At 46.5% G+C, this 71,634-nt stretch overlaps 2 protein-coding genes across 3 annotated transcripts; one reads left to right on the top strand and one right to left on the bottom strand.

Moving 5' to 3' along the window:
- Positions 1 to 28,788: 28,788 nt before the first annotated feature.
- Positions 28,789 to 35,092, top strand: TAC4 (tachykinin precursor 4). The gene is made up of 3 exons (XM_063109268.1): positions 28,789 to 28,893; positions 31,054 to 31,150; positions 35,061 to 35,092. Exons 1-3 carry the CDS (start codon positions 28,789 to 28,791, stop codon positions 35,090 to 35,092), a joined length of 234 nt encoding a protein of 77 aa, XP_062965338.1.
- A 7,984-nt stretch (positions 35,093 to 43,076) lies between these two features.
- Positions 43,077 to 71,028, bottom strand: KAT7 (lysine acetyltransferase 7). 2 transcript variants are annotated; one of them, XM_063110240.1, is made up of 15 exons: positions 70,870 to 71,028; positions 68,076 to 68,223; positions 65,241 to 65,417; positions 64,025 to 64,264; positions 61,026 to 61,108; positions 57,759 to 57,848; positions 56,263 to 56,361; positions 52,974 to 53,084; positions 51,269 to 51,460; positions 48,752 to 48,841; positions 48,396 to 48,536; positions 47,210 to 47,303; positions 46,108 to 46,254; positions 45,393 to 45,499; positions 43,077 to 44,769 (listed from the first exon to the last, which is right to left on the bottom strand). In XM_063110240.1, exons 1-15 carry the CDS (start codon positions 70,882 to 70,884, stop codon positions 44,668 to 44,670), a joined length of 1,836 nt encoding a protein of 611 aa, XP_062966310.1. In that variant the 5' UTR covers positions 70,885 to 71,028; the 3' UTR covers positions 43,077 to 44,667. The 2 variants fall into 2 exon arrangements, with proteins under 2 accessions (XP_062966310.1, XP_062966311.1); XM_063110241.1 differs by lacking the exon at positions 57,759 to 57,848.
- Positions 71,029 to 71,634: the final 606 nt, after the last annotated feature.

The raw sequence follows: 71,634 nt of genomic DNA, 5'->3' as shown, positions 1-71,634 counted from the left end.
AGCAATGGAGCCGTCTGGAGGCAGGAGCATGCCTGGGATGACCCCCTAGCGGCCCTCCTGCAGAGCTAGTGGACTGACCTGGAGGTTCCATTAAGGCAACTGGTAACCTCACCCAGAGCTCGATTGCGCCCCTCTCCCAATCATTGCTGAAGGATCCAGGCCTTAGCACACCTCACTGTCAGTCTTTCTCTCCCCCACATTTTTATATGACCTGAGAATTATGCCAGCAAGAGGAAAATAAGCCAGAAGAGGATTAATCGTTTTCCTTCCCCTTGGGTATATGTGAACCTCAGATCTTCTGTAGTGCTAACTCCTACCCTCTTCTGTCCACAGCACGCCACCATACACTGCCCAGTGCCACACCAGCACTGGTGGCTCTCCGAAGCTGGAGGATTCCCTCATCTGCCCCACTCCAGGCCAGGATCCAGAATATTTAATATCATGCCCACCTATGACCTGGGAAGCCTCCTGACATTTGACCTAAATCCTTTCTCCAACAGTATGGCAGAGGTTCTTCATGGAGTGAGAGAGGCTGCCATGGTCTCTGCCTTCAGCTGGAGGTGGAAGGAACCGTCTGCTGGCTTTCAGGGACACAGGACTTCATGAGACACTGGAGGTCATATGGCCACATGGCTCTTCTCAGGCAGGATGAGAAGGCAGGTACCCAGCCAGGGCTGGACCCACCTGTCTCCCAGTTGCGTTCCTCATTAGAATAGCAAAGGAGGAGGCAACAAAGGGCCACCTTATCTGATGGGAGCCCCACTCAGGCCCCCTCCCCCGGAAAAGCCTCATTACCACAGCCCCAGCCCTTGGCTCTGCCGTGGCCTGTTTACTCTGTCATAACAGCAACAGGACTCAGCAACTCAGCAAGACTTCAAAGGGAGGCTCCTGGTGGTGTGTGTGCATGACAGGGAGGTGAGAGTGGGCAGATGGAGAACAGAGGGGTTGGGGTGGGGGCCCAGGGCCTGCTCCTTCCTCCAAGTAGAGTAGGCACCCTCTGTAGGCACAAACAGAGCACTGAGGCAGATCTGTCCTGGCCCTCAGTGAGCCCACAGTTCGTGGGGAGACAGAGCTCTGCCATGAGAGCCCCTTGTATGATGGAGGACACCCTGCACATACACACACCAAGACGTGTATGTGGAAATTGACTCTCCTGCACACGTGGGCTGTGGACATCAGGCTGCAGGTTGAGGAAGGCAGCCCTGCGGTCCCCTCTCAGACTCTGTGACTTGATTGTGACTTGAATCCACAACTCCCACCCAAGCCCCTTACCAACACAGCTGTTCCCACACCCTCAGATCCTCCATCAACCCCTCCACCCACACCGGGCAGAGCTTCTCCTTCTCCGCAGCCCCACAAGAGTGCGTGATGCTCTCCTCTGGGTCCTACCCGGGAGGACGAGCTGGTGGGCTGCCAGCTGCCTTCTCCTCCTTTACCACACACATCCCCACCCTGGGGGCCTCCAAGGAAAAGCCCACACACCCCTTGAACCTTCAAACCCTTTGAACCTTCGAACCCTTTGAACCTTGGAACCTTCGGGGGCTTCTCTTGTCACTTGCCTTCTCCATCCCCAGCCGCATTAATGAAGGTGGTTAACCTCAAAGGACAAGCAAATTAAAGTGCTGAAGCTGGTCAGATAGGAGGTGCCCAGAGGGCAAATGGAAGGCAAGGTGCCCAGGCCTCCCATTCTCAATTCCCAGACTCCCATTTCTCCTGGGTTCGTGAAAGGCAGAGGGTTGAAATGAGGGGTTTCACTGGGGCAAAATATGCAATGTCCATGATTCTGGAGTAGCACTCCTGGTAAAGATTTCTGATGTCCCACCTGACTGAAGCTTTGATGGGAACAGTGTTATTTACAACATGGGGTGCAGATGTCATATGTATATGACATCCCATGGCTGAGCAGCTCTGGCTGACCCATGGTGACAAGGAGGCCGCTGAGGGTGCTGCAGTGATACCCACAGCAAGAGTGTATGGGACGAGACTATGACAGGATCGTTCCACGTGAGAACACACCTGCGCACACAGGTTCAGCTGGGACAATTTCCCGTGGGCCGCTGGAAGATAATAGTTAATAGTTCGCTATTTTGATGTGTGTGAGAAAATATAACTGGTGCACCAAACCATGATTTATTTTTTTTTTATTTTATTTTTTTATTGCTCAGAATTATTTATTTACTTATTCCATTCAACAAACACTTACAGAGAGGTTTTTATGCGCCGGCACCCTTCTCGCCACTTTACAGATACTAACGCATTTAACCTTCACGATAACCCCATGAGGTAAGTACTATTATCACCCCCATTTCACAGATGAGGAAACAGAGGCACAGAGAAGTCAAGGGATTTGCCCAAGTCACACAGCTAGTAAGTGCTGGAGCTAAGTTTTAAAAGTGGGTTGACATCAAATCTGTCAACTCTAAAGGTCCCACAGTGCAAAAATCTTGATGGTGGCATGCCCACCACTGAATTGTGGGAAGCGCTGAATTGAGGGATATAATAGAAATTTTAAGTCCATTTATTTCTCTGGATCATTGTGAAGATTAACTTAAAAATGAACAGTCACATTTCCGTCCATATTTCAACCCTCCGCCCATTTCTCTTACTCTGCTCTGTGCAGCCTCAGCTAATGAGAACAGACCCCGGGTAGGCCACTCTTTCTCCCTGGATCTCTAGCTGGGGTCCCTCCAACATCTTGTCTTACCGCCTCCTCCCACCGCCTACTTTATGCCCATTCCTGCCCCCACCTGTGTCATCACCGCTCAAGAAGCTGGATCCTGGTATTAGGCCATTAGCAAAAACCATAGAACTTGCATCCTCAGCTCTGCTTATAAAGTCAAAGCATTATTATTTTTCTTTCTTTCTTTCTTTTTTTTTTCTGAGGCTGGCCAGTACAGGGATTAAACCCTGAACCTTGGTGTTATCAGCATCATGCTGTAACCCACTGAGCTAACTGGCCAGCCTTCAGGGCATTACTGAATGCCTACTATGTGTCAGGCCATGTACTCAGTGCTAGAACAAGAGCAAAAGGGAAGGAGGAGGGAAAGGAAGGACCAGGTTGCTTTTCTCTTAATTCCATCTGGGAGACACCCCTCTTTGCCTACAGCTAAGGTCCTGTCCCACCCCTTCTCTCCTGCTGTCCCCTGCCCACCATCAGGAATGGCCACACACATCTCAGGCCTTGGGACATCTCTCCAGCCCAGGTCACCCAGGAGACCAGTCCTTTGATCTGGGGGCTCTGTCTGCCCATCCCTAGCTCCAGTGGGGGTGGGGGTGGCACTCCTGAGAGCTGAGCAGAGGTGTGCTGGGAAGCTGTGGAGCTCTAGGGAAGATGCCCCAGCCTCTGGAGGAGCAAGCAGAGATCAGGGGACATGGCGCAGGAGCCTCACCAGATACTTTCACTTCCCCACCTGGGCCGCGGTGCTGTCTCCACTCATCTGTCTGCCAGGCCTCTTCTGCCTGCAGGCCTGCCCTCAACCTGCCCCACCGTGTCCTGGGGGATCCAATCCTCTCCCTCCCATGCACCCCCATCATTCCATTGCCTCCCTATACCCTGCTCCAGTTCTCCCTAGCCTATGTCTCGGCCCTCTTGCTGGGAGTCAGCCTCACCTCCTCCTCCCCCAACACCCGAAGACACTCTCTCACCCCTACAGCTGAGACAAGGAGGCAGTCCCCTTCATGCCTAACCTCGGTCCTCCTGGCTGCACCTGGGCCACATCTGGTCATGAGGAAGGTACAGGGAGAAAGCAGTCGTCCCCTTAACTGCAGTTTTGCTTTCCATGGTTCAATAATCCACAGAAATATGTGAGGACAGTACAATAAGGTATTTGGAGGGCTGGCCAGTTAGCGTAGTTGGTTAGAGTGTGGTGCTGATAACACCAAGGTCAAGGGTTTGGATCCCTGTACCAGACAGCCATGAAAAATAAATAAATAAAAGACATTTTGAGATAGAGACAGACAGCATTCACATAATTTTTATTACAGTATCAACATTTGTTCATTATCAATAACTGTTGTGTTTTATTATTAGTTATTGTTGTTAATCTCTTACTGTGCCTAATTTATAGATTAAACTTTATCATAGGTATGTGTGTATAGGAAAAAACATAATATGTGTAGGGTTTGGTACTATCAGCAGTTTGGGGCATCTATTGTGGGTCTTGGAACTTGTCCCTCACAGATGAGGGGGGACCGCTGTATTTCAGATCACCTTTTCAGACTTTTCCATTTCCCCCACTCTTCCCTCATCTGACTGAAATGCACATACATTCTGCCCACCAGTGCCTGCCAGCCATAGCAAGAGATGGGCAGGGCTTTGGGCAGCTTGCAAGGCACATGGCAGTCTCTGTCCACAGCATGTCACAGGCCCATTTCCTTCCTCAAGACAGTGTCACTGATTCTTCAAAGAGATAATGGTGGGTGGAGGTGGGAGGTGGTAAGAAAGGACGAAGGGAGAGGGTCCAGTTAGGAGCTGCCAGTGCTAATAATGCAAATATACATGGTGCTCAGTGTGTGCCACACACTACTCTCTACCCCAAATACCGTAGGTTCCATAAGTCACTTCATCCTCATAGCAAGCCTATGAGACAGACATTATTACCATTCCCTTTTTACAGATGAGAAAACATGACACAGAGAGGTTTAGTAACTTGCTCATGGTCACAAAGCTAGGTAGGTGTTCAGGCAGGATTTGGACCAGGCAGTCTGGCTGTCAGCTCTGTGTAACTTTCCTGCTTACAAACCCCTCACCTACAAAATCAAGCTGAGGCTTGCTCCTCCACAAGGCATTCAAAGCCCTTCCCAAGCTCCAAGCTGCCTCTGCAGCATCCTCTTCAGCAACACCCTTCTTGGAGCCCGACAGACTGAATCTCATCTCTGCCAGCCCCCTAGCCCTGTGACCTTGGGTGAGTCACTCTACCTTCCTGGGCCTCAGGTCCTTATTCCCTACAATAGGGGATAATGATATCTACTCTCAGGCAGATTCTATGAGATCACATGGATAAAGTGCCTGCTACGTGCATGGCACATAGTAGCTGCTCAATACAGAGCAGGAAGGAGGAAGATGGAGGGAGAGCTCCAAGGTTGTGAGTTGAGGTGTCTGGGTTGTTGGGTGGGCATCAAGGGGAGGGTGTCTCTTGCCAGTGGCCATGGTGGGGAGGGGGCTGTCAGCCAGAGAGGAATGTGCTCTGGAGTGGCCTCGCCATGCTGGCACAGATCAAAGGGCCTCTGCACCCATCTCCCACCCATCCATGGAGGGGCAGCCCTGTCTGAGGCCAGACCCAGACCCTATGCCTCCTATCAGCCCCCTGAAGCTCCCAGAGCCAGCATGCAGCCCACAAGACATTGGCTGAAGCTGCCAGGCTCTGCCCTAGAGGACAGAAGGAAGCTACTTTGTGGAACTTCCCCAGAAAGAATTCTGAGCCTGAAAGCAGGAGTGGCACTAGGGGGCTGACAGCTGTGTTGGGATTGGGAAGGGGCCTGGCCGCAGCCTGAGATGAGCCCATCCATTCTTTACTGACCCTGTTCCTCTGTTGGGAACCAGACACAACCTACCCATGAGGGAGGGAACCAAATTATTTTATGAGTGTGATCAGTAATAAGGCAGCATGGTAAAGAAGGGGCTGGGGCCAGACTGCTGGCCCACCTCAGTCTCCACACCTGCAGAATGGGGGAACATTTAACCCCTCTCCTGCCTGCATCTCACAATAACCAGGGACTCCAAATGGGAACAGGTGTGTGAACACGCAAACTATAAAGTACTCACAAACTCAAGCAGTTCTTATTTGAGACGTGCTTGCATCAAGCAATTTCAGATATAGCTAGAAGAGCAATCACTACGAAACATGGTTTTTTGTCAGATGGAGCTTTCGACACTGGGCAAAGGACCGGCCTGCTCGCAGCCTCCAGAACCTTCATCTTCTACCAAGGAGGGAATGGGTCGGGGGAGGAGGGTTCTACCATCAGGATTTAATTCTAGATCCTTCTATTCTTGGTCAAACCCACCACTTCCCTCTTCTTTGAAGCCAGAATCACCCAGATAGGCAATACATACTCCCTGCTCCCAAGGGCCCCTCAGCTGGTGGGGGACAGCCAGCTTCAGGTCTTGGGACTCTTCCCACCCAGCTCCTCCCCCAAGTTTGGAGACAGACCAAGGCACGAGGAGACACAGCAGGTCCATATGTGGGGGTCGGGGATGATGAAAGGTGGGAGTGGCCTGGAGCTTGGCCTGCTTTCCACCCACCCACTCACCTCTGGCTTTCTTTGAGCCTGGATTTTTCCGCAGGCTACCTGGGAATGAGCAGGTCCCTGACACCCCTGGAGGCTCCTGTCCTCCTGATCTCGCCCACAACAGCCCTCTAGCCCAGCATCTGGAGCTGGACACTGGGATGACCTAGTGGTTCTTCCAACTATAATCCCCCAACCCCCACAATGCACTCCTCCCTGCTGTGGAGGAGGCTGGGATGGTGTCAGGGAGGAGACCAGCCTGGCAGGGCAGACCGTGATTTCCTCCTCAAAAGCCCAGTGATCTCTCCAAGGAAGGGCACAGAGGAAATCCCTTCACACATTCTCTGGGCTGCTGAAAAGGGAGTGTCCCCAAAATATTAGTGGGAGACTGAGGCAGACAGAGAGAACTAAGAAGGGGATGTCATGAGGGCTTGGCTCCAGGATCCTGGAGAGGCCACTGTGGTCAAAATAAATGCCAGAGCCCTCAAATATTCAGAGTTTCAGGGAAAAGATTTAGTCACCCCTACACCCTGGTGCCCTTCAGGAAGCTGTCCCGGCTCCTCACTCAGTTCAATTACATCTGTCTCCTCCTTTCCCTCCTTTCCCTATGTCCTTCCTCCCTTCTTTCCTTTCTTTTTTCTTTCATTTATTCACTTATTCAAATAATTGAGTGATGACTTTCTGCGCAGCCCTCCGTTAAACACTGCCGTGGTTCTGTCTGACTGGGAACCGTGTCCTTACTTCACTGCACCTACCAGCTCTCTGGGAATATAGGGTGTCTTGTCTCTTCCACCAAACTGAGGGTCCTCTGGCTTGTGTCTCACCACCAGGACTGGTGCTCCGCAGAGTGAGTGCTGTGTGCCCCTCAGCCAGCCAGCCCCAGGCCGTGGCAGGAGGAGCCAGCGCTGGCCGAGCTCGGGCCTAGGGCCTACCCCTCCCTGCAGCAGAGGTGTGCTCAGACAAGTCTGTCTGGGGTGAGCAAGCCAACCTCAGCCCAAATCCCCAATTTCTAAAGGCAAAATAAACTCCCTCACTCCTCCAGGCCTTCTCCCCAGCCAAGAGCCTCAGACCGCAGGCCCCACCAAGTTGGCAGAGACAGGAAAACAGGCCAAAGTTCTTGAGGTAGGGAAGAGTGTGAGAACCAGGGAGCCAGGTGTCAGAACCCGAGGGAGAAGCCTCGGCAGGTGGGGAGCTGAGGCCCAGAGAGGTGGGGACTTGCTCCGGGCCACAGGGCAGGGCAGGGCAGGGCAGGAGGTGGCGCCCAGGATGCCGTCTGCAGCTGTCCCCCCGACCCTGCCTGGCCGTCGCACAACCAGGGCTCAGATGCTCACACCTAACGATCCCTCTCACTCATTCACCTTCTGACACTGGGCCTCAGGATGGGCGTGGACAGGAGTGTGGAGGAGGCCGTTTTCCCCCCTCCTCCTCTATACTCGGGTCTCAGAAATGGGGCCATCGTGCTCTCAATTCCTGCAAGCAGATGCCCCACAACCTCCCTTCCTGAACCAACCACCTCCACCTGGGCTCTGGGGACCTCCTTCCTCCCAGCAAAGGGAGAAAAGGAGTGTCCCCCGTGTGCTTGCTGGAACTTGGTCTGCAAGGGAGGGCTGAGCAGGAAGGGGAGAAGGAAGGAAAAGGGGGAGGAGGAAAGCAGGCAGGGAGGAAGGAGGAAGGTGGCCCAATGCTAGACCCTGAAGATCGGGAGGACCCCCAGGCATGCACACACACTCACTATAACACGCTTGTGCACACGCCCGGGCACACATGCTCTTGCACCTGCTAGCTTCCACCTGCTCTCTCTCACGTTCACATGGATTCTGTTTACTATGTCCTTTCACCAGCGAGACCCAAGCCCGCCCATCCGTACACCACAGTCACACACGTTCAAGACTCAGACACTGACACGATCACTCTCACTCATTGCCACTCGCTCACATAACCACCCCCTCGCACACACTTATCTGCATAGTCACAAGCCCTCACTCTCATGCACATGCGTGCACACACACAGTGCACCCACAGTCACTCCTGCCCTGTGCACACACTCACACTCACACACATAATCCCACAGCCCCTCACAATCGTGCACACACACACACTCACATCCTTGGGCTGCCAGGCTGAGCTCCCTCTGCCCCAGGTCTCTAGCTCCTGATCCCGAGCATCTCCTAGGCATGGCCTCTCCTGGGGCCTGTCCAGAAATGCCCAATACATATTGGGGTCCCTGCTGTACCCTTGACTCTTCAGCTCCCACCTACCCAGTGGGCATCCATTTTTGCCACCTAGAACTGGCGAGAACTACCCAGGGCTGAGGGGCAGTGAGGTCCCAGCCAGGGGCATGTGTCCTGCCAGCCCTGTGCCCCTGAGCACCCAGCCCAACCAGCTTACCTTCCCCCCAGGAGGCACCTTGGGAAGAGCACCTGGAGCAGACCTCAGGCCTCAGTGTCCTCATCTGTTAAAGGACGAGGTCATTCATTCCATGCCCATGTAGGATGCCATGAGGCTCCCGCATGATCAAGGGCATTATCAACTGGAAAATGTAGTGTCCAACCAATGGGCTAGTCATGTCTTTCTTATTATTACCCCCCTCACCACAGTGTCCTCGGGAACGTGCAGCCCAGGGAGGCCAAAGGACCAATCCAAAGTTGCGGTGTCAAGGGAGGGCTCAAACCCGGCTCTCAGGCCTGTGGGTCTATCCACAGCCAGGCCACTTGCTGCCCAAAGCCCTTTCCCCCTAAACCAGTCTCCCCAAGAGGGCCTGGGTCTGTAGCACCAGATGTCCCGGGTTGGGGGAGGAGTGTGAGCCTCTCCTCCGGTGAGTGGGAGACCCCTAATTCTGACTGGCAGCCACTATCAGAGATGCCGAGGGGGTTGTGTAGGGCTCTCGATCCCCTATTTCCCATCAGCCATGGAGAGGCCCCTGGGCACCACCCCTCCTCTCCTGGGAAAGAATGAATGTGGCACTGCCTCCCATAAGGCAGAAAAGGGGCCCTCTGGGTGGGAGACCAGCCTGGCCAGGAAAACCAGACCTGGGAAGGGCCTGAAGGAGGTCAAAGGAGGGGTGGGAGGGCCCTGGGCCTCTGCTCCTCCTCCAACCCCAGGAGTCCAGAGGGCACTAACCAAAGAGGAGGCAGGAGGTGCTCTGGGTTGGCTCAGCTTCCTGCCCACACCAAGGCCCAGCTCTGTCAGGGGAGGAGAAGGGAGCCCTCAGTCCCAGGAGCTGGGGGGAGGGCACAGATGAGGGCAGCCTTCCACGTGGGGAGGGGAGCCAATGCCATGGAAAGGAAGGGAGAAAGGAAAGGACAGAACAGAGATGGAGACTGAGACTGACAGAGATGGAGAGAAGACAGGGTGACAAAGACAGCAAAGTTGACTGAGTAAGAGAACCTATAGATGGAGACAGAAGAGGAAGGAAGTGGGAGAGAGGGGGAGAGAAAGAGAGAGAGAGTGTGTGTCCTTGGGAACCTGCAGCCTGAGGAGGCTGAGGGACCCATTCACAACTGGTCCCTGATCTAGACAGAGGATCACAGACAGGGACACAGAGAGACAGAGAACCAAGAACAGAGAGAAAGAGAGAGAATGTGGAGAGATGCGGGAGAGCCAGTGGCTGATGGTGGGCAGAGAAGGCTCTAATTATCGGCAGAAGGCAGGGCAGAGGGGAGCCTGTTTGAAGTCTGTGGTGAGAGAACCATCAAAGAGCAGGAGGCAAGGCCAGAGGGCGAGGGGACACACAAGAGGGGCCGCCCTCTACCCAGACTCACCAAGGCCTCATGGTGTCTGCCCCAGGCCCCAGGCCTCCTCCAGCCAGCTGATTACCACCCTCAGAAGCCCAGAGCAGCCTGGTCCCCAGCAGAGGCCCGGGGCTCAGGCCAAGCTCTGGGCTCACCCTCCTCTCAGCATCCCCAGGACCAGGGCAAGCTCTGGCCTCAGGAACAGCCCTGGCTTGGGGAGAGCAGTGGGCTTCTCTCATGGTTCCTGCAGCCACCACCTCCCAGTCTCCCAGAAAATAGGTCCTGGCACCTCCCAGCCCCCATATTTGGGGTCCTGAGATGAACTCTGAGCCACCCGAGCTTCAGCATCCCAGGACCAGACCCCATGGTTGGCCTTCCCTTGGATCTGGAAAACTCCAGCTCTCAAGATTCTGAACTTCCAGGCAGGGGATACCAGCCTCTTTTGGCTGGAAGGGGATATCCCAAGATGACCTCTGGCAATTTCCTGCTGCAGGTCAGAAAGTCAGCTTCTCTGCAACCACCAGAGGATGGTTTCGCCAAATAATTCGTCTTTATGCCCCCTCTCTTATGTGCATTCTAGAGTTCTACACTCCTCTAGGCCAGAAAGTCCTTCTGGTGGTCTCACTCAAATCCTTCATGCTGCCTCTTATTTCAGATAGAGGTGGACTGGCCTCTGCACAACAGCCCTGGAAACCTTGAGGATCCTCGCTAGGCCCATCTCCCTGTCTTCTAACCTTCCCATTCTCTGAAGGCTTTGCCGAAGTCTCTCTGATGTGTCCTTCAAGCTGCTGCTCCTTGGACCCCTTCTCTCCAGCTGGCCCTGGGATTACAGGGAGGTGGTGGTGGTTTCAGAAATGAGAGGAGCACAAGGTACAGAAACCAGGCCAATTTGAATAGGAATCCTGATTTTCCAACCTCCTATATGGGCGATACTGGGCGCATTCTTTAATCTTTCTGAGCCTCAGTTTCCTCATCTGTAAAATGGGGAAAATACTCCCTATCTTGAAGGGATGTTGTGAGAATTAAATGTGATGAGGTATGCAAGGTGCCTGGCATCCAGCATCTTCGGGCATGAGGGCTCCAGCGATGGCCATAGAAAGCAGCCATCCAGAGTCCCACAAGGGAAGACTTTCCCCAAGAGATGGGCAGAAGAGAACCCTCCCAAACCCGGAAGTGGGCCTGGCACCTAGGAAGGACAGAGAAATTATTCCACCGCCCACCTCTCCATCCCATCATCAAGCACCCCCCTCCAGGCATCTAACTTCCACTATCTTGCTATAGTTTCCATTCACTTCTCGTTTGGGGGAGCAGGTCAGAGTGTTTCTGCTGGAAACACTCCACTCACTGCTGTCAGGGAAGCTTTGCTGCAACCAATTCCTTGTCAGCACCACCTTGCAGGTGCCGAGCTAATTTCTGTGATTCTGGGCCCTCCATGGCGGACTGTAGCTCAGGGAAGTTGGAAGGAACAGCCTGAGATACTCAGAGAGGCCATCACTCTTCCCTGCCCCTAGTGGAGAATCGAACCAGCCAGTGGGACACAGGAGAATCACACCTGCTCTGGCTGCACTCTGCGTCCATCTGGGAGAGGCTGTCCTTCCCAGCACAGGAGGGAGGATGATGATGGCAGGCCAAGGGGAAAGTTAGAGCCAGAGTCGGACTCCCAAGATGAGCCATAGCTATGTGTCACATATCACTATGTGACATGTCACAATGGTCAGACCCTCAGACCTCATAGGTGAGGGCCAAAACTCACTCCTGAATGGGACGTAAATCGGGTTGGAACCAGCCAGCATCTTCTACTAGACTTTTCTGTAACACGGTTTCCCCCCATCAATCCAGATGACTGAGAGCCGATCAAAAGCAAGGCGGTTGTGAAAAACGCATTCCCTGTGTATAACCTGTTTTCTGAAAACTCCTCCAGACTCCCAAATCTTTGCCAAAAATCTACTCACACACCAGTCCACCTACTCTCCCACCCATCTATCTACCCTTCTATCCATTATTCATCCTTCTCTCCTATTTTCCTCTTCCTTCCATCCTTTATTCCACCTATCCATCCTTCCATCCGTTCATCAGTCAGTCCATCCATCCTCCGTCCACCTAATAATTTATCAACTCAACCATTCATCCATATATCCATTTGCCTAAATACCCACCCATCCATCCACTCATCCCCCACTCCCCCATCCACACACCCCACCTGCTCACTTACCCACCCATCCACTCACCCACCAACCCGCATGTGCATCCTCTACCCACTCACCTGTACATCACCCACTTCCAAATATTTATCCACCCACTCACCACTATATGCTCACCTACATTTATCGATCATCTCTTGTACTCAAAGCACTGAACCAGATCCCTGCCCTTCATGGCCTCCCCCAGTCGTTGGGAAATCCCAGCTTCCTTCATGGCTGTGTACTCCCACGGAGTGGAGGAGGCCCGTGCCTCACCACCTCCCCTGAAGACCAAACGAAAGGAGACGGTCTCGTCTGCAGCAGGAGGTGTCTAAACTGTACGATACCATGTTGAAAGAAAAGAACCATACAGGGGGGTCCTTAAGAACAAGGCAAATCCCAACCCATTTGGCAGGAAGAGGAAGGAGGTTTCCATAAATATCCCCAAAAGCATGGGATGGACGGTAAGAACTGTCCACGGAATGGGGCCCTGATTGCTTAAGGATGGGGCATGACTCGGGGAGGGGCCAGCTCATCCTACCCAGCTCCTCACTGGCCTGTCTCCATTCCAGTGTTTCTCAAGACAGCAGACTCTTCAGGAGTGGAGGGGACAGACTATCGGGGAGGCAGAGGCCCAGCCACAGAAATTATGAGGGATCCAAAGGGTGTCTCGACACTTTACAAGTGACCCTGGGTTCCATCCTCGCTCTACTGTTCACCAGTTGTGCAACTTTGGTAAATCCCTTGACTTCTCAGAGCCTTGGTTTAAACATCTCTGAAATGGGAAAAGTAGCAGTACCTGCCCTTTCTGTTGCAAGAATCCAGCGAAGGTACACGTGAAAGGACTTTGAGAACCATTTCTGGTTTTGCACGATGCAAAGAAAGTGCTAGACTTAAGTCCTCAAAGTCATACTAGTCACTCTCCCTGATGGAGAAGAAACAGGTAGCTCTCCAGAAACATAATGAGCACCCCAGACCCTAAGTCATTCCCAAGCCTCCTCCAGCGAGCTCTATCCCTCCTGAGCCTGTGCAGAGACAGACAGCTTCGCCTCTCTGGGGTGTGCTGAACCTCCACTGGAGGGGAACCCACTTGCTTCTCTCTTGCTCTCAGATCTCCCCTGCTTGATCATGCCCTTCCCCAGGAATGCAGGGGAAAGAATGGAAGGTCTGAGCTGCAGTCAGCAGTGGGGGAGGGGTGCAAGGGCAGGGACTGAGACATTTAAAGCCCTAAGGGTGCCAACAAAGATGTAGGCCTGCCAAGCTCGTGCTGGAGACAGGGATGGAAAGCAAGGTGAGTCCTAGCCCAGGCCAGCAGAAGGTGGTACCTCAGGGCCCACTTCTCAGTGGCCTACACCTCTGCTTCCACAGCATTGCTGAGCAGGGGACACACACACACACACACACACACACACACACACTCTCTCTCTCTCTCTCTCTCCCGGGTTGGAGAGGCTGCGGTGAGGGCACCGCCCCTGGGCTTGAGGTGTTGGTGCCAGCCGGGTGGGCTGGCACGAGGTGGGGAGAGGGCGGCGCGGGCAGCTAATCCCCCCAGCGTCTCCCAGACGCCCACAGAGACCAGGGTGAGCTCTTTGTCTGAGCGTGGAGACGACAGAGGGGCGGCGGGCAGGCGGGCAGGCTCCTCTTTCTCTCCCCTGCCTCCCGCCCCGGGGCAGGTAGAAGCCTGCCGTCTGTGGGGACGGTCAGAGGGAGGGGGGCTGAGAGGATTAGGGGAGAGACAGGCGCTTACAACTTGCAGGTTTCCCTCCCTCAAGCCCAGAGGGCCTGTGGCTTTGGGGTGGGGGTCCCCGGAAGGGCAAGGGGGCATGAACCTTAGTGCGAGCAGGCCTCGTTTGCAGTGGGGAGCCACCGGGTGGCTGATGGCCGGCTGCGTATTCAGAGTCTACACACACAGCCAGAGTCCAAACTCTGCATCCACACACATGTTTACTCACAGTCCCACACACAGACCAATGGCCAGGGGCATAATTACGCAGCCCCGCAAGATCACAGTCGTACAGTTTAAACCAGCTCTGGTCCTTCATCTGCCATCATACTCACAGGCCGCCCCCAAGAACCACCCTGAGGGAGTCACATGCTGTCCTAGTCACCCACTGTGCAGCAACACCACGGTCACCTGTGGGTCGGCTCACACCCACATGCCACCAGAAGGCAGCTGCACAATCACCCACACCCCATAGGGTCCCAGCCCACCACTGCACTGCTCCTTGTTCAGACTCCACATGGCCAGGGCACATGGAGCCGAGTCACTACATGTGCCCCTTCCGCAGACCCAGCATACCACCCGCACGTTGCTACTCCTCTGTACCTGCTTCTTTTTCTCTTGCACAAATATACCTGCCCCCAACCCTTCACCTTTTCCAAACATGAATGCCCAAACATGTCAATTAGTCTGCTTTGAAAGAATAAAAAAGCTGCCCCTTTCCTATCCATTGAACTCTGTCCTCTGCCCACCTGTCCTGACTCTGACCCCTGGACATGCTAGGCATAGGCTGGACCTGGCTGCAGGGGGCAGGCAGCAGGTCTTCCCCAGGCCTGCCCCCCCAGTGCCTGTAGGAGCCCTCAAGCTTACAGGGACATATTCTGGGCACTGCAGCCAAGCCTCAGTTGCCCTGGCTGGCATTGCCACTTGCTTCCCACCCCAAGCCCTAGGGATGGGCAGGATCAAATTTGCCCCTTCTCTTTTCTGTCCCCACTCCCTGCTCCAAAGCCTGTCCAAAGTCCATGAGCCCAGCGCTGGCAAGCCTAATCCCACTGTGGCCAGCGCCTCCAAGGATGAAAGACCTCTGGCTCCTCCAGAAACCAGGGCTAAATATACCTCTCATCCGCTTTCTTGTGCCTAACTGGAACCAGCTGGGCAAGACCCACCCTTCCGCCTGAAGGACAGGCCATGGAGAGTCACACAATGGACAGGCAGATTGTCAGAGGCAGCTGCCTGACAGCACTGGACCCGTGCAAGGAGTGGAGCCTGGAAATAGACCAGGGAGAAAGCACGTGTCTCAGCACCACTTTCCCCCAGTACCCCACCAAAGTCAAGGATGCAACCTGAAAGCAGGTCATGTGAGACCTGGCCTGGCACATGACAAATGGACTACTTCTGGGCCTCAGTTTTCCTGTCTGTAAAACAGGAATAAAATAGCACTAACCTCATAGTATTGTTGTAAACAGTAAGTGAGTTAATACAGGTAAAGTGCTGGGACAGTACCTGGCACACAGTAAGTGCTCAGTATGTGCTGGTCATGATTAGGAACATTCTAGGTACCCCACTTAGGGCCGACACTGTCCTGACAGTGCTGAGGATGCACAGTCTTGGATCCACACAGCAAGGGTGGCAACATGGGGCAGAGGAATGAGCAGGCACGGAACAGATTGGCGAGGGGTGCAGGGAGGGGTCAGAGGAGCCAAGACACGCCCCCACCCCCAGCCCTGCCCCAGGCCTGGCCACGTCCTGGGCTCCCCTCCCCCGTCAGGACTCTGCCCCAGGCTGTGGTCTGCACTGTGGCTGCAGCTCCCACGCCGTGGCCCAGTTTAGCGGCTCCAGCCCGCGGCCCCAGGACAGCCCACTCTCCAGCCCAGTCCAGAGGCCTGAAATAGGAAGGAAGAGGGGCCTAAAAATAGCCCTAATTACAGAGGGGCCCAAGGGGGTGGGGGTGGCGGCTCCTCTCTGGCTCCTGGGCACTGCCACAGCCTGCTCAGAATCCTGCTTAGGCCCTAGGGAAGGGACCCCACCCTGGTCCTCCTGTCCCCAGTCTACAGTTGGCCTCCCTGAGGGACAGGGATGGGCCAGTAGGGGAGCTCAACTCAAGTTAGAGCCAACAGGGTCCCCTCCCCTGACGCTGGGGCTGCGATGGCCCCACCTCCCCTGCTTCCCATTGAGCGACTCCTGGCCTGATAGCTACCACAGAGAGGGTATGGCCTCACTCAGCCCACCTTCCCCTAGTCCCTGACCCCTGCCTCCTCCAGGAAGCCTGCCTTGAATACCTCCATCTAGCCCAGGCTCAACACCAGCAGGGGCTCCCAGAAGGCCGTACCTCTGTCTCCTCCATTTGGTTGGCCCCTGGGGCAGGGTTGTATTTCTCATCAGCCTGGGGGCTCCCAGCAGGCAGGGGCTGCCTCTTCTCCATTTCAGCCTCATTAGAAGAGACAGAGCACCAGGATACATAGAGAGACCAAAGGACCAAGAGAAACTGGTTAGTGTAAAGATGTCTAAATTCTGAGAAGACCTTGGGGCTAAGGAAATCGTGGGCACCTCCCTGGGCAAAGGAGCATTTTGAGTCAGGTTTGAAGGAAGTAAACCAAGAGACATCAGAGGGATGGTGGCAGGAACTTAGCATGGGAGATAGTGCTCAGGTGCTCTGACCTGCTTGGGGACCTTGCACCGTACCCTCCCCACCTCCCCTGCCTGGGAACCCCCAGGGTTCTGGAACCTGCAAAGCAGGGGTTTGAGTTCCTTCTGCTACCCACTGCTGTCCCATCTTCGGCAAGCGACTTCATTAGGGAAGTGAAGTTTTGTTCTCTTCGTATGTAAAGTGGGGATGACCTCACAGGGAGGATCTCACAGGGTTGCGAGGAATAAACGCTCTAACACCTGTGTGGGGTGTCACCCTGAAGGGGACAGTATAGCCTCTCGCCAAGGATCTAGAAGCTCCTGCCCCCACCCTTGCCCTGCCAGTATTCTGCTGCTTGTTTTCTTCCATGTTTCAAGTCCTAGGAAGCGTTGGGCAGGGTGTGGGTGTTGTGAAGGGTAAAGGACGGTTAATCACTCCAGGGTGTGTGTTGGGGGGGTGACCCCCCAACAAGCAAGGAGAGGGGACACGTGATGCACGGGTGCCATCTGGTGGCTACAAATAGCAATGACAGTTACCTGGGTTGAGAGGAGAGAGAGGGAGGGATGGGGGAAAGGGGTGTAAAAGGAAAGGAGGAAGACAGGGAAAGGCACGAGGGGGAGAGGCAGTGGAGGAGATGGAAGGAGAGGAGAAGCGGAGACGCTGAAGAACACTGGGCCCTCTCAGGTGTTGCGCGGGCCCAGGCAGCCAGAGCAACGTCCCAAGACTATTTTCCTGAGGCACGTCAGAGACTCCTAGAGGCACATAGCTCTGAGCCATGAAGCCTGCAGACCAAGGAACTGGGATCCAGCAGGTCAAATCAAGTGTTACTCTGTGGGGACCCCCACTCCTCAGGCCCAGCCTCGTGCGCCTTGGACTGTTGGCACCAGACACCAGGCATGGGGAAAATCATCACCATGATCCCTGGCCAACTCAGGCCCTGGAAAAGGTTGGCCACGGGCACCCCCATGGACATGTGTAAAGCAAACATCACCCGCATGCCAGAGCCCAGCACACACCTGACCGGATACCCATGGCCTGCACCTGCATGGTGCAGATGGCCTGGCCGGGTGGAGTGTTTGGGGGCTCCCACCTCACCCTCTTCTCTGCTTCCTCTCAGGGGTGGAAGGCAGATGGTGAACTTGTTTACCACTTCTGCTCTGGGCAGTGGTGATGAGCTCAGACTGGCCCAATGCCCTCCATGGGCAGGGCCAGGCCTGAGTCATGGGGGTCAGATGACTGCAGAGGCTAAATGGGTCCCATCCTGCAGCCCCCGGGAGCTGCTGAACATCCCGCCTTTCCCCCGACGGGCCTCCCTTTCAAAGCAGTCAGGCACCCCCCAAGCCAAACAGAGGGTGGGGAGGGCTTATGGTTCAGGCCATCACTGGCCCCTCCTCTGACCAGAAGACAACTGGGCAGATCCCCACCACTCTGTCTCTATGCAGTTAGGCCCACTCCCCTGAGCACCCATCCCAGGATCATTCCCTGCCCTCTGGGGCATCTTAGTCCAGGCCAACACCCTCCCAGAATGTCAAACACTCCTTCAATCACATGCAAGGCCCTGAACACATCTTGAAAATAAGTGAAACATTGCAATTATGATACTTCTCCCTGCACCTCAGTCTGCTCCACTGCAAAACAATGAAGGGGATCGATGTTCTCCAGGGCCATTTCCCAGTTGCCCTCTGCCCTTGGCCTTAAGTGCATGTTCCTGGGGCTGCCGCTGAGCAGAGAAGTCCCTCAGTTTCTGTTCCACAACAGACCTATGGGCCTTAGGATCCTCTTCGGATCAGAGACACATGCCCTGGCTCCCCTCAGACAGTGTGAGTAACAGACACCTAGCAATATATCCCACCTTCAAGATGTGTTTTTGTCTTTCACAGTCTTTTCTAGTACTGTAGGACATTTGGTTTCCATTGGAAATAAACTCTTAGTGGATTTAAAAGCCTCTCCATTATTTGGAGTGCTGCCAAAGCTACTGCTTCCATGGGACCCCCTCCCCCCAAAACCCCAGCAGACCCCCTCCCCCAAAGACCCCAGCTCATGGAGGTCCACTCTACAGCTGCCCCAGAACATTTCCCCGGTGGTGCACGTGGCCCTCCATCACTGGCTGGGTACAGATGTATTTGGGCCTCATCTCCCTCCCCAGCAGGATGGCTGGCTCCCTGTGGTCCAGACTGGGGCTCTGGACACACAGGCAGGTTCTATCCAGTTCCTGTCACTAGACTCACTGGGTGGCCTTGTGTAGGTCAGTTCCTCTCTCTGGGCATCACTGTCCCCATTTGTACAAAGAGAGGATTGGAAAAGATGATCCTGGAGGGCCCTCTGAACCCTGAAACTGTAGGGTTTTACAACTCACCAATACAGGCATCTGTTTTTGTTGCCAAACTGAACTGAAGGAGACCTGGGGTGAGAATAAGCACTAGGGCTCCCTCCACCTGGCCCCCTGCTCCCCATCCCCAAGCTGGCACTAACTCTTCCCCTCTGCTCTTTGGCAATGCCAGCTTCCTCCAGCCTCCCCCAGCTTCACTGATCCCCCACACTCCACCCCCAGCGGCCTCCTACTTCAAGCCCTGACAATGCCCTGGCACCCCCGCCCCCATCCGCTCCTCTGATCTTCAACCCTGGCAGCCCCTCTCCCCAGCTTGGCATCGCATCTTTCAGCCTGCTGTCTGCCAAGCCTGGGCATCACCCACTTTCCATGCCCAGGCACCAGGGTTTGGCTTTGGCCTCCCCAAGTCTTCAAGCCTCAACACTGTTCTCGCCCACCCATCCCTGGGTGCCAGAGACTCACCGACTCCTGCCAAAGTCAGCGGTCATCCCCCTGCCTCAGGGGCAACCTACGCTGCCAGCAGCACAGGCTGGTGGGGCCACTATCACCCCCTCAGGTCCTCAGACAAGTCTCTCTCAGGGTGACAACTGCATTTACTCTTTGTTGAGAGGACATCTCCACTGTATCACCAACAACAGCATCAAAGAAGCTCGGTGCTTCCTCATGAGTCCCCAGGCGGTGGAGGCTCCAAACCACAGCAGGAAATCCGCAAGTGGACCATCGGCTGATAATGGGATTTCAGAGCTCTCTTGGCAGGAGGACTCTTAGCTGTAAAACTGAAAGCAGACCCTCAGCCTGCAGGCTTAACACACTGGTGGGCGCTCTCCTACCCTGGGGCAGCTCCGCCTCTGTCCCAGCCCCAACTTCACGGCAGGACTCTCTGCCTCATTTGATACTGTTGACTGTCCCTTGTTCTTAAAGCCCCTCACCCCCATGGTTTTTCATATTTCTCTTCTAGTCTTCTTTTTCAAAATGTATTAATTGTATAAGTCACATAAAAATGTATAGATCACAGTATAGCAAAACCTGAATGTTCACTATGCAGCTTAAGAAATAAATCATTACAGAAAAAGATGGAAACCACCCTGTGTCCCCTTCCAATCCCATCCTCCCTCCCTCCTTCCCCATAGGTGAACTCCCTCCTGAATATCAATTACTCCCATGAGTGTTTTATACTTTCACTACATGTGTATGTATCTAATTATAATATAGGCATATGTTTTTCATGTTTTTAAGTTCTACATAGATGGAATCATACTAAAGGTACCCTGCTGCACTCCGCTTTTTTGATCAACATTTCGTGTTTTATCCATGTCAGTCCCTGCACTCACATGCACTCCAATTCATCTGTTTTCACTGCTGTGTAATATTCTGCTGTTACAATTGATTTTTTCATTCTCTTGTCTATTTAGTTATTCATTGTGGCTGGCTGGTATGGGGATCAGAACCTGTGACCTTGGTGGTGTGAGGCTGTGCTCTAACCAACTGAGCTAACCAGCCAGCCCCCATTCTCCTGTTAATGGACATTTAGGTTACTACTTATCTGGTTTAAATTGTTTTTAGTTGTGCAAGTAATGCATGTGGATGTTCTCACTATAAAATATTCGGATAATGTAGGGTGTCAAATTGATGACAGGAGTCCCCCTGTGTCTACGGCTCCTCTCAGAAGTAACCACCACAACCCACCTATGAGCAGCCTTCCAGTCCTTTTTCTAGGCGTTACCATATACGTATGTGTCTGTTTGTGTACATCTGCACCTTTTCTAAGCATCCCTCTCCTTCCTCGCATTGCACCCCCTTTCTGATTCCTCCTTCTCAGCCTCTCCCACCCCAGCCCCTTGTCCGTAGCCTGCCTCAGTCTCCAGCTTCGGCCCTTTTATTCTCATGTCTCTGGGTTGTCTTTGCCTCCCCTGGCTTCACCAGCCCCATACACTGATCTCCGGAAGCTTCATGGCATTGCCCCCTGAGCTCTGAGCACATCCTGGCATCTCCCCATGGGCTGTCACTGGCGTTTTGAACTGTCAAATTGTCCAAACTGACACTGCAGCCCCTCCTCGCCCTCCCAGAGCTTGCGCTCCCTCCTCTCATCATCCCAAAGCCGCCCTCCCCTCCTCCCCTGCAGATCTCTGACGTCCTCTGCCCTGTCATCGACCCAGCCCTCTTCTCTCCAGGACCAGTGCTGCCCTAGGCCAGGCCCACCCCCCGTGTCCCCTGGACTATCACAATTACCTCTTAAAGGATTGCCCTGTCTCCAGCCCCTCCCCACTTCCAGTCCCTCCTCATCACCTCTTGGAGGAGAGGAGGGCTTAGGAGTCCATGAAGGGAAAAAAATTCCACATAACTCCCTGTCTTCAGTGACTCCCCAACATTTGCTGATAAAATCTAATCTCCCCAGCATGACATTCAAGGCCTCACAGGGGCAGATGGCCTCATCTCCTCCCTCCCTAGTTCCCAGGCAGCCTGTACAGGCTCTCACTGAATGCAGCAGCCCTGAGCACTGTCCTCTTTCAAGCCTCGGTGCCTTTGTTTGTGCTTTTCCCACTGCCTAGGACACCCTTCCCCATCACCGCTCAGCAAACTGGTATCACCATTCAGGATCTCCTCTGAGAACTTTTCCTCACCCTCCCAGCAAAGTTCCCCCCCTATGCATCCACCATGCTTTGTACAAAACTCCACCAGAGGGGCTGTCCAGTTAGTCTCTTGGTTAGAGTGTGGTGCTGATAACACCAAGGTCAAAGGTTCAGACCCCCATACTGGCCAGCTGTCAAAAACAAGCAAACAAAACAACTCTGCTGTAACTGCTGAAGACCCACAGCTCAGGTTGACCAGAAAGCCCCTAATGTCAAAGGTCCCTTTTTGTGAGCCCTTTAGGTATGCACATACTGCATACACTGTATCCTTATTTGACACTCAAATAAATATGGTCGCCATGATTAAAGCAAGGATGCCATTGCGCTTTATCTCTAGTTGCATGCCTCTCTTCGCCAGCCTAGTGTAAGCTTTCTAGGGCTGTGACACATTTTTATCTGATTTCCCTGTGCCTGACACAGGCATTCCAATTACAGGTTCAAAGGATGCCTGTCTGGGGACAAGGCGAGCTCCAAGGTGTACATTCCACCGTCCTCTTTGGGTTTTTGCTCTACTATTTCATCGTCTGTGCCTCCGGGCTGGCTTTACCAGGGCCTCTGCTAGCCCATAAGGCTCTTCTGTGTAAACTGGAAAAAGGCAGCCCTTCCTTGGGTGGTGCAGCCAAGGTCCAAGGGGTTGGTTTGGTAAAGAGAGGAGGGGCTGGATTTTAGCCTTCACCTGCCTCAGCCAGGCTCTTTTGTGCAGTACTCAACCTGCACAACCATATAGGACAGCCTCATCTATGATGGTTTACTTAACCATCAAGGTGGCATTCAGTCTATTTCTCTCTTGCCTCCATCCCCGTCCTGACTCATCACTACACCCCCCACACACACACTCCAAATAGCATCTCCAATTTTTACCTAAAATCTCAGATCTTCCCATTCATCAAAATTGTCTATTTTACAGATGAGTCCCTGAGAGAAGGGTCTTGCCTGGGGTTATTCAGAGCTGAAGGAGAAGCAGGAAGTGGTAGAGGGAGCTGAAAAAATAGATAGGGAGGAGTCTGGAGACAAGAGGAGGGAAAGCACCAAGACATGAAGATTGAACAGTCCCTAAGGGGAAGTTCTTCAGGTGCCACATCCAGTGCTAGCTATAGAGTGTGTATGCCCCGGGCTTTGCTAATTGTTTGCATCTGTGGGGCAGAACTGCAGGAACAGGGAGACAGCCCAGCCAGGAGTGGCAGGGCCTAGGGTCCCAATTCCAGTCCTGGACTCTTCCTGGGATCACACTGGCCCTGAGGACTCAGAGGAGCTTTAACTTGCCTTCTACAGCCATCTCTGCTCCCTGCTTGAGTGCTCACACATCGGACCAGAGAGGAACTAGAGTTCCTCCCTCCCCACCCCCAGACTGACCCCTACGCTCCCCAGACCACAGAGAGAGCTGGGAAGCTCCAGGGAGGACACAGCAGGGCACAGGCAGCCTCTTATCCCCCATAGCTGCCCTCCCCAGCTCTGTCAGCTCAGGTGTTCTGGGCAGTGGTCAGGGAAAGCAGGACGGCGGTTCAATCCTCATGCCAAGTGCCCAGCCTGGGGTGCTGTCTCCGCTTGGCTGGCTCCAGAGTCCTCCTCAAAACGAGAAGCAAACCATTCTGCAGACAGTGGACTCTGGAGGCTCCTCTTGGTAGACAAAGGACATGCATTATAATTATATTTTCAATTAGCTCTTCATTTGTCTCCCATACTCGCTAAGCAAGATCCAGGAAGAAAAGGCCGATTTTAATCATGAGCTTCTCTTCTCCCATTAATGGGGTCAGACTCTGGTGCCTTTATTGGACACAGGCTCTGGAGCAGCAAGCACTTCAGAGAGAGACTTCAGGGCCACATTTGAGGCAAGGGGCAGGACTAGAAGAACCCACAACCCCAACAAGGGGGGCTTCGCCAGCCTCCCTCAGATTCAGACCAGAAGCTTCTGAACCCTACCTTCAAGGTCCAGGCATTGAACCTTGTCTAAAGAAGACAACTTGCCACAGGGAGCTACTAGTCTAATGAAAGAAACTTAATTCCTACCTTAAGAAACTCAACCTGATGGCAAAACATCAAGGAATGCCTAAAATGACTTTTCTTAATCTGAGATTTCTCATGAAATATAGAGTGAATGTCATTGTTTATTATATTATTAATAGCAATAATAACTGCTACCATTTATTAAGTGCCTACACCCTATCAGATGTGAGTTCTTTTATACATTATCTCATTTAACCTCAACAACCCCCAGAAGTGAGTATATCATTATGCCCATCTTATGGATAAGGTAAGTGAAGTTCAGAAAGGTTAAGTAACTTGCCTAAAGTCACACCGATGGTAAGTGGTGGCAGAATTTGAACAGAGAATATTATTCTTAATCACTATGCTATGCCTTGCTTCTACTCTTAAGTCCTTCCTTTGGACAAATACCTCTCGCTGTGCAGTTTGTCTTTCCTTATAGAGCCAAAAAAAGGTGTGGGTGGGTGTAGATCCTATGGAGAAAGGTAATAGAGAAAGAAAGAAGCCAAGGGGAGATCCCCAGGGCTCTGAGCCCCTGAGCCAGGATGCACCTTGGATGGTGAAGGAGGTACCTGATGGTAAGGGCCAGGTCAGGGAGTGTTTTGAATCATTATCAGAATTCTGATCAGCTGGTAGTGAGAATTTCTTTCTGATATTGGGCGATAACTTCTGGCCCTTCCAGAAACATTCGGGGCAACTGAGGAGCTAGAAATGCCAAGAGCAAGGCCAAATTGTCTGCCACGAATGTGGACAAAGATATCTGACTGCACAATCTCTGGGCACAGAAGGCAGGGGCTCTGCTCCACCCGCACTGTGGATGCAGGTAGAGAACTCTTTTCCAAACCCAAAGTGTTCTGTCTAGGACAAGCATCTGAATTTACCCGCATTATAAATGTGATAAAGGAGGTCCAGGATTTTGCTTCTTCCCGAAGGCCCTTGCCATGGCACTTTCCACACTGTGTTTAAATTGTTATAATGCTTGTCTATTTCTTTCATCTCTTTTCCTGCAACTCTCATTTTGTAAGGTGCTCAGTAGATCCAGAATCAATGAGTGAACGCTTGAATGCAACGTCAAAAACTTGGGGGAGAGTTGCCTTTTTCGAGGGTCTTAATCCGACACAGCTAGAGGGGTCCAAGCACAGGGTGCAAAGACTATTGTCCCAGTCATGCGCTCCTGGCTACCTTGATCCAGCCCTTCCCCCACCACTGGAAAGGCTGCCCTGCCCGCCCCGGAACACGCCAGCCCCCCCCGCGTCTGGCAGCCATCCTTTATCTCCTGTCGCTCTACGCAGGGACAGGCCCTCAGAGTCCAGGACCCAGCTCCTGCCCTGCCGGCCACCCCGGCGTTCTAAGAGGGGAGATGAGGCGATCGGAAGCTTCCACACGGGGGCGCTTGAAGGGCGCCGGAAAGACCGAAGCAGGGCCCAGGTGGCGTCATCCCGGGCGGAGGATCCCAGATCGTCCCCTGACGGCTGCTCCTTCCCCCCAAGGGTCCCCGTGAGGTAGCCGTGACCCCTCACCGGAGCCCCTCCCTCCTGCCTCCCCTCCTGGCCCCGCCATCCCCTCTGTCCCGATTGCGTTCCTCGGTCAAGGTGAAAGAGCACGCGAGCGGGATGCAGATCTAGGTTCGAATCCCGACTCTGCCCCTTCACGCCTGGGCGGCCTTACCCAAAGCCCTCAACCTCTCCAAACCGGCCTGTCAACCGGGCCAGTGATGCCACCGCCCCAGGACAGAGTAGGCGCTCAGGAAACACGGGCTTCCTGCCCGCATGCCGCCCTCATCTCGTGCGTCCCTCTTCTCTCTTCTCCCTCAGCTTTTCTTTTTTAATCCCTCCCTCCTGCGCCCTGTCTCTTCTCGGCTCCGCAGTCGGCCAAACCGCAGCCTTTAGCAATCCTGCGCGCCCACCCGGCGCCCGGGGAGCCCGCCGCGGCCGCGACGCGACCCGCCCCGCGCCAGACCCCACCCCCGCCGCCCCCGGCCCGGCTCACCCGGAGGCCGCGCCCCGCGTCGACGTGCCCCGCCCACAGCTCACCCGGGGGTCACACCCCAACTTGCACCCGGCCCTGCCCCGAGCCCAGCCGGGGGTCGCGTCCTGCCCTGCTCCCGTCTGCCTCATCCTTCCTCTGGCTGCGGAGCCGCAACCCACCCGCCTTCGAGGCAGCAAGGACGGGGTGAAGCGGGGCGCACCGTCCAGGGCCGTGCCCCGGTGGCAGAGGGCACCGGGCGGGGTGGCGGGCTCGGCCGCCAGCACGGCCAGCGCCAGCCTGACCGCAGCCCGAGGGCGACGCTGCAAATAGCCGCGGTTTCCAGCCCGTGCCCTGCTTCCCTCCTGGCCTTCCGGACCTTTGGGGTTTTCTTTCCCTTCTTCCCGCCGCCCTCTCCTTTTTGCCCATGACCCCCGCCTCGTCCCCGCTGCGCGCCCACCACATCCTGCCCCACGCGGGATGGTTCCTACGCTGGCGAGGCGGGAGCCGGAGCCGCGCCGGCGCAGGAGACCAGCTCCTGTGTCCAGGGATCCGGAGGTGTGACAATCAGAACAATAAATCAGGATTAATTGAGCGAGTACTACGTGCCAGGCACTGTGCTGAGCTCTTTACCGACAGGAATTCATGAAATCTTTACTGCACCCTGAGAGGGGTGGCTTCAATTTGCAGATGGAGAAACTGAGGTTCGGATATCCCTTAGGGGCTATGGTCACCCGGTTTGCACCTGCAGAATGGAAGTACATTTTCCTGTCCAGAGGCCCATGCGGTGGCTCTACCTCCAGCCCAGTGGGCTGAGGCCCCAGTGGGAGATGGGAAGGAGCTGGCTGGAGGTCCAGGAAGCTAATTCTGTCACTAATTCTCAGTGTAACCTAGAGCAAGCCCGGACTGCCTCAGTTTCCACATCTGTAAAACGAAAGGGATGAAAGGCAAAATTCTGTACCCCATAAGGAAGAACTTCACAACAGTGAAAAACCCAAAATGGAATGTGAGGCATTAGATGCCCTGTCCGTGGGAGAGTTCAGCGGGAGGTTGAGTGGCTCTAAACACACAGGCCAGGACTGGCTGGGAATTAGGCTGAGCTGGGGAATATGCATTTTAGCAAATGCAGGGGTTCTGAAGCCATCGGGTTTGGGACCAACCAAAGAGATTCCTGGAAGGGGATGGAGGTATATGTGTTAGGGGGTGTATGCTCCCCCAAACATTCCACACTTGCACTTTCTCATCTCTGGCCTTGGATGGCCTGGACTCAGAATGAGTGCACGTCTATTAAGGACCTACTCAGGGGGCTGGCAGGTTAGCTCAGTCGGTTACAGCTTGTTTCTGATAATACCAAGGTCAAGGGTTTGAATCCCCTTACTGGCCAGCCACCCCCCCCCAAAAAAGAAGGACCTACTGTGTGCCAAGCACATGTCTATCACAGCCTCACTCTCAGAGAGCTCATGGCATAATCAACTAACTTTCTGCTGACTAGCAGAGCTGCCCTCAGCACAGCTGACCCTTTGGGGAGATCTGCAGCCAAGCATCTTCCAGGGGTGGGCAGTCTGGTGCCAGGCTGTGTTGCTCAGTGAGCAGAGCGAGGGCTGTATTTCACCTCCACTCTCCCCCTTGTAAGTCACCCTTGGGCGGGACACAACCTGCACAACCTCTCACAGCAGCCTGTGGAGAGTCACGAGAAATATAGATGGGAAATATTGGGAAAGCCCAGAAAAAGGGGCCAATTATCTTGCTGGAGACAGAAAAACTCTACCAAGCAGGTGAACATTAAGCTAGATCTCTAAGGATGAGCGAGAGTTCGCCAGGTGGGAAGGGAGGTCCAGGCAGAGGCAGGGGCCAAGGCAAAAGCATGGGGGCAGGAAGTCTCAGCCTGTCCTGGGAGCAGGTGGTGCAGTGTGTCCAGGGCAGGGAATTGGGGGTGGACGCACCTCTATGCGGCACATACCAAACTGAACATAGCTTATCTGCCAACCAGAGGTCTCCTTGCCTGAACACTATAGGACAAGGACAGTATCTTATTCATTTTCCATGGCCCAGGGCCTCATCTGGTGTCAATAATAGTAATAACCCTAATAGTTATCAGGTATTAAATATTTGTTATCACCCACTGTGATAAGTGCTCCACATGCATTTCCTCATTTCATCCTCAAACTTTGGAAACAAGTGCTATTATTAATCCTGCTTTACAGATGAGCATTCTAAGGTTTAGAGGAGTTAATTAATGTGCCCAAGGTCACACAGCTAATTAGAGGCGGAGCTAGAATAGGAATTCAGGTCTTTTTCAGAGCCCCTGTTCTACACTGAAGGGTGGATAGATGGATGAATGAATGGGTAGAAGAGAGCGAGGAACTAAACAGAGGAGGACCATGAATGCCATGCAAGGGAGCTCGAACTTTTGCAAGGGCAACAGGGAGACATTGGAAGGTTGTAAGCAGGAGAGACAGGTCAGGATAGGGATTTAGAAAGATCACTTTGGAAAGAGTGAGAAGATAATTTACAGCTGATGGCACTTGAGGTAGGAGGTCATTTTTCTGGCGAATCCCAATTCCCACTTGTGGGGAGCCTTATTTCTTGCACTGTGTTATTTCCCTTGGGGCAACACCTGTGTTTTTTGTTTTTGTTTTTAAAGATGACCGGTAAGGGGATCTTAACCCTTGACTTGGTGTTGTCAGCACCACGCTCACCCAGTGAGTGAACTGACCATTCCTATGTGGGATCCGAACCCTTGGCCTTGATGTTATCAGCACCACTCTCTCCCTAGTAAGCCACGGGCCAGCCCAATACCTGTGTTTTTATGCACACACAGGGACCATTGATGGAGGAGAATACTGAAGAAGAGGGGGCTCAGAGCCGAGAAGGAGAGACAAGTGGTAGAACACTGGCTAAGTTCTGGGGAGTGGCCACTCTGTACAGGGGAGCAGAGCATAGGAAGCAAGGAGCTGTACCATCCCCCTCTCCACATTTCAAGGATGGTGAGGTCCCCTCGAGGTTTCCAGCCAGGAAGCTGGAAGCTCCAGGCCCCACACACTGTCCCATTGTGCACCTGCCACTGAAGGAATGCAGCCAAAGGTGAGGCAGGTGTTGCGACAGAGTGCTAAGCCCTGGGATCAAATGTTGGAGGCAGCCTGGAAGAGGTCTGGTCCCTCCTCCTGAGCAGCTTCTGTCATTGGCCTTTCTAGCCAGGGAGGGAGGGGAGTTGCAGGAAGCAGCCCTTGGGGTCAGATAAACCGAGGGAAGAAGCAGAATAGCTGGAAGGACCAGAGAACAGGGATCTTCTCCCACCGACACTTAAGGAGCCAAAGAGTAGACCAGAGCCTGTTGGAAGTGTGTGTCTTCAGGCTGAGAGGGACTCGCAGACAGTCCTGGGACACAGTAGTGCTCACCATGCTGCCCTGCCTCACTCTGCTTCTCCTGATGGGGCTGTCTGTGGGCACCACGGCAGGTGACAGTGGAGAGGAACTGGCACTCAGTGCTGAAGCAGGACTCTTGGTAACCGTGACTTTGGAGGTACCTCTGGGGAGAGGTTCTGACCAGGGCAGGGGATGATCTATGGTGCGGGGGTGGAGAATGCCCTCCATGGCTGCCAGGACAGCAGGTTGTACAATGCAAAGGCAGGTTGTCTGCCTTCCCTCCGTGGGTAGTTTCAAGCCCCGGCCTAGCAGATCTCGAAAGAGTTGCATGCACACGGAAGCAAAAGTTTGTGTGTGTGTGTATGTGTTAAGAAACATTTACTTAACACATACTATGGTCTTGGCAGTGTCTTAAATGCTTTATAAATATTGACTCATTTAATCCTCATATCAACCTCATGGGGAAGGTACCATTTCACAGATAAGGAAAGCAAGGCACAGTGAGGTCAAGTAGTTTGTTCAAGGTTGCATGGCTTCAAAAGCTGGAGATTTGGGTTAAATGGATATGGAGGGCTTTGGGTGGGGCAGGAGTCCTTCCTAACTGAAAGGGAATGTATGCCTCCTAATGCTCCAACCCCCAAAACCCGGTTGGTGGGAGAAGGGTCAGTCCTATTTAATTCATAAACGGCCATTCTATCCAGCTTGCATCTGAAGGCTGCCTTTTACCAAGGCAAAGTGGTTTTCATGAGTTTCAGAAATGGGTCCAAATCTCCAAAGAGACTTTTCCAGTTCCTGGCCAGGGGTGACTCCAGCCCAAGACAGTTTGCTCCAGCCACTGACGTCCTGGAGAGAAGACAGATTGAAAGTGACTGAATTTGTCTGAGGCTTAGAAAACAACCCACTTCTGCTCCTGAAAGTTGGGACAAGATGAGCTGTGAGAGGCAAAAGGGTTTCCATTGCTCCCCATCCAGGTCCTTGCTGGTCCCAGGAGCTTCAGTGCTGCCCCTGGAGAAACCAAGGATGGAAGAAAGAGCCCCTGACCCAACCCCAGTTCCCAGTCTCCTGGTAGGCAGCTTGCATTACTCTAGGGCTCTGTTTTCCTGTCTTCAGCCTTTCTGGAAAAGGAGACCCCAACCCCTTCTCTATTCCCAGACTGTCAGAGGAAGGACCCCTCATTCAGCATTCTGTATCCCACATATGCTGAGCTCTTGTGTGCAGCAGGCACTGTGCCAGGGATTGGGGATACAGAGATGGGAAGCTAGTCTAATGAATGTCACTCTCTGTCACTCTCTCAATTAGGGATCATCTCTCCCTCTTAGCAGAGCTGAGCAGGCCTGTCTTCCAGGGTTCAGGTTAAGGTCAGAGAGGGAGAGGGCTTTGACCAAGGTTACAGAGGCTAATGGAGGAATGAGAACTTAAATCCATAGCCCTTGGTTCAGGACGTTTACCCCATCAGCTCAGGATTAAAATGTCTTTGCCCAAGGTGATAGTCTCCACCCCCAGATACGCCATGTTCCTTCTGTGAGGCCCAGGCTCTAGGGGAGGGTAAATCTAGGACAATGGGAGAAGTATCTGGAGAAGAGAGGAGAGCAGGAGTAAGTAGGGGTTGAGAGGGAAAGCAGTACCACCTTGCCACCAGGGTGCCCACCCGAGTTCACTGGCTGCCCCCTTCGTGTCTGTGTTCTAGACGTTTCTCAAAATGGAGCAGAACCCATGCTCTGGAGTCAGACTTTGAATCCTGGTTCAACCACTTCCTGTGTGACCTTGGACAAGTCACTTAACCTCCTTACATTTCAGTTTTCCCTTCTGAAGAAAAAAATCATAGTCCCTACTTCTTATAGTGGTTTAAAGATTAAATGAGATTTGCCTAGTGTTTGAGAGCCTGGTCTTTGAACAGATGTCCTGGTTTAAGTTCTGACTCCATCTCTCACTTCCTAGCTGAGTGACATTGGACAAATTAATTTCTCTGTACCTCAGTGTTTCCATCTGTAAAATGGCAACAGTAGTAATACTGGAGTATTGTTTTCATGGGGTTTTGGTGAAGATTCAATGAGTTAATGTATTAAAGCGCTCAGAACAGTGCCAGGAACATAGTAGGTGAACTGTTAGCTATTAATTATTATTATAATACATATTATAATACGCAGTATGTAAAATATGCAAATGGCCCAGTGCCAGCACAGAGCAAGTGTTTAGTGACTAAGAGCTGTTGTTATTGAGATTGTTATTGCTCAAGCTGTCCTCCCTGTCTCCTGGACAACCTCCCCCTCAACCCTAACTAAATCCTTTGCTTCTCCAGGAAGGTGCTGTCCCCAGCATTCAGCTCCAGCTTCAGGAGGTGAAGAGGGGCAAGGCAAGCCGCCAGTTCTTCGGGCTGATGGGGAAGCGGGTAGGAGGTAATTGACAAAGGTGGGCGGGAGCCCAGCAAGGAGTGGGTCTGAGTAGGTTCTTGGAACACCAAGCAGAGGCCAGAAGTTAGAGCCCAGGATCTGGGGTCAGTTAATCCAGTCCAGTAGGGGTCGCTCATGAGAAGGGTCGGGTAGACTGTCATATAAATTATCATCCAACCAGGACACTTTGGAGAGTGTTAATAACTGCAACAGGCAGCAGGTGTAAACCAGGGCTGTCTCCAACACGTGGGGAGTATGGTCACCCTAAGAACGGCCCTCTATACTCTGGATGACTTTGGGGAGTGGTAGTGAAGCTAGAGACCAGTATCTCAATGTTAGCAAAGCCACAGGCCAAACTTTCTAGTCAATTCTGTTTGGCTCAAAGAGAACTACTAAAATGAACCTGAGTTCCCTAAGGGCACTCTCAACACGGAGTCCCGTCCTGGGGAGACAAAGAAAACAGAGACTAGACAGAGAGCAGTTTTCTCTTTTCTTATTGACAACATTATTTTTTTTAAGTGGTAATGCTCAGTGTTGGTGAGGTGTGAAGAAACTTGTACCAAGGTGTTCACTGCCAACCTGTTTGTAATTATAGCAAGAATTTGGAAATAACATAAAGACCATCAATAGGGGGATGGTCAAATTATATTAGGCATGTCCATAACCTTTGTAGACATTAAAAAAGATAAGGCAGATCTGTGGAAGATGTGAAAAGATTTCCAAGATATATGGTTAAGTGGAAAAAGCAAGTTACAGAACTATATACATATTAAAAGCCTACTTGTTTAAAAAAAAAACTACATACTTACACATAAATATATTCATATGCATAGGGAAAGTTCTAGAGGGATAAATAGAAAACTGTAAACAGTGGTTACATCTAGGACAGGAAGCGGAGATGAGGGGGACTTTAATTTTTACTGTACAAACATCTATATTGCTTGATTTTTTTTTTTTATAGTGGGTGTGTATTCAAGGACTGCTTTTGTAATAAAAATATTCATATAAAAATAGAGAAAACCAACTTGTGACCAAATACTTTTGGTCTTAGTTTTCTCCTCTACAAAATGAGTTTCGGACTGGGTCATTTCAAAGTTCTCTTCCAAATCCAACAACCCATGAGGAGCAGGGAATGGGAGTATAAGAAAATATTTCTTGAGCACCTACTACGTTCACATATGATTAAATCTCCATAACAATATCACCCTTATCACTAGAGCAGGGAGACTAAGGCTCGGGTAGGTTGAGCACTTTTCCCAAGGATGCCCACCCATCTGGTGCCCATGACTACAAAGTCTGTGTACTTCCCACTACTCCACACTACCTCCTACCAGGCACAGTCCTGCTGCCACACAAGGATAACAGGGAGTGACTGGAGTTCCACTTAAGAGTCACCAAACCCCAAAGAGTCATGACCTTTTCCACCTCCCCAAGCCCTTAGGAAAGCGTTGCAGTCATTCCTTCTTTCTCCTTCACCCAGGAATACCTCTGATCCAGCCAGGGAGAAGAACAGGTAAGTGTTTCCCAGACCTTCCCCTCAGCATACTCCTTCCCCTCAGCATAGACCCTAATAAATCAGGGAGGTGAGGGCTCTGGCCAGGGGCACGCCAGGCTGGCATTGCAGTGTGGTTTGGCCACACACTGGGCTTTTTGGTTGTTTCCTTAGAGGGGTGGTCTGTGCATGCCTAGGGAGTGGTACAGGGATAGGAGGAGACAGAGATGAATCTTGTTCTGCCAAAGTTTCAAAATTACTTTGGGTCTAAAGCCTGAAATTGGAAAAATGAATCAACCATCGAGGATAAGAGTGCTCAAAGCTTCAATCTCCTGAACCCGGGAGGATCTTAAAAGTACAAATCTGAATAGCCTCTACCCTGATTAAAACCCTTCAGTGAAAAGGGGAAAACAAAATGAAAAGAAAACAAATCAACCTATACCCACCACCCCCAGTGCTCTCGGAATCAGGTCTCATCCCCTCACATGACTCACCACATCCTTTGAGGATGCCCTCACCGACCTGACTCCTAGGCCCATGTCGAGTGGCTCTCCTTCCCTGACTGCCTTCCCTACCCAGACGGAGCTTGTCTCCAGGGCCCAGGCATGATGCACTGCACTGTCCTGCTGGGTTACATGGCTGGTTGTCCCCAGACTGGAAACCCCCCAGTGGGCAGGCACCAGGTCTGCCATCGCCTCTGAATCTCCAACACCCAGCACAATTTCTGCCTATAAGAAGCACCCACTTGGTATTTGTGTAAGGAAAAGCAGGAATCAGCGAATGAATGAGCCAAGCCATGGTCCTCAACTCCCAGATGATTGAGAAATGACTCCATTTGCAGGGTCCCAGCTCTGTCCCCATCTCTGCCCATATCTGGTTCCCAAGACAGTCTTCCTCTGCTGCCTCTCTTTCTTCTCTACCTTTTCTCTCTCCTTCACCAGGGTATCAGCTGGGACAAATAGTCCACGGCCTCCTGGGCAGGCGAGGACCATCCACAGAAGGTAAGCCAGAGTCTCTAGTGGGTTGCAAGGCTATCATGAGCCAGACACTTTGCTTCCTGTGTCCAAGGTTGGGGACAGGAAGCTGGACAGACAGAACCATCTCCCCATAAGCTGTCAGGTGGAGGCCCCATAGGAGAGGGCAGTTGAGATGCAGGCAGATGGTCTTCTTGATGATCCATGGCTTAAACAGCTGTGGCCCTGAAGATGCACCCTCTCTACCCTCAACTCACCCAGGCACACTGTCCCACCTCCACCCATCCCCCAGTGCCAGCTGAACCCACAGAGAAGGATGCATACTTTTCCAGACCCCAGAACATTCCTTTATTCCCTCACTGTCCATAAAATTCTAATCATTGATCGTTAGAGTTATGCCTTTACTCTTAAGAGATTTTCTGCCTTCAACAATTGTAAATAAGTGCAAATCACTCTGGGAGGGTTAACACCCTAAGCAGTTATCAATTAACATCTTCTGGCAGGGGTTACACCCCCAAATGGTTCTAAGGGGCCAGGCATGAAAGTGGGTAAATGGGACAGATCACAGCTCAAGTGAGCCGGCACAAGAGGAAGGGCAGTGGGTGCCCGGGCTGGTCAAAGACACCAAGCTCCAGTCTGCCTTCCCTAGTGCTGAACCTCTTCCCCCAGAGCTGCAGACTTCTGGACCCCTCCCAAACTCCCCTGACAGAACACCTGCTCCTTCCAGCATTGGCTGTCGGGAAAATCATCTATTTTCTCAAGATTTTTGGAAATGTTTGAACCATTCCATTCAAAGGACCATGGAAGTCACCCCAATACCAAATAGAAATGAATGCCACCCCTCCCTCCCATGCATAGTGTGGGCAGGAAGCTTAGAAGTTGTCATTTTTCAGAGATGGAAAGCAACTTGTCCAAAGTCACACAGTGAGATAATAACAAAAGCCATGCCTCCTGTTTACTAGTCCACATCACTTTCCAAGTCCCCAGGACGGCTTTTGGGAATTTGAATACCCTTCCCTTCCTTTAGAGAGGATAACTGGGGGGCCAGCCTGTGGCTCACTCGGGAGAGTGCAGTGCTGATAACACCAAGGCCACGGGTTCGGATCCCATATAGGGATGACCGGTTAGCTCATTGGGTGAGCGTGGTGCTGACAACACCAAGTCAAGGGTTAAGATCCCCTTACCGGTCATCTTTAAAAAAAAAAAAAAAAAAAAAATGATAGAGAGGATAACTGAGGGTTGGCTCTGTCCATGCTCTGGAGGCATTTACCATTGAATAATGGAAGATATGACAGATAAACCTGTAATTCCATTGCTCAAGATTTCTACAGACAAGAGAAAAGTCAGGGAAATGGAGGGCCTTGAGTGGAGTGACTAGGGAAGGCCTCCAAGGGTGGAGGAGACAGACAAGACTCCCCTAACCACCGTCCATGTGCAGAACTCTCCCCAGGCAGAAAGAATGAGGACCAAAGCTCAGAATGAGAGCCCTCACCACATGCTTCCCAGAAGACGTGACGCCCCTTCTTCCTACCTGGATGTCACAGCTGACCAGCCAGCAGGCCAACTCTCTTCTCCATGTGTCTCCTGTTCTCAACACTGGCATTTCACGAGTCCTGCCTGCCCTAAACTCGGACTCCCAGTGTCAAGCAGTGATCATGCATAAATGCATTGCTGTCACCCTCCCGAGCTGGAATGACCCTGCCCTCTCTCGCACTTAGAGCTCTCACCTCACTGTAGAGTTAGCAGTTGTGTGGGTAGGCTCAGCAGTCAAGGAGGATGGCTACAAAACACTTAGCTTCGTTGTGTCACTCTCTTTCCAAAAAGAAGGAAATGAGTTGGACGTTTTTCTGAGCATTTGATTCTTTGTGGCAGGGGATGGGAGGTAGGAGTGGGGCTGGGCTATGTTGAAAGGAGGGGAAAACAAAGCAGGCATTGGTACAGAGGGCAGGACCTTGCTCTGGGTGCCTGGAAAGGCTTTTGTGACAGCAGAGGCTGCTAAGGACAGGCCAAATGGCACCAAATGTGTGGCAGCACAACCAGTAACATTTCTTTTATTTGACATGTTGAAATAATCTCTGTCCTAACATTGTTCATTGTGAGCCCTCAATAAACCCCAGGCCTCTATTTTCTTCATTCTCACACGTTTCCACCATGTCCAGCGATAATCATGGGTCTGGGGGACAGTGCAAGCGTCCTCCTTGGAGTCTGACACTACTGCAGCATTTCCCAGGTAATGTACTCTCGTTCCATCCACTCCAAGTCTCCTATCCCATCAGACATCGCCAGTGCCTACCCTGCCCCACCCACCCCACCCAGTGCTGACCCCAAGAGGTGGCTCACTGCAAAAACCCAACTCGAAGGACCAGTACAGAAGGCTGAAGATTTTATTTCTATGGTTTAAGTTTGAGACATTTAGGAAAAACTAAATTCACCAAATATTTAGTGAATTTCCTGTGTGCCAACACTTCACTAGAAACTCAGAAGGGACAGGGAATATTAAAGAAGTATGATACTGGAATTTGCCCTGGAAGACCTAACGGCCTTATAGGAGAGCCAGGATGCACTCGCTCTGTGCAAAGCCCACACCCTGCTCTCCAATTAAGATTCCACTTCAAACCCACCATGTTCACTCAAGCTTCTGTCCATTCTGGTAAATTCTTATTCAGAGGTCACTTTCTCTGTAAAAGATTCTCAACCCAGGAACCACCCATTCACCCCTGCATCGGCATTCCCAATGCATCTTACACCTTCTTCCATTCAGCACTATATGTTATAATGTTGATGTTATAATGAATGGTTTATCTCCCCAACAAGACAGAGGTTCTCAAGGACAGGAACCATCTTATTTATGGTTGTGCCCTCTGCTCCAACAATAGTGCTTGGCACATAAGAGGTCCTTGGAGAATGTTTTGATGAAGGACTCATGTTTCCCCTCCTCAAGGAGTCTGTTACACCCCAGGGAGCCATGAGGGAACCAAACTTAATACAAGTAACTGAAATAAATAATAGCAGCTACATCTTATTGAACACATCTCCCATAGTTCCCAAATTCAACATGTCCAAACACTGACCTTTTGATCTACTGTCCCGAAGCTACTCCTGTCTTCTGCATCTCTACTAATGGCACCTCTATGTGCCCAGCTGCTCAAGCTGGAAACCTGGGAATTACCCTCAACTCCTCACATTGAATCCATCACCTACTTGTTGAATCTTCCAAAATCGATCTCAAATTTATCTACTTTTTACTGGCCCTTGTCTGGAGGGCAGCAGCCTCCCGATGGCCTTCCTTGCTTTTCATCTTACAGCCAGCCACGCACTCATTCTTCACCTGCAGCATGACATTTTTAAATGAGAAATCGGAGCATGTTCATCCCTTACTGACCACAGTTCAATGGTGTCCTAAGATAAATATGACATTCTTGCTGTGAGGCCTCCAAGGCCCTGTGCTCTCTGGTCTCTCCCTTCTCAATGTGGTGGTGCTGGTCACCAGGCTGTTGGTCTTACACACACCAAATGCTCGCCTGCCTTGGGGTCTGTACAAAGGCTGTCCCCTGTCTGAACACTGCCCCAATCCCTCTAATCCTTCCCTGGCTAACTCATCTTCCAGCTCCCAGGATAAAGGCCATGTTTTAGACAGGGCTTCCTAGTTCCCAAGTTCCATTAATTCCTTCCTGTTATGCTTTCACAACCCCTGGTCCTTTTCCTCTTTCGCACTGATCACAACCGGAAATGTTCCTATTTAACACCTGTCTCCTTTAAGAGATCATCAGTTCCACATCTTTTGTTTACCAGTAAATATCCAGTTCCCAGGGCCTTTGGCACTCCATGAATATTTGTTTATTGAATATGTCAGGCAGTCTTCAAAACAATTTATCTTCACAATTGTTATCCCCATTCTGCAGATGAGGAATACACCACTTGCTTGATGTTACACAGGAAATGGCAGAGCCAATATTTGAGCCAAGGTGGCTTGACTCCACATACACTCAACCCCTACAGTTATTTGGTCCACACCGTGACAGTACAGACAAGTCTCGGGCAGCATTATAAGGAGGACCTCACAAGGAATTTTTTTAGCTGGGCCTATTTGGTAGGAAAGAAACATTTCCAAAAGCCTGGTCACCCTCAAAAGGCATATCAGTCCCTCAAGAGGCTTCTTCCATCAAACCAATTTAGGAAATGTTATATCCTGTGTCTTCCTCTTGCAAAATCTCATTGTCTATTAGCCTACTGAAGATTTTGAGAAGCCATGACGTCAAGAAACATACTCGTATTTAAATTTAACTCAATATTTTCCAAATTTGTTTGATCACAGTATCTTTTTTGCCCATACTTTTCTATTTAACGGAACACACCTCAGGGAATGTTGAAGTGGAGACTTTCCCAGTAAACACAGGAAAGGAGATAATAGAGACTAACCCAGTTGTACTTGGGGCTATGTGTAAGGGAATGGTGAAAGCGATGCAGGTTGAGTCAGCTTATCGAAAGACTTGAGAGCCAGGATAAACATGAATTTAATCCAATCAGCAATGGGAAGCCACGTGAATGCTGGGGCAGGTAAGTGTTGAAACAGCCATATCATTTTTTTTTTTTTTAAAAGATGACCGGTAAGGGGATCTTAACCCTTGACTTGGTGTTGTCAGCACCATGCACTCCCAAGTGAGCTAACCGGCCATCCCTATATAGGGATCTGAACCCGTGGCCTTGGTGTTATCAGCACCACACTCCCAAGTGAGCCACGGGCCAGCCCTGAAACAGCCATATCTTGATAGTAGAAGGAAATGCTTCCTTTTCCTGATCCTTTTAAGGAGGTGTTTAAGAATTTCAAGGCCAGGCAGGGACCTCAGAAGAAATTTGACTGACAGCTGAGATATGCCAAACGACCAACCAGGAGCTGAACGGACTCTGAGAGTACCATTTACATAGAATATGAATAGGACCCCTGGAATTGCTCAAGGTGGTGGCCCTCCTCTGGGCACATCTGGCTGCCAATTACAGGCAACCAGTTAATGGAACCGACAGGACCAAACTGAATTCCAGACCTTTGGTTTCAAAAAATCCCCTTGTTTCACTTATCCATTGCTGTATATTAAACCATCCCAAAACATATGGCTTAAAACAGTATTTCCTACGATTCTCTGGGTTGGCAGGACTCACCTGGATGCTTCTTTAGCTTCATGTGGTGGCAGCAGGGGTCACTTACGAGGCTGCCTTAAGCCAAGAGTTTGGCTAGGGTTGAATCCTTCAAAACACACAAGTCTGGGTTTTTGGTGCAATCAGCTGGAGCACCTCAATTTTCCTACACATGGTCTCTCTTACGTGGTCTCTCATCAATCAGTAGTTTAGTAACCCAAGCTTCTGGTTTGGAAACATGTCAGCTTATTTCCAAGAGCAAAAGCGGAAGCTGCCAAAACAACATTTCCCTACTACTCTATGGTCAAAACAAGTCACAAGTCCAGCCCTCACTTAAGAGGAATAACAAACCTCTTACTGGAAGGACCATTCACGTACAGGAATGGGAGCAATTGCTGGTGGTCATCTTTGGAGATGACCTACCACACCCTCTATATTTGTGAGATAAGAGTTCAGGTCTCTGATAACTTTGGAATAGAATAAATATAAGGTGAGCTGTTTCCAGAAAGAAATGCCCAATTAAGAACAAAGACTGGTTTCTTGGAATGAACATGACTTCTCAAGGATAAAGGTGTTTATACCTCACATGAAACATTTGGGAGGAGTTATAGAGCAAAAGTTGTGCAACAGCACAGGTTATTTTCTCCACTCTCAGGCACAAGTAAACAAACCCCCAAACCCCAAAATGGTGGCAGCATGACCTGTAGCTAAAGGTATTGCACAAGAGGGAAGAGACAAACTAATGTTTGGCACCAGGGACATTTTTCACCACTGGGCAATCCTTTGTTTCCTTCTTAGTGACATTCATCAGCATTTTGTTGAAGATACCACAAAGGAAGTAGGCAATTATACTGGCCCCATCAACAGGAACAGTCTGCAAGAGTCAGTAATACAAAAGTTTGTGGCAGAAAAGTGCAGGGGCAAAATTAGTTGAGATCCAATTCAGTAATTCCATAATCCCAATGAACAGCAAGGGTCATTTCTAGAATTCCTAGCACACAACAAACAGTATTTAGCAAGGTTTTCATACTTTACTTCCATGATATGCAAAATCCTGTATACTTAATACATACACCGCCGAGAGGCTCACGGAAAGGAAGGAAACTAACATTGAGAGCCACAGTAAGCTAGGCCTTCCCCCAGCTGTCATTTCATCTCACGTGAAAGGACTGGTTATTTGAGCCTCAGCACACTAAGAACTAGCTTAGGACCTTGGAGCAAGTGAAGACAGGCAGAACACAGGATTCCTTTCTTCTCACTGGAGCTTTTTCTCAGACCAGGGTTTCTTAACACCATGTCCAGAAATGGACTTCAAAGGCACAACTTTCTGAACTGCAGACAAATGTGTATACCTATTTACATAAGTACATTTGAAAATAATCCAGTGCTTTGGGCCAGCACATGGCTCACTTGGGAAAGTGTGGTACTGATAACACCAAGGCCACGGGTTCAGATCCCATATAAGGATGGCCAGTTGGCTCACTGGGTGAGCGTGGTGCTGACAACACCAGGTCAAGGTTTAAGATCCCCTTACCAGTCATCTTTAAAAAAAAAAAAAAAAAAGGAAAGAATCCAATGCTTTGATCAGATTCTCAAAAGGTCAGAAGAAAAAAGGCGAAAGATCATGGCTGAGAGCTGTGCTGCTGTATCCCAGCAACTCTTATAAGAACACTTGGTTTTGATGTCATTTGACTTCCCAATTGTTTCTCAAAGGAGGAAAGGCAGAGAGGTCTAGGACTACCCTTGAAAACAGTTACTTATATCCAAAAAAAGCGGATTTTCATTTGTTTCATGTTCCAGAAGAAATGTGTACTGTAAGCAAGCTGTGGTCTATTTTTGTATACTGGTTTTAGATGCTATGTAGCCCCAACCCCAATCCAAACCAACTAGCTTGACATGGACAACTCCATTTAAGACCATTCCAACTCCCTAGCCATGCAACCTGCCAAATCAAGGTAGAGGACAAGTCAAAAGCATCTTGCCATATAACGGGTATACCATATTGTTTTAAAAAATTACTTTATTTTCATGTAAGAAATGAGAAAATAGAGGCATCAGATGACCAGACCTCATGATGGCACTGTATCAGATTTGGAATCAGAGAAGCCAGCCTCTCATTCTGTGGCTGTAATCCAGCAGCAAGATCTCTATGACCCCCAAATTGCTCACCTGGAAAAGGGCTATAATATCCATCTTATAGTGTGGTGGTGAGGGCTGAAAGAAACCACATAAGCAAAAGGGACAGTGCTTACTAACAGTTTAGTCCTAAATCAGAAGGAGTGCCAGAAGGAGGCACATCTTTTGCTTCCTGGTTTATTCTCTGGCCCCCAACTTGTTGCTTCTAAGGGCCGAGCCCGTGGCGCACTTGGTAGAGTGCGGCGCTGGGAGCGCTGCGACGCTCCCGCCGCGGGTTCGGATCCTATATAGAACTGGCCGGTGCACTCACTGGCTGAGTGCTGGTCACGAAAAAGGACAAAAAAAAAAAAAAAAAAAAAAAAATAAGGTCAACTAAAATTAATGCTTTTGTCTGAAAGTTTTCACCAGTTTCATTATCATCCTTGCAATAGAAGCCACTAGAAACAGAGGTACCTGTAACAAGGAAATCTAATAGAAGGGAGAGGATGATTAATCATTAAGGAATCAAAAAGGTTGAGGAAGCACACGGTAGAGGGAGGTGTGGTTCTCAAGTCAGATGGACCAGAATGAGATTTCTAGCTCTATTGATTACTATGTCACCCTGGGCTCCAGGTTCCTTCTGCAAAACAGTGTGAACATCTACTGCAAAGGGCTAATATAAGGGTCAAACGAGGCAGGATGAAGGCACTGAGCACAGTGCCAAGCACGTAGGAAGCAACTAGCACATGCTAGGGCTCTCTTCCTCCAGAGAGAGAATAGGTGCTTCTGTTGAGCAGTTTTCAGGAATTAGATCCCAGAGTAACTCAAGACTTCTGCTCTTCTTTTTTTTTTTTTTTTTTTTTTTTTTTTTTTTCTAAAGATGACCGGTAAGGGGATCTTAACCCTTGACTTGGTGTTGTGAGCACCACGCTCAGCCAGTGAGCGAACCGGCCATCCGTATATGGGATCCGAACCCGTGGCCTTGGTGTTATCAGCACCACACTCTCCCGAGTGAGCCACGGGCCGGCCCAGACTTCTGCTCTTCTAATGAGGGAACCTAAGCACTTGAGCTTCTTTCATGCAGGTAAAAAGGAGTTAAAGGGGATACATGGTCTCACTCAAAGTTGACAAGGGGCTGGCTGATTAGCTCAGTTGGTTAGAGCACAGCCTTATAACACCAAGGTCACTGGTTCAGATCCCTGTACCAACCAGCCATTGGAAAAACAAAGTTGACAAGGGAAGTGAACACTCCAAGAAATCTTCATTTTTAGGTAAGCGAACTAGGGCGGCAGTCTGTGGAGGCTTGAGATTCAGGACTGTGCACAAAACTTCAAGTGCCTTGACCTCTCAGCATTCCATTCTTATGGTCCCTATAACCTACTTCAATTTTTCCGAAATGTGAGGGAAAGCAGAATTTCCCTTTGATGCAAATATCTAAACAGGGAGACTTGGTCACACATCATTCTAAGAAAAGATGAATATGAGAAGGGTCTTTTCATAATCTGAAGATTCTCTCCATCCCATCCCCCACGCCCAATAAGACACACAAGGTCACTAGCCTTGCAAAAGAGAACCCTTAGTTTTGCCCACCAGAATAGGTTCTCGCCACTGCTGGCCAGTCAGCAAAACCATCCCAGAAAATACAATTCCCATCTTCTTCCTTTCCACGACACAGCTGTTAAGTGCCCAACCTCCTTCTCTTGCCGTTGGCTAAATACTACAGGAAAATGCAGCTACTTTCAGGAACATAATCATCTCAATCTGGGAGAGTCAATGATTAGAGGTGACATTGCTCACTACTGGTGAATGAGCCTGGAGAGAAGTTATAACCTGTTCCCACCTCCCACAAGTATTGATTGTACCTCCCACAAGTATTGACTGTTCCCAACTATCCTAACTTCTTACTGGTTCCTTTGCTCCTAAAATCAGAGAAAAATGAATTCAGTGAAAGAATGAGTAGTACTAACTTGTCACTGCTCTGCATACTTATTAACTGGAACCAAAGTGAGGCAGAATGAATTTTCCCCACCAACTAGACAAGAGTAAGCATTCCCTCTATACATAGCCTGTATTACAGGGAAAAGAAAATGCCACAGCCACAAACCACATCCCTCAACAGTTTACTGCTAGGGAAAGCAAATCCAAAGTACAGTTAGTATCAGTAACAGGTCAGCTGCGTCATTCTCATACATAAATGAATGCCCCAGATGAAACAGACTTGAGCAGAGAACATGCTTTATTGAGTAGATATAGAAGAGCACATTCTACCACATGTGGGGAAGGGTTTAGCTTCTGTAAAAGGCCTTTACCCCTTAAGAAAATCCACAGTGAAGTTGCTTTTGGATAACATTTAACAGTGACACTGAAACTGGAGGGGAGCTGCAATTGAACATGCTTAAAATGAGCTCCCCCCAACCCACAGTGAATATAAGTAGTGTACAGAAATGACAAGAAAAAGGCACAAATGACCAGAGTTGGGGTGTGGTAAGGGCTCCACATGAAGAAAGCAGTGTTGTAGGAGACCAAGTTGGGAAGGGTGACATGTTATACATCAAAAGCTGCCCCAAGATAGCAGGTTATAATGGGCTAGAGAGAAATTAGAGGGAACATCTCTTCCTTCACTTGAACAACACCAAAAATAGAGACCAGAGAAGAGAAGGATGGTGGCAAATCCCAAAAAGGATATGGAGGAGGAATTCTTGGAGGGGCAGAAGCACTTTAGTCCTAGAGGGAGGGTGAGGCACTGTTGAAAACAGAAGCAAACCCAGGCAGGGGTGGCCGTTCTGCTATGCTGAGTCATGGGCTGAAATGTCAAAGTCACTTTCAATCATTTTCAGCTTCTCCCAGGATGTTTGGACAAAATCAGTGCAACTTACAGGGAAGCATAGGTGTACTATATTAGACTGGTACAGGTGAAAAGGTTTTTGCAGTATAATTAACCAGTTAACGTGTGGCATGAAAGGGAAAACTGGAAACTATTTTGGCACCTGCAAACGTAAAAAGGGGCAAGGAGTAAAGAGAGAAGAAAACATTTGCTATTGTGCACCTTCTGGTGAGCAGAGAAATATCCATTTCCTTCCACCAAGACACTGCTCAATGCCTACAGATGAACTCAAATGAAAATATAGAATCACCACCTCTGAATTCTTCTCTCCATCTCATTCAAATGGATTATGTGCTGCTGCTAAGACTAATCCCTGGGAAACTCTTCAAAAGTATTTGGCTCTAGTCAGCCTGACACTGATCAAAAACAAGTCTTTCAATAAAAATGGAGGAAAAAAATTTACAGCAAAATGAAATCCAAAGTGAATGGACCCCTCCCAGTACACAAACACTCACAAGTGCTACCTCTTCCCTGTCCCTCCACAAAACACACATGTAAGGAGAAACTGAAAAGGTCTGGTGGTGGCAACCATATCTGCAGGTCTGGTGACCAAGTGGCAAGAAGCACTAGTACAAAGTTTAGAAGACACAACACAACCTCATTGGGCTAGAGAACATGAGGAAAGAACCAGTGACTGGACAGGTACAGTACCATAACAGAACTCCTTGGGTCAGTGCTATGAGGGATCTGCACTCAAGTTTAATACAGATCTCATCCAGGCAACCTCACTGAGGCCGAAACAACAGTTCCTCAGAACCAGCGTCTGCAGTGTACACGAAGGTCGGAGCCAGGACAGTCCTGAGGGGGATGGCCTTCCCAAAGGATACTGTACTTGCCAATCACAAGAGCAACAGACATGACAGACAGATCCCTAGGGTACGGATTCCTACTGCTGGGGTTCGCTGGCTCAGAATGACAGGTCACTTTAAGTGCCCTTGGGAGGGGTCCATTTTAAGCAGCTTGGATCCATGGTTTTATTGGAGTTGGACCTTTTGGCCTCTTTGGCTATCCACTCATCAATCAGGTCCTGGGAGGGAGAACAATGAGAAAAGTTATTATACACATTCACATTGGGAATCTTTAAATTTAGATTCCAAAATGACTATTAGCAAAGAGGGAATCACCAAAGCATACCTTTTGATTTACATGCTGCTTTCCTATCTAATCCATTTCTTCCTACTTTGCCCTCATTGAAAACTGAAAATCATCTATCTTTATTATACATATGAGTCAACTAAACAAATTAAAAGTGGGCAGTATTAAAGGAATTTACAACATTTCCACAAGCCCCAAAGTTTGCAAGGATTCCCCTCTAGAGATGGGCAATTTTCTCCAATTTAGGAAAATCATCAAATGATAGAAGTGCTGTACAACATAAAGCTGCTTAACTGGAGCTGCTTAACTCATGTCACCCAAATTTGAGACAGGGCTTACCAAAAGCTTCTGATAAGCATAAGGTAGGAGATAAACTTAGTACTAAAGGCAACACAGGCATTACTGTCAGCCAAATAAATAAGACCCAGTAAAAGGTGCGTGTAGGCAAACTCCTTTAAGAAGGGAAGGTTGCCTTTTGAATGTTAAGGTCCCCACTGTGCTCTGCTAAGCCTCAAGGGACATTAGCAATGGACAAACAGCTGATAAAAATCTTACCTGTCTCTTTAAAACTAGGTGTTTTCCTTTCCAATACTTGAGCATCTGAAGGGCTTGCAGAGTGCTGACAATGTCCACGGGATTCACAGCCGTCTCCTGGCTAATTTCTGAAATAGAAGAGCAACTGAGGACTTAACCAAAGTGCAGATGTGCCCCCACCCCCCACCCCAGCCTCCTTTCCCTTAGGGGAAATCCAAATGCACTCTAAATGGTGGGAATCTTCAATACTCAACCCAATCTGTTCAGGAAAAGTTTATGAATAATTCATTTGACCAGCCAAATTACAGAAAAGGGACATTACAGCAAGAGTATAAAGAATGGCTCCTTAGAAATCAATGTCAAATATAGACCCCACTAAATTCTTCCACCCCTGCATAAATATGCAAGGGTGTCTTTCTTAGGAGCTCCTGCATGTGCCAAAAGACTTGCAGAAAAGTTTTCTTCTTGACTTTTGTAAGAATGAGCGTTAGCAACTCCAGATTTGAGAAACCAATTCATGACCATTCCCAGGGCCCAAATTCTCCGAAATCCTTAGCACCTATAGTGAGAGTCTCCATACAGTCCATACCAAGTGGACCTTTTAGTCAGATGAAACACAGAATGAGGCATTATCTCCGTAGGTTACAAAGCATGAACAGGGGCCAAGTGGAAAAGTTAAAATATCCAGTGGAGTTAAATCTTGGGTAACAACCATTCCAAAGAATCAAAAACCAACCTTTGATAGAAATTTCTTTGCCTTGGAAATTATGCAGGTAACGGAGAAGCACTTCTTTCCAGTAACTACGATAGCTTATGAGCCCCAGATCCGAGAGTGGACGTTCTGGGGAACCAACTTTTTCTTCCACTTTGGAAAGCAAATAACCTGTGAGGGAACAAATACACTGTATCTCATCTGAGTAGCAAAGAACAGTGTGCCAACATTGGAAGAAGGTTTAAGTACCGTCCACTTTGCCATATCAATTCAGGCTCAGCCATTCATTCCATGGAATACCATGTGGCTGTTTAAAAACACCTTATTTAATATACATTGTTGATTCATTATCATTGTACTCAGGGCTAACAGCTCTGTAACTCGTGCCTGAAGAAAGCTTAACTAACCACGGTAAGGTCCATCAGTCTTCCTGTGCTCAGGAACACTGTCCAGCACTTCAGCAATGTGAGAAGAGGCCACTGTAAATCACCAACAAAAAGCACAAAAATGAAAAAGATGGTTCTAACAGACTATGAAAATGACCCTTGTTTACAATATGAAAACTGAAACAGGGCTGAACTCAGCAGGGAATGTGTGCATCCAGTGACTCTTCTAATTTTTGATGCTCTGAGCATGTCTGTGAATGACCACAAAACTGCCAAGATTGATTTTGGAGTTACAAATAAATTTTAGTGAGCAGACAAACACAGAATCAACAATTAATAAGGACAGAGTGTATTTCTCAAAGCCTCTGTCAGGTAAATGGATTACCTCTAGACAAGTCCTTACAAAAGTGAAATCCCCAACATCAAGGAACAGATTTTAAGCCTTATGCATGAATGTGCTCTGTTTAAAAGTCTCAAACCGGGATAATCCTAAAGAGCTTACTTTATCATCCTCTCTATCTCCTACTAATTAAGTACGAGCTCAGGGTCCTGTATTCACTGAGAGTTCAAAGTGTATCACAGGCAGTCTGACAATGTTTAGGTTTTCCCCACTTGTTCACTCATATACTATCAGTGTATTTCCACTACATACCAGGAATTGCAGACCAGAGGACAAAAGGACAAATAATATTCACATGATCCCTGCCTTATGGAGCTTACAACTTAGCAGTTTCACTTACTGAAATCAATGAGCATCTTGCCATAGCCCTGTCTCATGTACTGAGGCATCGTAAGGATACAGGATACGTTGTAGTTGAGGAATGAATTCTTTTCCTAAAATCAAGAGCAAAGAAACGAGCAGGTCATGAGGGTTTGCAACCAAAGATTTCAGTGCTCCCACAGATAGAAATAAGGCTGCTTGCAAAATATCTGGCTAACCAGTCCCAGGGAGTGGCTGTCAGACTCATAGCTGTTACATCCACACCCTTTATGATGGCCAAAGCCATTAAACCCAGGGTTACCCTAGTTCTGATACCTTTAATTTCATTTTAAGGGGGCCAACTCTGGGTTCGTTATAGCCACAGAGCAGGGCAAGAAGGTTAAGATTGCTGAGTCAGTCTATAGCAGCCCTCTTTAAAAGCAATTTTTCAAAAGATGACTGCCTACTAAAAGAGAAGGGAAGGAAACAAAACAGTAAGTCCCTATTCTGGAAGGAGATCGAAAAATAATCAAATCACATATGGATGATTCCATTTATATGTAATGTCCAGAACAGGCAAATTTATAAAACGGAAGGGCTGGAAGGGGTTGAGTGGAAATGGGGAATAGTTACTAACATCTAAGGATTTTCTTTTCAGAATAATGAAAATTGTGGTGATTACACAGTGGTTGTACAATTCTGTGAACATACTAAAAACAACTGAATTGTATACTTTTAAGTGGGTAAACTGTAGGTATCTGAATTCTATTTCAATAAAGTTGTTATACTAAAAAGTCATGAGCAAAAAAATCTGGCCTTGGGTCTTTAAAGGCACAGCAGTGTTATCATGATGGACTGTGCTAGAAGGAGCCCAGCTAAAGAACCACTAAAAGAAATATATTCCTGGTTTTAAGCTAATAACACAGGGGAAGGCAAAGCCAGGAGAGTTGGCTTGACTATAAGATATGAGCTTGTGGGTTAAGAGGGAGAACCTGGCCAGTAACTGATAGGCAGCTCCAGAAATGAATAAATCAGAAGCTTTTAATAAAGAATTACATGTTATCATTAAATAATCTTTGACACATGATGTCCCCCTCTTTTTAAGGGAAGATATTTTATCATTGCCTCAGGTACTGCCTCTTCCTGTCAGGGATTTGAGCCCCCATATGCCAACATCATTCACCCTGCAGTGGCCATTAGCTTCTTAATCTCCAGATCCTGCTGACCTTAGAAAAATATCCAATCAGGTGACAGCCAGTGTTGTCCGCTTCTGTCATAACATAGAACAGGAAGGGTTCCACATCATAATATAACGTCTTGTGGTCCAGAAAAAGCTTGGCCAACAGGCACAGGTTTTGGCAGTAGATCTGGAAGCAGAGAAACAAAGTTCATGTGTGGGCCAGTGATTCCTCAATTTATCAGAAAAAGGGCTAAAATTAACGATCACACATTATTAATGAAACAGAAATTGTGTGTTTTGGCAAGAAGAGAGATATATCTCCTTTACAGGGTGTGATGAAGACATCCTGAAACCTGTACAACAAACATTACCACCCCTCTTTCTTAAGTCACTACTTTTTACCTTGTTTTTCTTGCCATCCACTTCAAACACAGAGATTGAGCCTTTGCGATATATCTCATCACCAGGTGGGTGTTTCCACACACACTTGGCCTGCAAGAGAATGGAATTCACATCAGGGAATCAAAGCCCTCCCAACAAGGCTGCTCTTCAAAGAAATCATGGGTCAAATTTAGTTAACTGAGCTGAGGGACAGTTGGACATACTTGAGAACACAGCAAAACAGAAATTTTTTCAGTAAAACAAACAAAGGCTTCTGAAGTCATTACATTTATGGCATTTTTACAGCAGTTCCGAACAAGTTTTCTGGATTATATTCTGGCACTATTTTAGCCCTAGAGATTAAAATCATCAGCGAGATAAAGAAGAACACCCTTTCTTATTATAAAATGCCTCACGCCAACAGGAAATTCTTAAGCAGCTTATTTCCAGCAGCTTAGAGCTAAGTACTTCACTCTTACCTTTACCAATAATTTCTCTTTGCCGCCTAACTATTATGTTTTTTTCTCAGATTAAAAAATCTACCCACAATGATAAAAACCATTCACCACTATCTGCACATACCACCCACCCCCCACTTCTTCCCCATGAATGTATTCTCTCTGTTACACAACGAAATAAGAGAAAGTCCTTCTGTGGGTTAAAAAAAAAGTCAAGGCAGCCTGGTCAAGCAGCAGGAAGCTGGGGAGCATTTGGCCACAAGGGGGCACAAAGTATCACCCTTTCCTTGCACCCAATTGCTAATATAGCAGTTTTACCGCAGCCAGCAACTGCTGTTATAGGTGAATTCTTGAAAGGTTTTACGTAAATACATTTCAAAATATTGTTTAAAAAGTATATGTATATGGAACACTTTCTATTAAACAGTTTTATTGTGACTCTTTTTGTCGACCAAAGAATTATGTTCCAATTTTGTCACATGTAAATGCAAATATTTATCAACTGGAACTGCTTCAAGAAAGCTCCACCGATAGTTTGTTCTTCTTTCCACCCTTTACTCATACTGGCTCTTTTCAACAATAAGCAAACCAATACAACAATTATTTGTTTAAAAACAGAAGGCATGCCAAAGAAAGACTGTTCCAGTGGTTACACCTAAAGTAAAGGGAATCAGAATACACAGGGATTAAAAGAAGTCGGCTGGCCAGTTAGCTCAGTTGGTTAGAACATGGTGCTGATAACACCAAGGTCTGGGGTTTGATCCCTGTACTAGCCAGCCACCAAAAAATAAAAATAAAATAAGTTTGTATTTCCTGAAATTTGATTTTTATAACTCTCATAAAATAGAGTAGATCCTAAAATAGCTAGAATACTTATTTGGTCCTCAGATTTATCTACTCTTTTTCTCTCTCTACTATTTTTGCCCTTCTGGCTATCTCATTGGTTAATGTCATTAAATAACCAAAAACAAAAAGAATAAGGTACAAATGGTAAGTAGTTCAAATCAATAGAAATACCAGTTTTACTTAGCTCCACGGTCTAACATCTGTGCCAGTGTCCAGTCTTCCTGCCACCCTTACTCCCTGTGCCCTAGTGTCTCCACCAGTCCTCATACATCACCTTCCTTCCATTTTTCTATCCCCAGACAAGTAAAATGGAGAGCTTAAGTCAAAGTAGCAGTTCTGGGCCACAAAGCTATAGACCATGTGCTCCAGTTAGGAAAACAAAAAAGCAGTATCACAAACTGGGGAGAAGAGTATAATAAAAGAAACACAGGAGGCCTGGATTGTAGATGTAGAAATCCTGGAAAATAAAGATGAAAGGGAAAGGAAGAAGAGACATCTGAAAAGGCCTTAGGAATGAGAAAAGATTTCTCTGTCTGAAAGACTAATCTCTATCCTTTTCCTCATCCCTCGTCATGACAGAAATTCCCTTTTAGATAAGGTTTTTTATTCCACAACTAGGGAGAGAAAAATGACTTAAAGCTGCAAAAAATCTAGTAAACACATTTGTCAACAATAAAATCAGATTCAAGTCTTTATTCTAACAGGAAGAATGTTCAGAAACCAGAAAGCACTAAACAACTTGAGGGTGAGGCACCAAAGGACCCATTCTGTTAATTAATTTAATAATCTGTCACAGGCTGATCTCCCTTAAACAAGTTTTCATTCAACACACATTTACTGGACATCTACTGCCCAAGCTAGTTACTAGGGATACAAAACTGAGCCATGCTGTCCCTGCCCTGTCTAATGAAGTCTATGTATTTTCATCTAGTTTGGAACACACAAAAACTATCGACAGAGTTAATTCATATTCCAAGGAAGAAATGGAAAATAGTAGGGAGCAAGAAAAAAGGCAGGGAGAAGTTAAGGCCCTTCAGCTGTTTTGGGTACCACCCAGCACCAGCCATGCCACAGGCTGTATACTCTCACCCTGAACTGTGGCTTTCAATTTCCTATTTCTTTTTCCCATTGCTGTGGACCACTAAGAGTTGCCTCGACAGATATTACCTCTAGGGCAAAACCCACATAGCTTATCACCATCATGATCAAGGCAGAGGAACCCAAGACAACTTACCATGTGCCGACGGAGTATTGTTTGGCTCTTCATATATTTTAAACAGAATTCACACATGTAGAGACGTCCCAGCCGTGCATATTCTTCAGGATAGGGAGAATGGTACCAAGTATCGAGCTCATAGCGGCCAAAAGCAATTGTCTTAATCATGTTGCTCCCCTCTGTGATTTGGCCTTGCAGCCTTAACTTCTCCTATTGCCAAGAAGAAATCAAGTCAAAAGAGGATGAGAATTTACCATCTTTGTTTTAAAAAGCCTGTTAGTAAGCTTATGTGCATACCACCATACTAAACTTATGAAAAAAATCAGGCAGATTTGCCTTCTACCCATGAGAAACACTAAAGAGAGCTATGTGGGCATGGGAAATCAGGCAGGTTTACAGAAAACTTACTATCTGTATCACCCAGAGCAGAGGTCTTAACAGAAAGTAGTTTCTCTGCTCCCTACCACTGTGGCTTGGGCCTTATCAGAAAGAGCCCTCGGCAACAAAACTTCATTTTTATCAGCCTAAACCAAACTGAATTATAAAGGGAATCCACCACAGATACAAACTCCCTACCTTTACAAAATATTCTAAAATGAAACAGAAAAGATAATTTAGAATGGCCTCACTCATCTGCAGAAGCTTTTATAAAGCTCCGTGAATCTTTGTGACATATATCTATAATGACCACTTTTAAAAATAAATTGTGGGCCCTTTAAAAAATATTTTTGAAATCTGGATGACAATTTAATTCTGGAATTTAAACTCTAGAAAATATTTTTAGATATTCATCTCCTTTCAGTGGCTATGAATTGGCTACAGAAGTTATGCTTACAAATTTGTAATGCATAACTAGGTGAAAAGGTGTGAAAGACTGTCCTAGGAAATGCTCTATTCCAGAATAGGACAGAGAAAACCAGCAGCAGTAGCAGCCTATCCCAGCCAAGGGTAGCCATCAGACCCAGCCCCTACCAGTTTTCAACAAGTCTAGTATTCGATATAATGAAAAACAGCGGGGGGAGGGGGGTTGTACATAGAAATGAGATTAAGTTTACAAACCAAGGCTCCTTGAATATATTTAATCTGCTAAATCAGGAGTAATTACCAGAATTTTCTTCAAGCAAAGTTGTTAAAAAAAATTCTGCCTATGGCATCAGAACTAAGTGTGAACTGTAAATAAAAATCCAAACAGGAAACCACCTTAATATATAAAACCTAGCTGTGTCAAAGATTAATTCTAAAATATCTGACAACAAGCTTTTCCATTATTCAGCTTCACTGTTATCTTCATTCTTTTATGATTAACTGTATTAAAAGGAGAGTTTCAAAAAAAAAAAAGAGAGAGTGTGTTTCTGTTGGTATGAAGGAAACAGAGATGCATATATCCCAGTCTAGGGGTTCTCAGAATTGCAAATCACCCCACTGAGACAAAGGGGCACCTACTGTTTTATCCAGCCTCACCCCCTCAAGCCAAACTGGTACTTCCAGGAGTTGAGGTGGAAAGGAGGGAAAAATTCTAAGAATAAGGGGATGGGAGGAGGGGTGATTAGTTTTAAATATGAATGGGAAAAGCAGTCTCAAAAAGGCCAGCTGGGGAAAGGGGAAAGAGACTCAAGCAGCAAGGTACATTTAATTCCCATCAGACTAATTGCTAATCATTTTTCTTGGCACTTCTAAAGTGCCTTTCACAAGTGGTCCTCAGCTTGGAGGTTTTAACACTCACCAAATCCTCTGAAGCTCGGGCTTGTGCTCTTCGGAAAAGATCCAAGTCATACTCGCTTGTCAGGTTTTCCAAGAGAGGTTCCCGAGTGTTCCCATAGGTCTGTCTGTGTTCCTAGGAAAATAACCAGAGTGTGATATTCTCTGCTTCTAAGAACTTAATCTATTTCATTTCAATCGATGCCAACCACAACCATAAGCTACTTACTTAATACCTACATATTAGGTGCTAGGGATTGAGCACAAGACATACTATTTATTAAGTTAACTCCAGCAGACACCCACTATCAACCCTAGTGAGTCTGGAGAGGAAATGCTCCTACGCTTTCAGAATGGGAGTTTCATTCTTCTGTCTCTAAACGGGCACCTCAAGGATCAATACTCTATCCCTAAATTTTTTAATCTGAAAATGTGCATGACCATACAAATGAATAAATTACAACAAACCCAGAAGCACTACACATTCCTAGAATCCTGAGATCTGCAAAGAACCTTGGTGGACACTCCCTAATTTAAAAACAAAACACACAAACAAAAAACAGATTCTCTAAGCCTTAGCATCTAAGATTTTAGACTGAAAAGAAAACCTGTAAGTAGGGACAGGCAGGTGAACTAAGCAGTCCTGTGTAAATTCTTTCATTTGAATTGCTGTGGCCACCATTACACTGTTGACCAAAGGCGTAATGCTGTCACTAAAAATCCAGCCCAACTGCACAGCTGAAAAACAGGCAGGACTCTTTTAAAAAATGTCCTACTAAATATTAAGCAAGAATAAAAGAAGAAAAGCCTTAGAAAATTAAAAGTATAAAAATAATCCAGTTTTAAATAACTTTCAAATCTTACCATGACAGCCACTACAAGTATACTTTCCCAGGAAATAAATTCCATAAGGAAAACTTCTCTTTTAAACCTTTGCTTCTAGGCCTTCCCACTCTGTTCTAGGCTCCACCTCCCACCCAGAGAATAAGAGACAATGGTGGTTAAATGGAGTGGATGGCTCACCCCAGGAATACATTGTAGATCTCACATATATATTAGCAAATGAAGAAACCATTCACAAGTATCTTTACCCCTATTAAAATTTCTTCCAGGGTTGATACCTGTTCCTGCCAGCCACCAAAAAAAAAAAAAATTTCTTCTGGTTAACTTAGGTCCATCTGCCATATAATGTATCTTTTTGAATTTGGGCTCTGTCACCTAAGATTTAAGTGTAAGTATTAGTCATTTCCTTTAGTTTTATAAATGTGGAAGGAAAAAAGCTTGGAAAAATCCTATCCAGCATTTTTATCAGGAAGTTAGGTCAAAATAACCTACCCCAAGGGAGGGAGGTTTCGGTAATGGGCCACAATAATCAACCACATTGTATATCGACAAAATAAAATTTTAAAATAAAAATAAATAAATTTAAAAAAAATAATAATAATAACCTATCCCAAATTACTGAAAAGCCGATGTTTATAACATGAAAAAAATTCAGGAGCTTTTCCTTCGGATGCACTTTATTTTTTTCTTTTTTAAAAGATGACTGGTAAGGGGACCTTAGCCCTTGACTTGGTGGTGTCAGCACCACGCTCACACAGTGAGCTAACCGGCCATCCCTATATGGGATCCGAACATGTGGCCTTGGTGTTATCAGTACCACGCTCTCCCGAGTGAGCCACGGGCCAGCCCTACTTCAGATGCACTTTCTACCTGTATAATTTTGGGCAATTTACTTTTCTAAGCCTCAGTTGTCTTGTATGTAAGACAGGTTAAACACCATCCATTATATAGGGTTATTAACATTAACCGAACATCATAACCACTGTGCCTAGCACATAATCACCCAATAAATAGTATTACTATATTATTACATCTTCACCCAGCGTGCAGATAAAAACACTGAACAAGACAGGGGCAAACATACAACCTGGTACCCTACAGCCCACTAACCAGAGCCTTCCCTCCACAAACCCAACATAGTCAGGTGTAAATGTTCAGCTACAAATTCACCCCACAATCCATCATCCATCTCACATTGACCTATGTCCATTTACTCATAGAGTTATTTTCAAGACAGTGATGACTGCCAAAAAAGTAAATACAAAGCTGGCTGGTTAGCTCAGTTGGTTAGAGTGTGGTGCTGGTAACACCATGGTCTGGGATTCAATCTCTGTACCAGCCGGCAAAAAAAAAAAGTAAATACATAGTTTGGAGTATTTCTGTCTTAGTGAAAATATGCTCTGACTTTCTAAATGGTCACAAACCACACATTTAATAATCTATTCTAATAACTAAATAAAAAAAATTCCAATTCTATAAAGAAATAAAAACACACATCAGAAAAAGACTGAAAGAATACACATCAAATGTTAAAGTGGCTTATATCTTGGAGGACGATTTTTATTGAACTTTTTCTTCTCCATACTTTTGTTATTTTCAGTTGTAAGCATGTATTAATACATTTATACTAAAATAAATCTTTACCTAAAAAACTAAATTTTATGCAAAAAATTTTTGAAGAACCTGTAATGAAGTGAAGATATCAGTTCAAGATGTTTGAGTGAAAAGACAGAATTCCAAGTGCTACATATAGTATAAATAAGGTATTATGTAAAAAGCCAGGATATATTCCAAAACGCTGGCTGTGGCTATTTTTAGGTAGTAGGATTTATGTTTTCTTCTGTATACTTTTCTTTCTTTTTTAAAAAAAGATGACCGGTAAGGGGATCTTAACCCTTGACTTGGTGTTGTCAGCACCATGCTCACCCAATGAGCTAACCAGCCATCCCTATATGGGATCCAAACCCATGGCCTTGGTGTTATCAGCACCACACTCTCCCGAGTGAGCCACGAGCCGGCTCCACTTCTGTATACTTTTCTTAATTGTTCTATATTCTCTATTACAAATATGCATTACTTTTGAAATTAGAAAAAAAAACGGTAAGATTCTACAAAAAGATCTATTATAGACTATACTTTTCCATTAAAATAAGTGGATTACCTCTAAGCTTGAATATTTTTCCTTATACACACATTTCCAATGCCACGGGGTAAATTTAACCCTTTAAAATTATAGTGAAGTTTACAAACAATTAGAGGATCAAATTTTTAAAAATCTAAATTCTAATTGTATTTCATTTTTCTAAGACCTCCTCCTGTTTCACTCTCAACTGCCCAGTTTTGTGGGATTATAGTAAGCTCTAAGTGCCAGAAAAGAGTCGCCTGTATTCAGTATTCACTTGATACACATTTGTAGAGAATAACAAATGACAAATTTGAAAGACAGAATTAAATGTCTGACTTTTACTCACTATATATTTCTCTTTCTGTTCTTTGCTCAGTCCAGAATTTCTTTTCTTCCTGAGTTCAGCCACCTTTTCCTTATATCGCAGCTGTCTTTCCGTTGGTGCCTAAAAGAAAAAAGGAGAAAACTGAGAAGCTAGCTAGAAAACTCATCATGAATTTAAGCTTCAAAATGAAAGTACCAAAAATTTTTTAAAATTTTTAAAGGAAGAAAAAAAACACTGGAAATGTTACAGCCACACTGTGAATTATTTGGCAATTTTAAAATTCCAAATTAGGTTCCCTCATCACCCAAACCACTACCTTTACTGCCAGTTAAATATGGGCTCAGAAATGCAAACTTATTTTAATATGAACATAAATTAAGGATGGAAGTCTCCACAAAAGCAATGGGAATAAAATAAAGATCATTTCAACTCAGTAAGCATTTAACGAATGCTTAGTGCATTCCAAGTAATGGAACTGACATGATCAACAGTGATACAAAAATAAATAAAAATAGAAAAACTGAATAAGAACAGAACCCAAGACAGACAATGAAGAAAAGTATAGCTATCACTGATGGAATGCTTTCTACCTGCCAAGCACTGGGGATAGGTACTTTAGATACATAATTTAGCTGATTACCCTGCCAGGTAGGCATTATTCATCCTTTTTTATTAAAAAAGAAATAAAGTTTAGGGAGATTAGCTGACCTGCCCAAGACAACACAGCTGGAGTAACAGAGTCACAGTATTCAAACCCAGATCTGCTTGGCCTCAAAGCCAAACTTCCTCATCACCATATTTCCTCCACTCTTCTACCCGCCTATAATCTAACCGCAAAAACAGACACCTAGATGGTGAGCTATGTACATGTGACAAAGGCTAACATTTTGAGAACATTACAATGGAAATACATGTGAAAAAAAATCATTAATGGTGGGAGAGGATTTGGGAAGAATTGCTACAATAGCTGAGAGCTTCACAAGACCTTGAAGGATAAATACAATCTCTTCTTGGTACAGGTATAGAGTTCTAGGCAGGAAAACAGCAAGAGTAAAGACCAAAGGCATTTAGGAAGGAACAAGGAATTAAGTGCAATCAATGCGGCACGAATGTTCAGAGAGGCAGAAGAAGGTTTATGACAGAGCCAGGATGTTTCCTGGAAAGCAAGGGAAGAGAGAAGTAGAAAAAAAACCGACATAGTCAACATGCATCAAATGCTACGGAAAAGCCACTGGTGACCCTAGAAAAGTGCCAGGAGAGGGGAGGGGTTTGAAGGCAAACTATAATGGGTTAAAAAAAAAAAGATAAAAACAAGGATACAGAGCAACAAAGTGTAATCTTTCAAATAATCAGAGTAATCTTTTACTTTTACTATTACTATTATTATAAATGGCACAATTCCTTCATTTATGAGATAGAAGTGCTTGTTTTACAAAAATTTGCTACTTGAAAAACAAACAATTCTTAGTTTATGACTGGAAGACTGTGAATGGCCAGAGCTTTAACTAGGCCCATACCTGGTGCCTGGTTGAATGCCTGTTGTTGTCATCTTGCCTGTGGGACAGCATCCTTTCTTCTATCTGCTTATCCCGGCTCTGTGCTCTCACCTGCAACCATCAACAACGTCAATAAATCCACCTGCTTCTAAGACTACGTTTACTCAACGTGTAAGAATACAAGAATAATCCCCTGAATTTACGTGTACTTTTACTTTCAAAGGGTCTTCACACTTATTACCACAATCTCTACAAGAGATAAGGCAAGCTTCAGATTCTGCTTTCTCAGCCATTAACTGAGGATCAGAGAAGTGAAATGATCAAGCTAAATCGTGGTAAACCTTAAGTCTGATGACTCCGAGCCTGAACTCTTTTCACTCTACAATGGATGGGAAATGGTGTGAGGAAGTACAAGAACAGAGTGAGGAAATACAAAGAATATGTTAGAAAACCTGGGTTCAAGTCTACAGAAAATCTTAACTCTGCAATTACATGGCCTTAGACAAATCATATCAGCTCTCCGTAGTTATCTGGGAACTGAGGATCCAGTTCCAACTGCCTATTCAACTTCACCACTAAAACTCAGGAATGGTCAAAACAGAATGAATTCCCCCACAACTCTGCTCCTCTCCAAATCTCCCTAGTATCAATAAATGACAACACTATCTAAAGAGCTGATCAAGTCAAAAACTTGAGGGCCTAACCCGTGGCTCACTCGGGAGAGTGTGGCGGTGGGAGCGCAGCGGCGCTGGGAGCGCTGAGGCCGCAGGTTCAGATCCTATTTAGGGATGGCCGGTGCGCTCAATGGCTGAGCGCGGTGCGGGCAACACCAAGCTAAGGGTTACGATCCCCTTACCGGTCACAAAAAAAAAAACAAAACTTGAATGCCATCCTTTTATCTCACGCCTCACATGGAATCCAACAGCAAGTCTACTAGGTTGCCTCCCTCTAAAATATAACCTGAATCCAACCAATTCTTAGAATCTCCACTGACACAATGCTAGTCCAAGCCACCATCAATGGACTGCTGGACTTTCTTTCTAAGCATTCTTCCAATCACTCTAACCCGTGGCAACTCTTGCCCCCACAGTCCATTCTCCACATACTAGCAAGGTGTCGCTTAGAAAAAAAGGTGTTTAGGAAACCATATCATGCCTCTGCTCAAGCCCTCCACATGCTTCCCATTGCCATCAGAGGGAAAACATACTTGTGTGCCAAGGCCTATATGAGCCTTCATGATCTGGATGCTGCTTCCTCATTCCCCATCACGTTGCAGCCACACTGGCCTACTTTCATTCTCTCATCCTCAACAGTTTATCTCCACCTCATGGTCTTTGCACTTGCTATTCCTTCTACTCAGATATCTTTTCTCCTAAATCTCTACATTCTGTATCTTTGCCATTATCCATGCCCCAGATGCCAATTCCTCAGGGACGTCCTCCTTGACTGCCCTAAGAAAAGCAGTGCTATAACCACCCCCCCAAAACAGTCACTCTCTTTATCTTTATATCTTTACAGTCACTCTTCATATCTTTTCTCACAGTACTTATCACTACATGAAATTCTTATTTACCTATTAATTTATAGGTTTATGTTGCTCCCCCCACAAAAATGGAAACTCCTTTAATGCACTCTTACATCTTATTCACTGAATCCTCAGATATCTGTAACAGCGCACATGCAGCCACAGAAATATATAACTAAATAAAATTGATAATATAACTGATCACAAAGGTTTCCTGGGAAACTCAAGAGCAATTATGTATATGCAGGTAGTTTTAAAACTCTAGAGCTCTTAATAAATGTGAGAAATCAGTCCAATGTTTTCATTTGGGATTCTAAATGCAATAAAAATACATCAGCTTTCAGAAATTCTCCTGATCCTCCAAAAACATGTTCCAATAGTAGAGATAAATTATGCTGAGCTTACTTCCCCTTGTAAAGGGAACAAAAGAAAAATTCAGGATAGAAATGTTTTCCTTTTTTCAGAATTTTCTTCCCCAAACTCAAAGTTTTATTTTCCTAAAATAAAATTGCGTAAGGTATTGCTATAAGCCAAAAAATTTAAACATTATACCTTAGGAAGATTTTTATGTAAAACCATCAATCGTATCTGATCATTATATTTAAAGAAAAGTGGTAGAGGACAACTCTCAAAAAAGAGAGATCACAGTTATATTCAGAGAAAGAAGTACCTAATGCCTTGTCAGCTTCTGATGCAGATGTGAGCAGAGGTATTCCTGTTCTGCTCTGGTCTCAGACTAATGGGAAGACAACAGAAAGACCTACCACTTACTCTTTCACAAAGCAAGAAACTGCCTTGCTCACAAAAAGGTTTGGAATGAAGAAAAGTAAGAGTAAGATCATCAACCTTAAAATCCATATAAGCATTGAAAGTATACTACTTTACTGAAAGACTAAACACACAAAGAAAGTTTTACCCCTGTGGTCTACTTGTAAATAAGAGAACATATTCCTGAATCAAGGACAATTAATGTTAGCTACAAAATTTAATTCTTCTCAGAATACAACTGGCTGGCTCTGATCCTGGGCTCATCAGCAAAGTAGTAACAACAAAAACAACAACAATACTTTGATCTAACCAGCTTGGATAACCTGTTCAAAACTACCTGAGCAATGCATTTATAATTAATAACATTTACAACTCTTCCTTCTCTATAATTAATTTTTTAGTTCCACACAAAATAGGATCATAGGCTCCACTCCTAAATAAATTATCCCAAATCCCTGAAGGTTATTTAGGAGCCATATTTTTCAAGAATTCAAAAGAGGAATTGACCAAGAGTAGACATAATTGATAGTTAACAAAAGGAAAAGTATTTTGAAAAAATGTACAGAGAAAGAGGAAAAGAATTAAGAAAAAGTTTTAAAAAGCAAAATGATTTCATAGAATTATAAGAAGAGAACTTAATGCATAAATATTGAGATCACATATTTATGCAAGTTACTCCTAAGTGGAAAAGGTCCCTAAACAGTCTTTGAGGTAATTTTTAATGGAAAAGACCAATGCCTGGTTGATGTTCCAAATACTCTACTCCTGTTAATTTCTTTTGAAACATTCATTACATATTGTAACTTTTTTACGAGTATTTGTTTAACTAGTTTTTTTAAAAGCACAATTGCTTTTTATTGTGTTTCCCCCACTACAATGTAGGACCAAGAACCCTGCCCATCTTGTTCATCACCGTATCCCCAGTGTTTAGCAAAGTGCCTGGCAAACAGTAAGAACTCAACAGGTATATGCTGAATAAATGAGAATATGATTACCTTGCATTCGTCAGCTGATAGGTTATGATAGAGTGGGCATCCTGAGATGGAAAAATGTCTCTCGTGCTTTCCTGTAAGATGTCCTGTCAAAGGAGGGAAAACTTAATATCAAGAAAGAAGACAAGCTTAGAAAGTTACATTTTTCTCTACAACAAGCCTGTTTTTTTGCTATATCATTTCTATCAAATATGTGTAATCAGATTGAATCCATTTAAGGTTAAGTGTTGTTAGGTCCATACTGTGCACCCACCATGAATTCTTGTCTTCTACAGGATAGATCTAGCAATTTTTGATCATACTTAGGTATGTTCAATATAAATTACAGTTCCTTCTGTTCTGATGATATATTTCTGAAATCCCAAAAGGTCATAAAGCTGTACATTTATAATAAGGCACAAAATTACACTCGAGAACACTTTCTTTTGGTGAAATTTAACTCTCCTATAATAAATTAATCAAGCTATATTTATAAACAACTTTTCTTTCTACTATGCAATGCTATCCAATCTAACTTAAATCCTTTGAATAATCTAAAGAAACTTATGAAAAATGGAGGAAAAATGGCCTTTTCTAGCATATAAGTAAACGTATTTTGAAAATTTTGAACCTCATTAAATAGACTCATTTTTTTGGAGGGAGGACTGGTTTTGTTTAAAAATTTAGGCTTTTCCTATAATCAAACTTTTTTTTTTTTTAAACATGACCGGTAAGGGGATCTTAACCCTCGACTTGGTGTTGTCAGCACCACATTCTCCCAAGAGAGCTAACCGGCCATGCCTATACAGGGATCTGAACCCATGGCCTTGGTGTTATCAGCAACACACTTTCCCAAGTGAGCCACAGGTGGGCCCTACAATCAAACTTTTAAACAGACAGCACAAGGCCTTGTAAGAGAGGAAAACATTAGGAATAACAACACAGAAAGCTTGTTTTATCTAAAGGGGTATTTCTTCATTCTTCTATTCCTCATGTGTTTTTTTTAAAACACACAGGGAACTGAACATTATTTCCTTTTTATACATCTCTACAACCAAGGACTTTATTAAACACCTAAGATTGAAAGGGCTGGTAAGATAATGCTAATGAAATAGAAAGATAAGTTAGCTAAGCTGAATTGCAAGCCAACAAAAATCATCACCTTTCTTTCATAGGAAAAAAGATATTTAATTTGGGGTAAAGGAGACATTGGGATTTAAAAAATTATACAGCATGATTTACAGCGCAAGCTTTAAAGGCCAGAAATAGTCCAAGTATCAGGGAGAGTGTTATTTTATGACATTCAGGCTGCCATTTCTCCGGGACTGTATTATTAAAAAATGCAATTTTAGAGATCCATATAATTACATGGGACACAAAAAACTACCCTCAGTGATTAAACACCATGTATATAAAATGTAGTGTCATCACCAAGGTCAAGGGTTCAGATCCCGATACCAGCCAGCCACCCAAAAAAATAAATAAATAAAAATAAAATAAAATGTAGTGCCACTGCTACAGCAAGCCTTGTTTTTTAAATTCTGTGTATCCATAATTTCTGAGTAAATTATTCAAGCCATGTCTTATTTTATAATATATAAATTAAAACCAATCTAATATATCTATATTAAAAGTTTTAAAAGTTACAGCTGATCTATTGACCTAGCAATTCCACTGCTATGAATCTATCATTCAGATTTTGCACAAAGACACTGAAATACATATGTGTAAGGCCATCTATTACAGTCTTATTCAACACAGCTAAAAAAGAGAAACAATCTAATGTCAATTAATATGGGACAATTTAAATAATTTATGATCTATCAATATAATCAAATTCTCTGTATCCTTTTTAAAAAAAAAAAAAACCTCTAAGTGCTAATAATGTAAAATATTCAGAATAAACAACCATTTGAATAGCATTTTCCCTTTCATGAATAACAAAAAAAAAATGTACATATATATGTACTTATGTGTGTATAAAAACTTACTAGAAGCATTCACCAAAAAACTATCAATAGTAGTTTTATATTTGGGGCATGGTTCTGGGGTTATAAGTGAAGGAAAACTTTTACTTAAGCACTTCAAGCCCTCCTGCTGGGTTTTAATCTTTCACAGCACATAATATTTTATAGCAAAATTATTAATGACATTGTTTTGCCTAAAATAAGGAGAACAGGACCAAGAATAATTTTGAAAGCTCAGGTACATACTTTTCCAGCTTCCAATATATTAAAGCCAAAAGTCAAAGAAAACTTTCCTGTGATGCAACATACTTATATTTACCCCATGGCCTACCCCACTAAGGGGCTAAGTCCTGGGCATAAGTAACACACGTCCGGTCTCCCACTCTGACCTCATCTCCTCTCCATTCTGATCATTCTCCCTCAGGCATACTGGCCTCTAAGTATTCTTCAAACTAGTTAAGCATTCTCTTGCCCCCAGGGCCTTTGCACTTGCTATTCCCTCTCCCATAATGCTTATCCTCAAATATTTAAATGCCTCACTCTCCCACTTCTTTCAGGTCTCTGCTCAAATGTCAATCTATCAGAGTAGGCTTTCCCTAACCAACTACACACACATACAGACACACACACACACACACACACACACACATGTACACGTACACCCATGTGTGCACACACACATGCAATATCCGACCATCGCAGCACTCCCTGTGTATGCACTATGTGCCATACAATGAGATATTTGGAGATAACTGGTTGTCTTCTTTGTTTTTGCCGGGAAAGGGAGGGAATTTTTCCCCGGGAAAAGCTCTCAATAAACTGAGTGCTTTATCATAGTTACTTTCCTTGCAACCAGATTTATTATTATGGACAATAGGCCAAGAAGCAGAAATGCTTTTATTCAAGTGGGCAACTCATTGTAACTCTGAGCACATGACCACTGAAGAGCCCAAGAAGGCAGATCACAACAGAACACAAAACATTTCTTGATGATTCTAATTCCAGAGGGAGACAGACCACAAAATACAGGTAGGCATGAAGCTGGGGATCACTAACCTAGAGAGTTACAGCCTGGTGTAGGACACTTCATATTGAAATTGTAGCTTTCATGGAAGCGACGGCGCTTGGGGCGATGAGAGAGGTCGCTGCCCGAGTCCTTCAAGGACATGTCTTTGGCAATGCTTTCATCGTGAGACACGTTGGGACTGGAGATGTCTATGTCAGACTCAGAAGAAGGTGCATTTCCAGTTGGAGTTCGAGGTGGTGACTCATCATGATCAGCTGTATTTTTAGTTTCTGAAGCAAAAGCAATTGGCAGAACTTGTGAATGCGGTGCATTTATTTAGAGGTTTACTATTCAGAAGAGTTTAGGAGCTTCCCAGATCCTCTTTCTATGATTTAACCAGTAACTTTTAGCTACTTATCTGCTATAAGGCTAAATCAAATGAAAAATGAAGAGACACTAACACCATTCCTCTTATGCAACTTTAAATTCTGATTAAAATTAAATTTGGAGTTTACCTAATACAATTTACTTATCTGTGTTTCTCCTGAGCTCCTAATGATAGATAATCAAAACCAGGTGGAAATAAATTTAAAAAACATTTCCATCTTACTTTCCTTCCAGGAGATACACAGGATACAAGATAAATGAAAACAGTTGTCTTTCTGGATGACAATGAACAGATCTGGTGTGAGAATGCACTTAGACTCCTGAGTTAGCTTGCTGGTAGTTTAACAATCCGATCTTGAAATTCCAGACTCAGGGGTTGCAAATCAAATGCCTACAAGGCAAGGTATCTCATTGTCCATCTAAAGCATCTCATTGTCCAACTACTGTTCAACTCCAGCCAATTATTACTATGAGTGAATGGCCAGCCAATGTTCCCAGATCTTTCCACTGTTTAAACCATTAATCCAGGATTTTATAAGAAATCTCTGTATTTTCAAATACAGGCAACAAATTAAAAAAATTTTAAACACTGTGAGAGCAAACCAATCGACCCTGTTGGCAGGCTAGTCCTAGCTCACTAGTGTATAATCTCTGCTCTAAGGCCTCTAATGTGGGCTGGTGAATCAGTCTCAATAATAACATTGCCCATTAAGGTCAAGAATACTCTAGTACCAAACTGTCCTCAGCAAGACAAACAGCATTCACCTAGCTGAATTGTTTTCAGTAGTAGGCATCTATCTGCAGTGGCTCCAAGACTCACTTAAAAGGAAATTGACAAGATCCTCTGTAATTGGTCCAAGTTATACCATACTCACTCACCTCTATCTGAAAAATCAACCACTTGCTCAGTTTCTGAGCCAGAAGAACGAGTCTGTCGAAGGGGGTATTTTTTTGGAGTCACTGGGGTGGGCTGCTGCTGACTACGGGTCACTCTTCTGGTAGAATAAGCAGGCTCCTCAGTGCCAAAAGACTGCAAATTTCGAACAGGACTGGAATCTGATCCCAATTTTTAAAAGATAATAAAATAATTAAAGGAAAAAGAAGGAAATTGGTTTACTTCCCATCCATATGATTTATTATTAGTAGTATATGCTCTTCCTCTTCATATTTCACATATTCCAACAAATTCCTTAAAATATCTATTTTATTAAATAAAATATAAGCAAAAGAGCCTAGCCCATGTATAGAGACGCAATATAGGACAGCATTGACAGTTTAGGTTCGGCAATCAAGACTGAACTTGATTCAACTGCTCTCCACCATACCAACTAGCTGTGGCATCTTTGGTAAGTTAGTCTCTCCAAACCTGTTTCCTGACCTAGAAAAAGGAAAATACTAGTAGCACATTCCTTATAAGTTTGTAGTGAGGAACAGGTGAGATCTTGCATGTAAAGTACTTAACACGATCCCTGGTACACAGAAAGTGCTTTATAAATATTAGCTGCATCCTTTCTTTCTTTCCTTATTCCAACCCACCAAATAATACAAATAATTCCTTTCTATAGGGGCCTATTGTTTCTTTTTGATTATTCTCTCTGACACTTTTTTTTTTTTTTTTTTTAAGATGACCGGTAAGGGGATCTTAACCCTTGGTGTTATCAGCACCACACTCTCCCAAGTGAGCTAACTGGCCATCCCTATATAGGAATCTGAACCCGCAGCCTCGGTGTTATCAGCACCACACTCTCCCGAGTGAGCCACAGGCCGGCCCATATTCTCTCTGATACTCTTAAGCAAAATCATTATAGATTCATAAAGATAAGGCAAGAATACAGCTTTTTAAGTTCTTTTGGATAGCAAAACCTTTTCTAAGGCACTCAGCAGCCTGTTTATATCTCTAACCCGATGACACAAGGAAATAAAAGAAATTCAAAGCTGAAATTAAAATGTATTTTAAACAAACAAAAAATCCTAAGATAATATGTAAATCTTACAGATTCTCCAAAGAAGAAAACTGAACTTCTCAAACTTTTGGGTGAGAAATGTTAGCACAAAGCAAAGTTATGTTTGTACACCTCCAAGGGCCTCTGTTCACCAAGGCAGTGTACATCTTGCTATGCAGAGGTCCACCTTACATAGACTACATTGTGAATGGTGTCCCCAAGCAGGTGAGCAACTCTGTAGTCATGGAGTATAATAACTAGAGAGCAACCCAGACCTCATGCATTTTCTAGCTGTTTTGAATATGTACAACTTTCAGCCGTCCAGGGCATGGCCAATTACACTAAGAACATTATGCCCCTTCCTTTACATATAATGTTCCCTCTGCCTAGAATAACATTTTCCCATCTTTTAACTTGTGAATTCCTACTAGATCCTCTAAAACTTCAATCTGGGAGACCTGCCTTAAGTTGGCTGCCCCATCACTGGTCTTTCATAGTACTCTATGCAAACCTCTCTCACAGCCCTTACCACAGCGTATTACCATTTTCAATTTACATATCTGTATCTCGCACAAAACTGTAAGCTCCTTAAGGGCGGGAACTATGATTTTTCTACCATGGTATCCCAGCACACAGCATGGCACCTGAATTATAGTAGCCATTTATCAACAGTCCCATTGCAATAAAAACTTGAAAGTTGAGGAATCAAAAGACGATAGCTATACTTCAGCTAAAATATTAAATTCAAAAATAAAGTTAGGAACAATCACGAAGACAGCATATTCCCACTTTCTTGCTTGAAAAACTAATGTTTTTCTCTCATTTTGCAACATGATCATATGCAGTAACCAAATCAACATTATTTAAGTGCTCAAGACATATTATAATTTTTCTCCTTAATCTATTATCACCTATTGATCATTAGCTTTGTGTATTAACTTCAACCTTCTTTCCTCCCTAGGGAATCTCAGAGTAGAACCAGAAGCGGTCACGTATACCCCTTCAAATATAAGCCCCGAAGGCTAAATGCACTGGAGAACCTTCAACCTTCCAACCCCAAGATTCTCAATTCTTTACTACCAAAGCAAAATTATCGATATTTATACACTGATATTTGGGTACAACTACTTATATCTATTAACTGTGTATCAGCCTACATTACAGAAGTAAACATGGTTTTAGAAGTTCTGGGCTTCCAGGCCAGCCCGTGGCTCACTCGGGAGAGTGTGGTGCTGATAATACCAAGGCCATGGGTTCGGATTCTATATAGGGATGGCCGGTTTGCTCAATGGTTGAGTGTGGTGCTGACAACACCAGGTCAAGGGTTAAGATCCCCTTACCGGTCATCTTTAAAAAAAAAAAAAAAGAAGAAGAAGAAGTACTGGGATTCCTCCAATAACAAGTTCAAGAGACTATTTTAAGTTCCTGAGCCTAAACCATTCCAACAGAAAGTGAAGAAATAGCATTCCCATTTTACCAATGGGAACACTGTACTCTTGGGGAAAAAAAAAATCAAATGACTCAAGACATATATGTGTCTCACACCCATTATACCAACCATAGTTCCTTTGGGTCTGCAAATTGGACAGCGTCCCCAACAGAGGCATTTTTAAAGACATTATACTTCTGAATTTGCTCTATATTTTACAAGTCATCTGTATACTGTTATCTACACCAAGCCAAGGGACCAGTTTCCACACTAACTAGCACAATAATATGATGACGAGTCAGTCAGCTGGGAGGAGTGGTCAGGAAGAATGAAGACTTTTACCTTGAGAACTCTGGCTCAGCCTGGCTGATGAGCGGGTGACTCGGGCAGATCGTCGGGATGTACCATCACTCTCTGAACTGTCTGTGTGCTCGAGATCTGTAGAAAAATCGGAATCTTCGGTTCCATCTGAACTACTGCCTGCATTCCTCTGTAATACCACAGATCCAGACATTAGCACAGAAGCATTTACTCTGTGGGTTTGTATTAACAATGAAAATCAAACAAACTGTGAGGCTGGAAACACCAAGTTCAAACCTAAGAAAGGACTCCACAAGCATTTCGCTGCCTGCCCAGAGCCAACTTCCCTTTATTTAGGATATTTAAATGGAACAACCTACAAATAAGGCACCTTTGTTAAATAAATAAAAAGAATTAATTCTTACTGTATTATCACTAATTCTGAACCAAGTCCATTTGGAGATCAGTACCACAAACTGGAAATAAAAGTACCCAACTCAAAACGGTCTTGCTGACACACCATGAAAAAAAAAGTCCAAGGTAGTGAGAAAAACACTGACGCTAGGCCCCATTTAACTTTAGAGTAGCCTTTGTTCAAAGTCTCCTTGAACAGCTATGACATCTAAAAAAAATACACTATTTCAAAATACCATGGTCCACAACTCTGATCCCAAAAGAACTTAAGCAGAAAAAGATAAAAATTCTTCTTTCTTATGCCGTCATCTATCGTTGAAGTTTCTCTACATGAATGCCACAAGTGCTGAAAAAGGCAGCTTGCACATGAAGACTCATGCGTACTCAAAACAGGGTTTTTTTTAAAAATCATCTTCTAATTAATAATTATATATCAATTATTAGCCTCCTGAGAACTGATTAGCCATAAAGATAACTTTTATCATTTAAGAATTAACACTATACCCTTTACTAAACCAGAAAGGGAAGAATATTTGCTGAAAACAATACCAAGCTTCAAACTACAAGTACCGATCATTTATTCAAAACTCTTAGGGCCAATTGTGTTTGTTCATAATTGTTTTTAGATTTTAAGAAAATACTTTGCATATATCCTGCAAATAACACCCCATAATCAAACAAATTAATATTTCTGCAGCAAAATATATAAAGTCATACACATAAGATGCATAAAACCAGAAGTAGCCTCAGAACAGTTTAGAACAGGTTTGCCACCAAACAACTTACTGAAAAATTTACATTTTTGAGAAGTCTGTGTATCTGGGAAATGCAGAAAGGGGACTGTGGACCTATTCCAATAATATTGCTGCATTTGGTGAGCCTTAACACAAATACTACTTACCAACTTAGGTCATTTTAGGAGACTTTAAAAAGTGTAAATAGTTGGGCCGACCCCGTGGTGCACTCGGGAGAGTGCGGCGCTGGGAGCGCAGTAGTGCTCCCGCCGCGGGTTCGGATCCTATATAAGGATGGCCGGTGCGCTCACTGGCTGAGCGCGGTGCAGCCGGTCACGAAAAAGACAAAAAAAAAAAAAAAAAAAAGTGTAAATAGTTAACTTGGAAAGCCTCTGAAAAGAGAAAGATTCTGCAGAAATGAGCAAGAATACCACCCAGCTTTCCAAACATTTCAAGGGTAACCTGCCCAGAAATGAGGGGAGGCCCCACAAAGAGTGACAGAAAATTGCTAGGATGAAGGGGGATTCTTAAAGGTCACCTAGTCCAATTACCCGGATATTTGAATTCCTGACCTCTGTCCATCCCTTCCTGGCTTAACCCTAGAACTCAGCTCTTCTCTCTGGCTTTCACCAATCTACTTCCCATCTTACTTCAGGGCAGATTAAACTGCTCCCTCCCTTCCCTCCTATAGCATTATGTATATACTTCCAAGTAGGGAATTTACTAGATCCTTCTACAGTTATTTTATGTCTGTTTTCCCCATCAGACTGTGATATCCTTAAGCCAGGGATCAAGTCTAATTAATTTCTGAATCCCCAGCAACCAGTACGGAGCAAGTAGTCAATAAAGATTTGTTGAACTGAATTAGATATGTTCTGTAGTTCTGGCTCTGCCGTGTCTTAAATGAGTGATTTGGGGCACTCACCAGGCCTCCGTTTGTTAAGTTTTAAAAAGAAGGGACGCGGGTATTCCTAGGTGATCTCATTAAATCCTTTCCAATTCTGGAAAGCTTTTTATTTTATGAACTGCATTTTCTAGGTGCTGTCGAACTAAGCGAATAAGGAAAGGTTAGGGTTTAGCCGCCCCGGGACTGAGTGAGATCCCTTGGGAGTGGGCGCTGGTTTTCCATCACCCAGTCCTCTGCTTTGTTGTGCCCCCTACCTGGAAAGGAAGGCAACCTCCAAAACCCCGCCTCCGCACCTATCAGCATTCCCACCCGGAAGGGCGGGGATTCGTGCCTCCCAATCGAGGCCCTGCTAAACCGCGCCCCCATGGGACAGACTGCCAAGCCCGGCCAATCAAGAGAGGAGGGATCGTTCTCTACAGCCAGTGGGAGACCGCTGGGGCTGTGCTCAGACACCGCCCCCGCACGCGGGGAGGTGACCGTTGGGCCCAAATCGGCGGCGTCATCAGCCAATCAATATGCTTCTAGACGTTTCAGCAACCAATTAGCAATAAGAACGCTTCCGATCCAGGCAAGCAGAGGGCGGGAATAGTTGCAAGCATAGGCCGAGGCCAGGGTCGGGCCCACATTTTTCTGTCGGGTATGGACGGAAGAGAGGTTGGCTGGGCTAGGTTCGGGGGAGAGAGACGTGGGAACCCAACCACTGTGAGGCGTGGCCAACTGCGTCACGTTCCTCAATCGACTGTCCTTAGAAACCCGCCATCCCTCTTTTCCCGTTTCTCACCTTCCTTCGCGGCATTGCCGGCGGCTGCAGCCCGATGGTTCCGATTCGGGCAGCGGCGGCAGCAGCAGGAGGAACGGTGGCTCCGGAGGGCTCCGTGGCGGCCTCTGTAGCAGTCCCAGTCCTGCGGACGATCCCAAGTGCCTCCTGCCTTTCAGCGTCCAGCGCCTTCTGCGCAGGCGCCGCGGGCTGAAGCGCTTTTTCCTTCACTTCCGGTTGGGGCTCGCGTCACTTGACGTTACGGGCCACAGAGAGTACTGGGAGATTCGCTCCTTTTGGTGAGGCTAGTGGGCGCCATTTTGGAGTTGGGCAGAAAGTGGTACCCATAGTGGAAACCCGGGCCAGCCATTTTTAGTTGGGTGAGTGGCACCCTTTGTGGGCATGAGTAGCCATTCTTTTGGGGGGCAGAAGCCTGATAGTTGAAGTTAACGGTTCTCATCTTTACCTTGGGCAAAATTTCCGTTCTTGGTCGTTTTAATTTCTAGAGTCGAGGAAGGAAACCCCCAGAATCCATCAGGTTGCTGAGATTTAACCCCTTCGTTGCCTAATTGACTAAAGGACGTTTCCGTTTATCATATAAACTCAAAGTTGGGAAGGGATATTTTGTACAAAAAAACTTTGTGTTTTATTAAATGCCATCCTGTGCCTCAAAGGGGTGAGAATGGGGGCTGGAGAAAGGGACGAAAGATTCGTGTTCATCATCAGGCAATTTCCTTTCTCGTAGAGGAGACACTGTCCTTGCCCTTAGCGAACAGCAAGTTAGCATGT

The sequence above is a fragment of the Cynocephalus volans genome, chromosome 10, assembly GCF_027409185.1.
Source record: "Cynocephalus volans isolate mCynVol1 chromosome 10, mCynVol1.pri, whole genome shotgun sequence".
Classification (NCBI taxonomy): Eukaryota; Metazoa; Chordata; class Mammalia; order Dermoptera; family Cynocephalidae; genus Cynocephalus; species Cynocephalus volans.
Note: the sequence above shows the minus strand (reverse complement) of the source record. Positions and strands in the feature narration are given on the sequence as shown.

Coding starts and splice junctions, on each gene's coding strand:
- TAC4 (XM_063109268.1), top strand. CDS start 28,789: ATGCTGCCCTGCCTCACTCTGCTTCTCCTGATGGGGCTGTCTGTGGGC. Junction 28,894..31,053: donor GTGCTGAAGCAGGACTCTTG/GTAACCGTGACT, acceptor TTGCTTCTCCAG/GAAGGTGCTGTCCCCAGCAT. Junction 31,151..35,060: donor GATGGGGAAGCGGGTAGGAG/GTAATTGACAAA, acceptor AACTCTCCCCAG/GCAGAAAGAATGAGGACCAA.
- KAT7 (XM_063110240.1), bottom strand. Junction 56,362..57,758: donor GGCATTCAACCAGGCACCAG/GTATGGGCCTAG, acceptor TTTTTCTTTTAG/GCACCAACGGAAAGACAGCT. Junction 48,842..51,268: donor CAATACTCCGTCGGCACATG/GTAAGTTGTCTT, acceptor ATTCTCTTGCAG/GCCAAGTGTGTGTGGAAACA.